The sequence below is a fragment of the Camellia sinensis genome, chromosome 1, assembly GCF_055761805.1.
Source record: "Camellia sinensis isolate YWXY chromosome 1, ASM5576180v1, whole genome shotgun sequence".
NCBI classification, from domain to species: Eukaryota; Viridiplantae; Streptophyta; class Magnoliopsida; order Ericales; family Theaceae; genus Camellia; species Camellia sinensis.
The window spans coordinates 204,885,595-204,946,293 of record NC_138961.1 but is presented as its reverse complement, the minus strand read 5'-3'; the positions used below and the strand labels follow the sequence as shown (position 1 = coordinate 204,946,293).

General features: G+C 39.3%; 2 protein-coding genes and 1 long non-coding RNA gene across 4 annotated transcripts; 1 reads left to right on the top strand and 2 right to left on the bottom strand.

Moving 5' to 3' along the window:
• The first annotated feature begins 29,095 nt into the window (after window positions 1-29,095).
• LOC145801850 (uncharacterized) lies at window positions 29,096-31,735 on the top strand. 2 transcript variants are annotated; one of them, XR_014343515.1, is made up of 2 exons: window positions 29,096-29,703; window positions 30,287-31,735. It is a non-coding gene; the product is annotated as an uncharacterized LOC145801850 (long non-coding RNA). The 2 variants fall into 2 exon arrangements; XR_014343516.1 differs by having other exon boundaries at window positions 29,096-29,723.
• Window positions 31,736-40,059: 8,324 nt separating this feature from the next.
• Window positions 40,060-40,554, bottom strand: LOC145822331 (uncharacterized). Its single transcript, XM_082919068.1, has one exon. It carries the CDS (start codon window positions 40,552-40,554, stop codon window positions 40,060-40,062), a length of 495 nt encoding a protein of 164 aa, XP_082775194.1.
• A 3,996-nt stretch (window positions 40,555-44,550) lies between these two features.
• On the bottom strand, window positions 44,551-60,433 carry LOC114315159 (serine/threonine-protein kinase 12). Its single transcript, XM_082868556.1, has 11 exons — window positions 59,904-60,433; window positions 58,276-58,368; window positions 52,483-52,566; window positions 51,468-51,559; window positions 51,233-51,353; window positions 49,343-49,422; window positions 49,078-49,140; window positions 48,486-48,577; window positions 48,330-48,400; window positions 46,129-46,238; window positions 44,551-44,975 (listed from the first exon to the last, which is right to left on the bottom strand). Exons 1-11 carry the CDS (start codon window positions 60,162-60,164, stop codon window positions 44,864-44,866), a joined length of 1,179 nt encoding a protein of 392 aa, XP_082724682.1. The 5' UTR covers window positions 60,165-60,433; the 3' UTR covers window positions 44,551-44,863.
• Window positions 60,434-60,699: the final 266 nt, after the last annotated feature.

Sequence of the window (60,699 nt, the reverse complement as noted above, 5' to 3'; positions counted from 1 at the left end):
ATGTACAAAGAACTATGCTCGTGATATGGAATTAAAGCCTATTATTCCACCCCAACTTATCTCCAAAGTAACGGGCAAGCCGAAGCTTCGAACAAAACCATCCTTAATGGTATCAAAAAGTGGTTAGAGGCATCAAAAGGGAGATGGGCCGAAGAGCTCCCAGCAGTACTCTGATCGTACCAAACAACACCCCGACGTGCCACAGGCGAGACACCTTTCTCCCTGGCCTTCGAGGTGGAAGTTGTCATTCCATTAGAAACCAATTTCCCAACAGGAAAATCTTATTTAGTTGAAAGTGGAGCGAACAACGAACAACTCCGAAGTGAACTTGATCTTATCGAAAAAAGACACAAAAAGGCAATACTGCGACTGGCAGCATACCAGCAAGATATAGCCCAGGCCTATGATAAGCAAGTAAAGCATCGACGGTATATAATAGGAGAATTAGTTCTAAAAAAAGTCCTTCCAAACGAGCGAGAAGCTGCTGATGGCAAACTTGGGCCAAATTGGGAAGGACCATACCAGATCACTAATTTGGCTAGGGAATGGGCATACGAAATGGCCGATCAACGTGGGAATGTTCTCCTAAGGCCTTGGAATGTGATGCATCTAAGGAAGTATTATCATTAAAACCTTGTAACTACGATGTAATAACACTCAATTATGAAGCATAATGAATAAACACAATGTCGTATCATAAAAACTTCGTCTTATAAAAGCCGAACTCATTATATTACATCCTCAATTTCATAAAAATATTGAATAGACAAAATTACGAAATCATGGAACTTATTCCAACAATACTTGATAAATACATATTATTTTTGCAACCTATCCTTTATCCTATCCAACTGAGGTTTTTCCAACTGTTGGGCTCTTATACGAAGAAAGAGTTGTTCGGCTTTCATTTCAATCTCTGTTTGTTTCAGAGCCATCTCCACTTCATTCATTTGAATATCGTCCCAATAAACCGAGTCCTTATCCTTAAAGTCTACATAATCCTCAAGAAGATTTTCTGCTTCATATTAAGTATGGATATAAGTAATAGAGATCTCATCTAAGGCTTGTGTCACGATCCAAATCCGCCCCCATAGGTTTAGCGTCGCAACAGACTAGTAATCTTTGGATTACCAAAGGCCTCTAGATAGAATAACATATGAATAGGGGTTGCAGAAGCAAATATACAAGTACAACATCCATTGAGTTATGCAGACATTTATAGGACAAAATAATTTTTTTAACTCAAACATATATGTGACGTCACATAGATACAGTGATTTACGTCACCCCATATACAAATAACCAAAAACTTGTTCAAAACAAAAAGAAAACAAAGTTTTAAATGTTCGTGGAATGAGGCCACAAGGATTGACTTGATCTGAAACCTCCTCGGGAGGCGCAAAAGGTGGCAGACAAAATAGAATCTCAGGCCATCAACTCTGGGCCTGGCCACGTGCCTAATCACCTACATATATAATATAAATAGTGAGTTGGAGTCCAGTGAAAAATAACAGAGTAAGAGGTCAAACGAATGTTGTCCATAACAGTTACAGAATACAGAATTCAGTAGTTATCCGAAATGGATTCATAATCATGTTCAGAGATCATAGATCATAACAGATACATATTCAAAATCATATTCATAATTAGAATTTGCAGTTAATCATACGTGGTACATTCCTTAGAACTAGCAGAAATAGTTGACCCATAAACGGACGACTATAAAGGCATACAGTTGACTCACGTGCACGGAGACAGTACAGTTGGCTTATGAGACGTACAGTTGGCCCATAATCGGGACATATATAGAAGGATCCATAACAGTTGGCTCATGAGACATACAGTTGACCCATAATTGGGACGTAACAGAACAGATATCAGATGTCATCTGCAGCAAAGAATACCACGAATACATTTCAGAAACATTGGACAAGCATTCATTCATATAAAAAAAAATATTTTAGAAACAGATCATCTTATATCATTCAGAAAATACTTATAATTGAACATAACTTCACAAAGTTATTACTCACAGATGGCTTCCAAACGGATAGACAGAATAGACAAGCAGATAACAGACACACATTTGAAACACACATTCAGAATATCCTTAGCTTATTACGTTTCTTTCCTAGTGTGTTTCTATGTTTTACCCTCACTATTATGTCATAATCATGGCCTAGGAATGCCTAGAATGCAATAAGGGTACTAAAATGCACTTGAAAACACTTAACAAAACTTGCTGAAAATAGGGTCCTCACTCGAGCGCAACTTCCTTCGCTCGAGCGGACATGCAAAATGTAAGTGATCGCTCGAGCGCAATTTCTGTTGCTCGAGCAGTCTGTAAACTTTTATAAAAGTACTGGTTGCTTGATTTTTCCACTCGATGCTTGCTCGACGCTCGCACAAGTGTGAGACTCATACCCTCGCTCGAGCACAACTTTTGTCGCTCGAGCGGTCTGTAAAACACGCAAACTTCTAGGAGCATGCATTTTATGCTCAAGCCAACTTTTGATCGCTCGAGCGAAAGTGTGAAAATAAAGGTGGTCGCTTGAGCGAAGAATCCATCGTTCGAGTGGGGAGGTCGAATTCTGGAATTTCCAGATTCACCTCTAAGCTTCCAAACTCAATTCAAACACTACAAAACTCATCCTTTTAGGCCAAAAACTTGAGAAATCATATGTAAACTTGGGAAACATTGAAAATTCTAAATCATTTCGCAAAATCAATGCCCAAAAACTTTCCAATTAAACAAAACAAAACCTAATTCTTAGAAAACATAACATGGATGTATTGCTTTAACTTGAAGACTCCTAAAACATGATCTAGTGTCTCAAAATGATATGAAACTTTATGAATTCCCAAAACTAAAGTGATTTAGTAACATGCATGAGGAATTTTTTTGAAAAATAACTTCAAAATACTATGAAGTATGCATTCATGTATGATACACTCCCATAGTTAACCATCTAAGTTTAATTCTTGCACTATTCAACCCAATTCTTTGAATTCATGTACTAAGTGACTTAATCTCAAAGCAAAAGGGTTGAATTCTCACCTTTAATGGCCAATTACACTTTCAATGGTCAATGTTTGAAGTCTCAAGCCAAGCCTTCCAAATTCGCTTACAATCCTCCTAAAATGAGCTCAATCTTCTCTTTTCCCTCTCTCTCTCACGTTTTGTCTCTTGAAGGTTCAAAGATGATGAGGAAAGGTGGCTTAAGTGGTGTGTACAAGCCTTATATAGGCTTGGATTAAGAACTTGTTTAATTAGGCTTAATTGAGCATTTAATTATTTTAATTAAGTCATTTCGAATCGAATTTCAATTGAACCTACCATGATGTTCTAAAAATTCCAAATAACGTGTATACCAAGTCAATTTCTGAATTGGATACCGATAAGCCCTTCAATTCGCAAATTGAAACGAAAACATGAACAAATCTTTCTATGATAAACAGATATAAGCACAATAATGCAACATACACATGCAATTTAATTCATAATTTCTCTTAATTTCTAGTTAGGTTTATTTAACCATGCATTAACGTAAATCAGAGGTCGTGGTTGTTACAACTTAGCAGGTTATCATATTGTTCTTGTGCCAATAAAGCAAAAGTGGAAGCGGTCCAGGAAGGTATAAAGTTCCGCTTGAGCAATTGGACCAAGAATATGGCTTCGCAAAATTAATATCACAAGCCCATTAAAGATTCTTCAAAGGAATATCATCATGAAGAACTTCAAAGCATAAATAGGAAAGAGCAGCAAGAATGGACTGGACCTTATACCTTTGATAATCAGAAAGGAAAATAAGTGCTTGGTAGGTAGAAAAATGTTGTCTTTCAAAAAGCGTGAGCTTCAATTCCTCAATCCAGTTCGAATTTGGATGGAGAACAATTGTAGTGAGGTCTAAACCAAATGAAGGAGGGAAGTGTGGTTCATTACAAATTTACGAAAATCCGATGAGGAGAGCTTTGCCTTTTTTGCCAACGTGACGGACTAAGTCTCATACCCTCAATTGGGTTAGGGACCATCCGCACTATTTTGGTCAGAAAAGTCAAGATATATCATGCCAAAAGGAGATTGTCTTCCAAACAATGAATCCGGTCAAAAGGTACGTAAGGATACACCACTGAGCTGCGATGAGATGGATAAACCAAGATTGGATCATCAAACTCCACAAATCTGTGATAAATTCGCTCCTCCAATTGGGGGGCGAGATGGTTCTAGCTAGGCATCCTAGTCAAAGAAGTTCCATTTAAAATCATTCACTTAGTGTATCAATTACACTGTACAATGCAACACAATGCATGATGTTTAAGGAACGCAATAAACCAGCGTAGCGGAGCTTTAAAAAGCACCTCATGAGGTGAGTGGCGGTGAACCGCTCTTCTCCGACGGGGATCTCCCCTTGTGCTCTTCGAACACTTACCTTCAACTTACAGTACAAAGGTTCTGAAATACTGACAAGGGTTCTTCACGTAGAACACTCTGGATGCTGTCTTTCTTCCTGATCATATTCACAACTTTCCCTATTCTCCAACGGGGTGACAGACTAGGTTGGTTCAGTATCCAGAATTAAGGTGCATACACGCTATCTCAACCTATGGGGCTTCCATACAGATTTCAAGCCAAGGACACGCCTCTGGGTATTTAAACCAGACTTTAGTCTCGGAAATCCCGAACCTTTGCGTTCTAGGCATCAGCCATTCAAACTCTAGTTTCCACCGTCGCAGTTGGTCTCCTCGGAACTCATTGCAAACATAGCCAAGATGCCTCTGGCAGAGACTGGTACTCAAGGAGGGCACTTCTGATCACCATTCTGGGTTGAAGCAGACTTGATCTTGAGCTCAAGGTAGAGGCACACTCATACTTCGGAGCATTGGCAAGACCTGAAAAGGTACATCCGGAATACAATCTCGGAATTTGCAGAAGTTGAAACAATCTCAGATGCTCCAAATTTTTCCTTCTTTTCTTTTGCTTTGCAGTCCGAAACCAATATAGCTTCAGATAGGTCCTGGTTTTACTGTTCCCACATGACCCGGGTTGAACCCTGCGGTTTTTGAAAGAACAAAATCCTATTTTGCACAAATGTGGAGAATGGCAGGGCACTCTAAGCACAAAACGATTTTTTGAAATTGAGAGTGAGAATAAGTTCTCAACTAGGTATTGAGCCTACGACTGAACACAGCACACTACGACTCAACAACGAAAAACAAAAGGTAAACAACCTAAACACATCAAGTAACACTCGAAACGACTCAAAACAAGAATCGAGATAAAACAAAAAGACACGACACTCAGACGTGCACAGGGAGCCTATTTCTCTGGGTATTGTTTCCCATCCTTTCTCATTTGTGATTCTCACATCACTCGGCCCTCAAGCTCTATTTTTCTGAAAAAGCCCTTTTCCTCACTTTTCCTCTCAGCGCACATCTCTCTATTCTTCAATCTCTCATTTTTTTATCCCTCCCCTGGGTGGTTGATGGATAAACTGGAAGTCGCGGGCTCTTGCCCCTAGCTTGCTGCTAGATTTTTTTTTTTTTTTTTTTTTGCGCGCAGCTAATGAGTTCCTCCCACAGAAGGGTTGTGCTGCAACTGAGCATGTAGTGAATCTGCAGCTGACATCGGCTGATGATGCTTTGCCGGGGAGTTTGGACGTGGTTAGATCTGTCCAGATGAAGGAGTGGAATATCTTGATCCATTCCAATTCATGCTTTGTACATGGCCTGATACCTCGCTGCTCGGAGGACATGAGAGCTTTCAGCCCTTTTCTGTTAGCTTCCACCGTGCCCTTCTTGGCGAATAGAGTGCCCTTTCCGGCAAGTATGGTGCCCTTTCTAGCAAATGCAATGACAACAGGGAAAAGACAGGAAGCCTGACTCAACTGTGCCCCTAGTTCATCATTTTGACCATTTTTTGTTTTGGTTTTCCACTAAAACAATTTTGACCAATATGAGAGTTAGATTGACATGCTTGTTCAACTTTTTGATTTGAAATCATGCAAGTTAGGCTATGAGCACTGAAAATTTTCTTTTTTTTTTGGGTCCAAGGAATGGTCCGATTTTGGAAAAATGGAATAATTTTTTGAGAAAATTAGTCAACCTCAGTAAAAATTCTCAAAAACTATTTTTGCAAACAGCCACTGCTCAATGAGCACAGAACCTACTCTTGAGATACACAACCTTAGATCCGAAGAAAAATTACCCCTTGCTTGAAGAGAGCTACATGGCAACGGAAAATTGTCCCTTGTTTGAATGGCACCGCAACGCATTGAATAGCAACGGAAAGTTGCCCCTTGTTTGAATGGCACCGCAGCGCATTGTAATCAGTCCTCAGAGCAATGATCACAACCGAACTCTCGGATACAGAGAAGGCAAAAACCATCAAAATCATTACATGGACACAATTGAATTTGGAGTGTTTTATGGCTGAACTTCAGAATGAAGTTGCCTACGTATCCCAAACATGGGAATCAAGCCTTGCGTAGTTCGGGTTAGGTACACTCGTGTATTAACCTCTCCTTTTGCGCTCTAATTGTTGCCAAGGCCACCCTTCCGGGTTTTCAACCTTGCGAGCTATGTTTTTCTTCTTTTCAATTCTTTTTATCTTTTTTCTTTTTCATCTTTTCTTCTTTTCTCTTCTCTTTTCTTTTGCATTTTTTGTCTTTTTTTTGTATTTTTCTCTTGCTCTAACTTTTGCCTGGGTCGCCCTTCCGGGTTTTCGGCCCAGCGAGCCTCTCAAAGAGTAAAAGTGTAACAAGTCCATGCCAAATGGTTTTAGGGTTTTGAAGCCATCCGTATCCAGGAGAGTGGCCGCTGTTCGCTGATGATGTAGACGTCCATCTGGGGGGTGAATTTGCCCATGGTGTTGTGGATAGGAACTCGGTTATCCTTCAGCGATATTTTCTTCTTTCCTCCCTTCTGGGATTTGGCATTCTTGTCGATCTTTGTTAACTTGAGAAACATCCTAATTTTTTACTCTTCGAGCACATCTGACATTTTTTTGCCCCTAGGTCGAGGGCTGCTTCCAATCTTGCCACACAGGCCTCACATTGCGGTTGACTGTTGAACATTCTGAATCCAAGTTCAAGGTTTGAAAGTAAAGGGGTCGAGTCTCAAGGCTGAGAGCGATCCTAAGCTGCACAATCTCAAGAGCGATTCCACACAGGTCTTCGCAGGACTGCGCAAAATATTTTTTGAAATCTTTTAAGAAAGCGACTAATCGCTCGCGCGGAAGACAATGTGAAACCAATCTAGATCAAGCTAGGATTCTTCTCAGTACTCACATTAACAAACATGATTTCATTCATTAAGGGCTTAGCATGCCTCTCTTTCTCTCAATTGATCAAATTTTTGCAAATCCCGAGGAATTCCTTCCTCTTTGTTTTCATCGCAATGTTCAAAAAGTTTTGAAAAAAACTTAGGTCAATGCAATGATTTCAAGGCACAAAAAAGCAGGTGAAAAGCACCGCCATCTCATTTGGAACTTCCGACACAACTGGCACAAGGCAAAAGCAAACACGAGAGTGTGAAAATCACTGCTGTTTCATTTAGATCTGTTGGCACAACTGGCTCCTCGGCAGAAACAGACTCAAAAGAAAACGAAAAGACAAACACAAAACAAGCAAGTGATATCCGAGGTAACACCCTCGAAATCACCCGACTTCTGTACAACAGGACTGACTCGATACAACAAGACAGACCCTTAATCAAAAAGACTGACTCAAAACAAAGAGACAAACTCAAAACAAAACCACAGAACTGACTCAACACCCATGTCAGAGGCTACAAAAACCAGCATTCACAAATGCTCAAAACAGTGCGTACCACACACCACATCTGAAATATACTGAGTGCCGCCCGCAGGTGGTCCAACCCCTGATCACATACTCGTGGTATCCTCGAAGTCCAAAAGCTCAGTGGTGACAAACTTTGCTGAGGTAGGTGGGAGGATGACCTCATTGTCGATCAAGTCCTGTACTTCATGGCGAAGACGGAAGCAGTTGCCAGTGGCGTGACCGGTTTGCTGATGGTACGCGCAGTACTGAGTAGCGTCATGGCCTGCTGGAAGATGACTAGGGAGAGGCCTAGGCTCGAGGGGTTTAAGATGTCCCTTTTCAGCCAGGATTTGAAGTGCCTTAGACAGAGGCATGTAGAGAGCGTGAAAGACTCTGCGCCCTCGGGGCAGATACTTCGAAGTCTGTGGATTCTTGCTAGACGCACTAGCGAAAGGGTCGGCAGGCACTGCCTTGGCTTTCTGATCTCTTCCAGGTGTAGGGTTATGAGTAGAAGGAACTGTTCCGGCGTGACAGGGTTTATCCCGGTTTTCCATCTGGCTTGAACTACCTCGGTTGGAGTGGGGAAAGCATCATCTACAGTCTTGGCCACAACTACGAATACCTGCTACTTATTTATCCCCCTGGCTTTCAAAGCCTCGACTGCCCACAGCAGTTGTTCAATGGGATCGGTGTCTGCCTTCATTTTGTTCTTACCTCTGGCCTCAGTCTGATCAAGGGTTTGGGTTGCTGTTGACATGTCATTGCAATAGCTTGGGACAACCTCAGGTTGGCTAAGCTCGATCACAATTCGCCCCAGTAACGGGGGCTCCTGCGGTACAAAATTTCTGGCATATGATGCAGTTGGTAGCGAAGCTGAGATTCCATAAGCGAGATCCGCCACGAACCTCTAAAGGTCACCAATCATTCCCATTAATTCAAACGTGGTAGGTTCACGGGCCTGAAACAACTGGGGCTCCCAGATCGGGCGTGCAGCAAGCAATCTAGGTGGATGTGGTACATCGACATTGGTCTCGCTTTGCAGGATGATTCCTTGGTCTAATGCGGCTGCCATAACCACGATTTCCTCTGAATTTTGCGTCATCATAGATCCGCTGACCTGAACGGAGGTGGTACAACTGGTGACTGACGAATCAGATACCTGTCTTGCCTCAACAAAGGGGAACACTAGCTATTCTGAACTAACTCTCTGAACCCCCGCCTCTGAAAGAGAAAGCACACAGCATTTCAGCCCAAGCAAAACAGACGTAAGCATAGCTGAATCACTGTACTCTACTACTGATCACTGTTCTACAAAGTCGCTGCCCCAAAATTGAATCTGATACCCGCAGATATAACTGATTCCCAGATACTGATAGTGGTGCCCTCAGGCCTGGTTCTCAGATTTGCAAACTGATACGTGCATTCCCTGTAGAGGCCAACTCTAAAGCACATAACAAACAAGTGAGAGCCAAAACACCCCTATGTTGGGGTAGGGTTTCCCTGTCCTATTTTGTTAGGAGCTAGGGTTTCACTACGCACGTAACGGTTTCAAACAACCTATGATCGGGTAAGCAACCTGTCCTAGCTTGGAATGGTCACTATGGATTCCGAATATGCACTAGATCGAATGGTCAAAAGGGGTGCCCCGGTAAAATCGGGGTTTGTGTTCCTATCGTGGCAGAGCCCGCAACCGGTCAGCCTTATGGCACACTTCTCGAAGCGAGCCTCCGGCAAACCGTTCAGGAATAGCATACGGCAAACACAACGTCCTAGGCGCACCAATGCACATGCAATGCAAAGAAACACATAAGTGTCATCAAAACAAGATATCATGAGTTCGAGTCAAGTTCTCTAAGTCCCCAGCAGAGTCGCCAGAAATTGTAGTCGTCCCCGAACGTCCCGGGAGGGAAATCCCCCGTTTTGTTCATTTGGGCTCACTACAGTTCAGGACTCAATGTCACGGTCCTGTATCTAATCTCGCAGAGTGCAATGCAAGACCGATGAATCATCAAAGAGTCCAAATCTGGCAAATCATTTTGAAAAATTGATTTTTAGAAAGAAGTGCCAAACATGGACTGCTTTGCCAGATACAAAGTCGCCACCTAAATATTTTATTTTGGGGGAAATTTAGGAAACCCTGACTCGTGCCTAAGGCCATGTGTCCGTCATCACCAAAGTTGCCTCGACTCGGGAACTTGGATACGATTGGGGAAGGTCACTTCGTGAGCACCCCCGCTCGCTTGATCAAAGATCGGCCTCTACTAACCATGATATCGAGTTTTGAAAACATTATGCGTTCTTATTCCGGTTATTAGCCTAGATTTACTATGTGATGCGCACAACATACAAGTATAGACTGGATCGCCTGAATTGGAACAAAACATTGCATACCCATTTGTTTGGAAATGTTTGAAGTTTGCTACTCGCAAGTAGGCTAAAATGCGGATTTCAATGAATTATCCCAATTCAAGTAATCCAACCTTCACCCACAGGCATTCAGGCAGGTGTATCACATAAGCACATAGCCACATGGTAAGCATGTTGTCATGTTAACAACCACACTCATGCAAGATGCTAAAGCATAAATACTTACATCGTACTCCGTGCCAAAACAGGGAACTCATTAGCAATCATGCATGATCCAAGTCCATGTTAGGTGCCTAATGTATCGCATACAGAATGCAGTCTAGAATAGGCTCGGCTAATCCTAGGACGGCATGTGAAATGCAATAGATAGCACGTATTCAAGTTAGATTTAAAATACTATGCAGTTAGTATGATGCGCCGAGCCCGGTGCATGCAATACAGATGAATGAGTGCACGCATGCATAGCATAAGGTATGCTAATTGAAATATGCCCTAAATCTAACCATTGTAAGCGGCTAAATAAAAGGAAGAAAGAAATGGGGTTGGAAGACATGCACCACACACACCCACACTTATTACAAATTTGCCTTCACTTAGAGGGACCGAATAAATAATACAAGCCACCTAATTAACTAACTCACAAGCTACTTAATTATTACAGAACCAAATTGAATAACTAGCTACAACTAATTATTACACAACTTAATTAATTAACGAATCAATTAACTAATTAATGAATGACAACAAGCAGGTAGGGAAAGCAGTAAACGGTGCTATTCCAGCTCTGTTTGAAGAAGGGAGGCATGCATGCTCGCTTCGATTCTTTGCTTTGGAAGGCCTTCCGGTTGCTCTTTAGAGGCTCTGTTTGCAGGGTGTCTTCCAGTGTTTGTTGCTGGACCTTACCAAAACACTGCTGGGGAAGTCACCAGTGGCCTGTCGGCTATGTAAGGATCACTGCCGGCCAAAGGTGGTCCATTGCCGGCCAAGGGTGGCACACTGTCGGCCATCAGTGACAGGCTGCCGGCCACTGGTGTGCTGTGACACCAAACTGCAACGAAGCACAAAATAGAGAAAAGGGAGGGTTTCCCAAGGATATGTACGCACTGTGGCACTCCAAATCACCTCAAGACATCAAGGGAGAGGCCTAGTCGGATCCACGACCATCAATCACGCATCCCGATGCATGATGGCCAAAGATCTAACTTGTGCCAATCAATATGAAAATGAATGCACAAATAAAGCAAGTAAAGCCTAGAACTTTATCATGAATCATCAAGAGCTTCGGCGACCGAGAATTGAGACACGTTCCATCACTTGAAGTATGAAACGCCCCTCGTTCCTCGTGCTCAGATTAACACTTAATCCAAGCAATGCAACACATAAGCATGACAAACATGCAACATGACCTAAATGTGCAAACATGCAACTAAACCAAGCATGCAACAAGCATATAAGAATGATGTGAGGTGATGACCTTGGACAACATGACAAAATGCAACATGAACATGTGAGCATGCAAGGTATGCAAAGCTTAAACAAGTATGCGACAACATACGAAATGAAACAAGCATGTGGCAACATGGTAAAATGGGCTTACACCAAAGATAGACGGCTCTCAACTAGGTCCAAATCAATAGCCAAAGCGATGAATTAGGCCATATAACACACTCAAGCATGCGAAATGCGAAAGGTTCATCAAAGGGGCCTAAAAGGGCAACTCTCAAAAGTGCCTAAGAAGTGACAAATGTGCAAGCGTAATAACACTATATGCACTGAAATGAGATGATAAATGATGCCAAATCATTTAAATAGCTCAAGGATAGCATGCGCGAATCACCGAAACACGAAGCTTGCAAGGCCAATTACACTACAGCTATACGAAGCATGAAAGATATGGCAAGGGCAACCCAAAATAGTCCTAGTACATATTGATATGAGACTAAAACATGCATGGAAGTAAGCCAAAGCAAGCTAGCATACAATGCTAAAACATAGGACATGAAAGGCTACAAAAGAGGCAATGCACTACACCTATGAGAACCAATCATGGCATGACTTGGACAACCAAAAACAGAGTAACATCATGGTATATTAGGACCCAAAATGTACTAAAATGATGAGCCAAAGGCTTAGGCTTAATGGCATGCACAAAAATCCATTCTTGAAGCATAAAGCACAAGCTATACAAAGCATTCAAGGCATGTCAAATGCAAGTGAACAACAATATTTCATGGACTGAAATAGTATGTGGAATGAGGGCAAGGCATGCAAACATCACATGTATGGCATGATAGAGGCCTCAAAACCCAAAACTAGCCTAAGCATTTACACTATAGCTATACAAAGCATGAGTGATATGGTCATGGCAGCCCAAAACAGTCCTAGAATACTTCAAAATAAGCATAAAATCAAGTTTGAGCAAAGCCAAAATATGCTAGTATGATGAGTCAAAACATCATGCACAAAGGGCTAGTAAACATGATTTGTTCTACACCTATACGGAGCATGCAAAGGATGATTAAACCAACTATGGATAGGGTCATGACATGCCAAATGATGACCAAATACATGCTGGAATGTAAACCAAATAAGCTAAAATGACATGGCATGGCATGGAGCATATGAAGCTAGTTTAGGAGATTTACATTACAAGTATATCATGCAAGCATGGAGTAACAAAACCAACCCAAAACAGGTTCATGGCATGGTAAAACATCACCAAAAACGCACTGAAATGGACTCAACACAAGCTAAGCACACATGCTACTTTGATGAGCTATGGATGGAGTTACACTACACATACTATATGCATGCAAAATATGACCAAACCAGCCATGGAAAGGGCCAAGGCAGGTCCTAAAAGTCACAAAAATAGGCCTGAACTAAGCCTCAAAAATACATAGAAGGATGGTCCTTTGGAAGGCCAAAAATGCAAGTAAACAAGGACACAAAGAGAGAGGACTACCCCCTCTGATTAAGGACCTCAAAACCACACCTCCACTACCAAAATCCCACTGGATTTCAGTGGTAGGAATACCAAACCAAGGCTAGCTCGGAGGCCTCAAGATATGGCTTAAAATAAAGCCAAACAAAGCATGCAAGGGGGCTACACACCCCAAACAGCAAAATGACCTTAACCAAACTTAAAAAACACTTAAAAAAAAAAACTTTTTCCAGTTATAAGAAATGCCTAAATCAATATGCAAAGAGGGCTAAAGCAAGGTGCAAAAAAGTGCAAAAATAGGAGAAATGCTCACCCTTGAAGACCCTTTTTGAATCCAGCAATTTCAGGGGGTGGAAGCTTGCTTTCAGACCTCAAGAAGACCTCCCAAGAAGCTTGGTTCAATGGTGGTGGTGTATATCTAGGTGTTGTAGTGTAAAAGTGCAAGGAAATCCAATTTCTAAGCACAAAACTCCAACAATATAGAGAGAGAGAGAGAGAGATTTTTCTCTTCAAAAATGGTTGAACCTCTGGCAAAGAGGGAGGTCTCTTGCTTATATAGAGGAATGTAAAGCCAAAGCTTCTTCAAGAATCTTTACAAGGGCTTCATCCCTCCATACACGTGTATGGAGGGGAGCAAACAAAAAACTAGCTGGCTCAAAAGATCTGGAGGAAAACCAGCTGAGACAAGGGGGGTGCCGGCCATCATCAATGGCCAGCAGTGGCTCACTGATGGCCGGCAAGGCTTCACCAGTGGCCAGCGGGAGCAAAGCAATGGCCGGCAGTTCCATGCCATGGCCGGAAGTGCACCAAGAAGGTCACTCTGAAAGGACCTAGCCAAGGTCCAAAAATGGGGTAGAAAGGATACAAGGTCCGGGAAGCTAGAACCGGTGACGTTCCGTCGCGACAGTCGAGTACTCAGCGAGCAGTTGAACTAGTTGTTGGGTGTACCTGCAAGCACAACCAAGTCCCGAGGACGGTCAAAAATGGGGTGTCTACACCTAGCCAATGGCAACATAAGCAGGGACTGTTTTATCCCACGATGACGTCCCAGAAGAAGAAGCACTTCCAAGATCCATACAGGCGAGTTATTTTTCGAGGTCCACACAAGTAGATTGTGACTACGCAAGGTTTAAACTTTGGAATAACTTCCATAACTTGTCCCACAAATTGTACAAATGGAGGAAAGCAAAGACGGCTAATTAATGCAAGGGAATTTCAAGATTGGCTATCCATTCCCTCCGTTCCTTCATATACGTAAAGGAAACGGAGGGTCAAAAAGGCAAGACATTCAACTCTTTGTCTACTCAAGTAGAATAACCAATAGTTCAACAAACGCAAAAGCGAGAACGATATCTTATATGCCCCTCATGCGTCAACAGTACTTTACAAGATATATGAATATACAGGTTACAAATTAAAAAAAAAAAAAACACACATACACACACACACACACAACAGGAAGTAGAAGAACAACAAAAAGGCAAAACAGGATATAAACAACATGGCCTTCAATTTCTAAATTGGATGCCGATAAGGCCTTCAATTCGCAAACCGAAACGAAAACATGAATAGATCTTTCTACGATAAACAGATATAAGCATAATAATGCAAGATACACATGCAATTTAATTCAGAATTTCTCTTAATTTCTGATTAGGTTTATTTAACCATGAATTAACATAAATCAAATGTTGGGGTTGTTACAGCTTGGCAGGTTATCATATTGTTCTAGTGCCAATAAAGCAAAAGTGGAAGCTGGTTCAGGAAGGTATAAAGTTCCACCTGAGCAATTCGACCAAGAATATGGCTTCGCGAAACAATATCGCAAGCCAATGAAGATTCTTCAAAGGAATATCATCATAAAGAACTTCAAAGCATAAATGGGAAAAAGCTGCAAGAACGGACTAGACCTTATACCTTTGATAATCCGAAGGGAAAATAGGTGCTTGGTAGGTAGGAAAGTGTTGTCTTTCAAAAAGCGTGAGCTTCAATTCCTCAATCCAGTTCGGATTGGAGAGAAAACATGTGCAGCGGGGTCCAAACCAAATGAAGGAGGGAAGCGTGGTTCATTTACAAATTTACGAAAATCCAATGAGGAGAGCTTTGCCTTTTTTGCCAAACGTAACAAACTAGGTCCCACACCCTCAATTGGGTTAGGGACCATCTGCACTATTTTGGTCAGAAGAGTCGAGATATGCCACGCTGAAAGGAGATTGTCTTCCAAACAACGAATCCGGTCAAAAGGTACATAAGGATACACCACTGAGCTGCGACGAGATGTATAAACCAAGATTGGATCATCAAACACCACAAATCTGTGGTAAATTCGCTCCTCCGATTGGGGACGAGATGGTTCTAACCAGGCATCCCAGCTAGTGGCAACAGAAGCAGGGACTGCTTTATCCCACGATGACATCCCAAAAGAAGAAGCACTTCCAAGATCTATACAGGCGAGTTATTATTCGAGGTCCATACAAGTAGATTATGGCTACGCAAGGTGTAAACTTTGAAATGACTTCCATAACTTGTCCCACAAATTGTATAAATGGAGGAAAGCAAAGACGGCTAATTAACGGGAGAGAATTTCAAGACTGGCTATCCATTCCCCCCGTCCCTTTATATGCATAAAGGAAACGAAGGGTCAAAAAGGCAAAACATTCAACCCTTCGTCTGCTCAGGTAGAATAACCAACAGCTCAACAAACGCAAAAGTGAGAACGATATCTTATATGCCCCTCATGCGTCAACAGTACTTTACAAGATATATAAATATATAGGTTGCAAAAATTTAAAAAAAAAACACACACACACACACACACACACAAACACAAGAGGAAGTAGAAGAACAACAAAAAGGGCAAAACAGGATATAAACAACATGGCCTTCAATTTCTGAATTGGAAGCCAATAAGGCCTTCAATTCGCAAACCGAAACAGAAACATGAACAAATCTTTCTACGATAAACAAATATAAACACAATAATGCAACATACACATGCAATTTAATTCAGAATTTCTCTTAATTTCTTATTAGGTTTATTTAACCATGAATTAACATAAATCAGAGGTCGGGGTTATTACAGTCTTCCCCCTTTAAAGAGTTTGGTCCTCCAAACTCGAATTACCTTCATTCTGGAAGAATACTATATTCAAAGGAAACAACTCAGGGTATCTTCTCATCATGTCTTCTTCTGTCTTCCAAGTTGCATAGGTTCCTCCGGGATTCTACTAATCAATTTTAAACTTTTGATTCAGCGATTAACAATTTGCATTAGCCTCTCCTCGTATGTATAATAATCTTTTAGAAGCACATGAGTCGGTTCAATCACCTATAGTGGATCTCTCAAATAATCCCAAAGCATAGAGACATGAAAAACATCGTGCATGTATTCTATGACTAGTGGTAAAGTTACCTGATACCTCTGGAAAACGCATTTCTCGTGCCATGGCAAGGGCAACCCCAGCATCCGAAAATACTGAGTCAAGCGTATTTAAAGATCGATTCCCGATCATAGGTTGGAAAATATATTCAGTCGGGCCCTCCGCAACGTTTTTCACATACTCTTCGCCTGCCAGAACACGTTGGTGACTTGATGATGGTCTTGCCCCTCCGGGTGGCTGATTGGTCGATTTGCATAAACCGTGATCGCTAGCATCCTGATTGGCTTTCCACGCAGCCTCGGATTTCCTAGTCATCCGTCGCCGAGTAGACATATTGGGGGCCGAAAACTCTGACAAACCCGTCGATAACAGAATCGCTTTCGGTAAATGGCTGACTTGATCTGTTTCTCCTAATAACAAAGCAGGCAACAATCCCACCTCTTGAGATTTGGCAGAGGTCTCAAGAGCAAGGTCAGACAAGGGGGCACGGCTACTCGTAGCAAAAATTGATCAATCAACACCTCAGTCGATCGTGAGACAGCAGCAGAACACCTCCAAACTACTTGCAGCGCTTGTAAATTTATATCCCAAGACTCATTTTGCTGATCAGTGTTAATCAAGCGATGATTTGTAGAAAACAATAAAAACAAACGCCAAAAACAAAAAAACAATTATGAAGGCAAGGGTATGAAGATCGATTGAAACGAACATACAAATGACAACTATACAGTTATGAAAATTATCGCGGCTCACCAGCACCGAACCTTTAGGTTACAGTCGCGGTACCCTCAACAAAAAGAGGGGAGGCAAATTCCCAACTCTCAGAAACCATGACCACATCTTCCAATTCTACATCAAAGGTCTCTAGAAGCACCCAAACAAGTGATTGGTCTCGATCACGGCGCTCTGACGCAAAATAGAATGCCCCCGAGGGAGCTTGATATAAACTATAGCAATACTGTAATTCCTTCAAACCTAAATCCAAACCCAACATGTTGTTCAGCGTAAGCATTGCATTTATAATCTTAAAAGTGTTTGTCGTCAACAAAAAAGACGGGACTCCGTAATAGGAAATGATCTCGTGAAGTCGAGGGTGAAGAGGAAATCGAACTCCACCATCGACTATCGAAGACACCAACCATAGAACCCTCTCATCATTGAGAAATAGGTAATTATCATCCGAACGAGGCGGTTCTATATTCACACTAACGAGAATATCACAAGTAGATCAAAAATGAGATATACCCTCAAAGCTACTAAGTAGATATGCATACTTCCTCATCTTGATAAGAAACCCTAATGAAACTAAAACAGTATAAAAGGGAGGAATACATGAGCACTTACAATTTGAACGATGATTCGAGTAATAGGAAGGGGGGACAAGTGTCACCATTAGAAAAATGTTCGATTGATATAGCTGTGGAGACGCAAAATCCCAATTATCAATGCTAATGATTTAAGAAAATGAGAGTAAATGGCACTCCCCTCCAACGCAAATATCATCTCCTTTAGATAAACGTGCCCTTGCATTTAATGTGGAATAATGATGGACATGTTGGACTTTCGACACATGTCCGTGTGACGTCAGCACATTGGGAACCTAAGCACAAAAAAGCCCTAAAAACCCTAACCCTAGTTGTCTTCAGCTATTTTTCTTACCGATCTCTTTCATTGCGCAAGGATAGGGTCTATGAGGATCATTTCTTAAAACCTATCTGAGGGGTAGTATATCGACTCTAATATCTGCCGATCTCTTGTGTTGTGCACGGAAAGGGTCCGTGAGGATCCTATCTTAAAACTTATTCGAGGGATAGTACGTCAGCTCTAATATATGTCGATCTCTTGCATTATGCAAGGAAAGGGCCCATGAGGATCTTACCTTAAAACCTATCCAAGGGATAGTACGTCGGCTCTTGCGTTGTGCACAAAAAGGGTCCGTGAGGATCCTATCTTAAAACCTATCCAAGGGATAGTACGTCGGCTCTAATATCTGTCGATCTCTTGCGTTGCGCAAGAAAATGGTCCACGAGGATCCTACCCTAAAACCTATTTGAGGGATAATGCGTCGGCTCTAATATCTGCCGATCTCTTGTGTTTCGCATAAAAAGGGTCCATGAGGATCCTATCTTAAAACCTATCCGAGGGATAGTACATCGGCTTTAATATTTGCCGATCTCTTGCATTGCGCAAGGAAAGGGTCCATGAGGATTCTACCTTAAAACCTATCCTAGAGATAGTACGTCAGCACGAATATCTGTTGATCTCTTGCTTTGCGCACAGAAATGATCCATAAGGATCCTATCTTAAAACCTATCCGAGGGATAATACGTTGGCTCTAATATATGCCGATCTCTTGCATTGTGCAAGAAAAGGGTCCGGGAGGATCATATCTTAAAACCTATCCGAGGGATAGTACGTCGGCTTTAATATATGCCAATCTCTTGCATTGCGCAAGGAAAGGTTCCACAAGGATCTTATCTTAGAACCTATCCGGAGGACAATACATCGGCTATAAGCTATGCCGATCTCTTGCGTTACTCAAGGAAATGGTCCATGAGGGTCCTATCTAAATCTATCCCAGGGATAGTACATTAGCTATCGGTTATGTCAAGCTCGTGGGGCTTACCCAAAGAATAATACGTCGGCATATATGTTAAAAATATTTTAGCACAACTTTGAAATTAAAATATCCTAGATAACATGACCATTTCATATAGATATTTTTAAGTCAAAACAGTCAAATTCTATTACAAAAAAATAAAAAAATAAAAAAAAATAAAAAATAGAATGTTTCTTCTCATCCCATCCTAGGTACTACCAGCCGTTACTCCCTTAGCAACGGTCTGATCGGTAGCTTCGAGGCGTGGGTAAGGTATATTTTTCCTTAGCTCGGAGTCAGTTGGAACATTCACGGCCTCTAGTGTCGATGTCTGTAGACACCCCATTTTTGACCGACATGTCATCGCTTGTGCACTCGATGATTACGATTTTATTTGTTCGCTTTGAGTGCCTCGAAGTCCTCGGTGGAACACCCTGTCTTTGAGCCTTTAAAGCTTGTCCATTTTGTGCTTTGTTTTGGACCAAAGCCTTGTTCTTTCAAGTCTAGAACTTGTGGTGGCCACTACCATAGGTTATCGGCCATGGCTCATGGTTATTGGCCATTGGTGTCGCCAGTCGGCCATCAGTGGTGGTTGACGGCTACCAGTGGTGGCCGACGACTACCAGTGTCTTTTTCTAGATATTTGTTGATAGTTGTGTCAGCTGTTGACACATTGAGCTGCATCTCCCTACACGTGTATAGTAGGATGTTTCTAAGCTCAAGGCTTATTTTTCTATATATATGGGGGTTCCTTCCCCATTTTTGAGGGTTAGAAAATTTGGAACCAAATTCTCTCTCTCTTTCTATAGACTTCTCTCTCTCTCTTGTAATTTTATACACATTTGCTCACAAGTCCTACACTTTTGCCTATACACCCTTGATAGAAGTTGCTAGTCCTTGGGGTGAAGTAGCTTGGGACTCGTTTTGAGCTCTAGGATGAGGTTTTTGGCTTGGATTGTTGGCCAAATTGTGTCTTGGCTTCAAGGGGTATAACACTCTCCTTTTATACTTGTTTTGCACACTTGTTTTGCCATCTTTTTCAATTGTTTTGAGGCTAATTTTGAACTGTAAAAAGCTCTGTTTTTATGGCTTAAAAGTGTTGGTTTGAAGCCATTTTTAGTTACGGGGTGGTTCACCCTTCTTGCTTTTTAGTTTGTAAAGTTTTTGTACCTTTGTCCATCACTTTCAAACCAACTTTTTTGGGCCTTTTAACCACTGAATTTTAGAGGTTTTTCAGTTCAAAAAACTCATTTTGAAGTCCAAAATTGGAGGGGTTAGCCTCCCCTCCTTGTGTCTTGTTTGCATGCCTAGTTAGCCCCATGTATTAGCTTAATGTTTTAGCTTTTTATGGGTCAAGTCCAGCATGTTTTACACTCTATTTTGCCACTATTTTGGCTGTTTGGTGCCTTTTGAGTCTTGTATTGCATAATTGTAGTATAAGTCCTTTCACTACCTTGGTGTTTTGAGGTTTTAACCATCATTGGTTTGAGTTGATTGCATGTTTTAGTACTTTTTTCTCACCTAATTTCAGCACTTATAATCTCTGCAATCTCTCTCATTTCTTCACTTTTTCATTTGCTTTGAGGGTTGTTTCAACCCAAAGGTTGTTTAAGCTTGAGATGGAGGCTCATGCTTAATGGTTTAATCCTTCTTTGAGGGTTCTTTACCAACGGCATGAAGCTTCTCTCATGCCTTAAACTATCCCTTGGTTGACACTTCTTTCATCTTAGAAGACACTCACCAATGGACTAATTGATTAAAGAATGATTTGGTAATTAAAATGTGTAAACAAAATTGGCAAGTAAAAGTGGCAAGATAAGCACTTCTTTGTGTTGCATTGCATGTGTTCAAATCGGACGTTAGTTTGAACACAAGGAAAAAAGAACATTTCATACTCAAAAGTGATTAAATGTGTCATTTTCTTAGGTCTCCATTGCCCTTGACCATGCATGATAGGGTGATGGTCATTTGAGTCTCGTTTTGCATTCATTAAACTTGTACAAACTTGGTTCTTTGGCCATCATGCAATGAAATTGCTTGGTTGATGGTTTGAGAGCCAAGAGTATCACTCTTTTGAACTTGTTTGATGATAAGGAGGGTAACAGTACAAACAAACCTTCAAAAAGTACACTGTTTTGCTCTGTTTGCTCTCTATTGCAGCAAGGAAATCTAAGCCAGTGGTGGCCGACAACCACCACCAGTAGCCGACCGGCCACCATTGTTGGCCAATCGACTATCAGCAGTGGCTGACTGGCCGGCCACCAATGTAAATTCAACAGTGTGCTCCTGAGACAAAACATAGTTGATCTGGAGAAGGAGACAGCGCAAGTGCTTCTGTGCAACAGAGGCTTGCAGCAGCAAAACAGTGGCCTTTCGGGTGAAAAATTGAGTATGCATGTATCCCTCATTTCCCGTGCCCTTTTAATTAATTTGTTTAGTTAATTAGTTGTAGCTAATGCTTGCAAGTGATGTAATTATTCAAGTAGATCAGTTAATTAGTTCATGTTGTAATTAATTAGCTTAGTTGATTTGTAATTAATTAGTTAAGTATTTAGCTAATTAGTTTACTTTGTAATATTTAATTAACTTAGATAGCTGATTATTTAATTGTTTTACTTAATTAGCTTAGAATAGTCAGTTAATCCATTTAAAGTGTTGTAATAATTATCTCAATTAGCCTAGTTAGCTAGTTAGCTTTTATTCATTCAGACCCTCCTTCGCGAGGGCATAATGTTGTAATAAGTGTGCGTGTGTGTATGTGTTCCAACCCCACGTCTTTCTCCATTTTATATAATCACTTTTGATGGTTAGATTAGGGCATGTTTTAATTAGCATACCTTATACTTGCATCCATTCATTATTATTGCCTGCACCGAGGCTCGGCGCATCATTCAAATTGCATTGTCATTTCAATATCTTCTTTGAATACGTGTTTAACTGCATGTTGTTCAAATCGATCTATATGCCATATTAGTAGTCGAGTCTATTAATTGCATTCTTCTCATGCATTGCATTAGACATCTTGTATAGTTAGGATCATGCATCTTTCTAACTAGCTTCTGTCTTGGCTTGGAGTACTATGTGAGTTTTTACGCTTTAGCATACTTGCATAAGTGTGAATGTTGTCATGACTAGCATGCTTGCCATGAGGCTATGTGCTTATTTAATTAACTCCTTGAATGCTTGTGAATGAAGTCTTGTTGTTTGAATTGGAACGATTCAACAAATGTAAGTTTTAAGCCCACTTTGTTGAGTGGCAAATCATGTTTTAAGCCTACTATGTTTGGTGGCAAATCCGCAAACTTTAAGCCCACTTGAGGTAGCAAATTCAAACCATTTTCGCAAACAAACATGAGTTGAATTGTTCCAAATTAAGCAAACTAGTCTATACTTGCTTGTGCGCATCACATAGTAAAGCTAGCCTAATAATCAGAATAAGAGCACATAATGTTTATAAAATATCATATCATGATTAGTAGAGGCCGATCTTTGATCGGGCGAGCGGGGGTGCTCAATTCATAACATTTCCCTTTCGTACCTAAGTTCCCGAGCCGAGGCAACTTTGGTGATGACGGACACGTGGTCTTTGGCACAAGTCATGGGTTTTGCTAAATTTTTCCAAATAAAATATTTAGGTGGCGACTCTGTATCTGGTAAAGCAGTCCAATTTTGGCACTTTTTGATTCAAAATCATTTTTTCAAAAAGATTTGTTGAATTTGGACTCTTTGATGGTTATCAATTTCACGTTGCACTTGTGAGATTAGATTCAGAACTGCGGGAGTCCGAACTATAGGGCTTTCTTTCAAACCTTCCGAAAAGGGGCGCGAAAAAGGCCAGCCACAATGTCCAACCATCCTCAAATAATATATTCTCGAGCTTGGCAAAGTGCACCACATATACGGCGGTAGCCTCATTACAACTCTCGTTTTTCTCTACCTTTACTACATTAGCCAGATTATCCTTCGACGTAGTAAGTGCTTCGGAGAGCTGCTCCTTCTCCATCTTCAATGCATTAATCTCTTGTTCCATGGACGTCAACTTTGAGTCCATGGCTTGAAGCTTTGAATTAAGCTCTGCAACTTTGCCCTCTGCAGTCGTTGCTCGCAGTTCAAGCTCTTTGGTCGTCTCAACCAATTGGTCATTTGATGACTTCAACTTGTCTGCCGCCCTAACCAGTCTGTTATGACGCACCACGGCCTCATAAGTGGAAAACACACCCTATAATTCAAACGAAGCAGAATGAATCAACCAACCAAATGTCGGTGCATAAGTCGGGAAATAAAGAGGCAATACAACCACTTACTATCAAGGAAGAATGCAGCACTTGAGAAAAAATAGCAATGTCTGACTGTTTAACTAGGTGTGCGGCATCAATCGGTAAAATCGAGCTACGAACAACTGCGGAAGCAACTTCAGCGCTGCCCATGGCCGAATCTGCATTTGTCAACTACTGATCCTTTAGGACAGGCACTAAAGTGATCGAAGAAACAACAGCCACTGGATCCGAAACAAAGGCTGGAAATGATGTCGTGACAGCCGCAGAAGGATCAGTACGACTTTTCTTTCGAACCTTGGTCGATTGAATGGACGGTCATTCGCTCGATTTTTGGGCAGAAGGAATAGGCCCATTTAGAAACCACAACAGGATTAGGAGGAGAATCATCTACTATGACAACTAACGAATGTTGGGGTCAATTAGTAGTTCTAGGGTCTGAAGAAGTCTGCGAAGCCGACATTGCTGCCGCAGCTCTTTCACGCTTTTAGGCCGCTGTGATCTCCAAGAAATTCTTCGGCGGCATGATATCGGATATGGTGGCCTCTAAACTAGATGACTCTTCTTAGGATTCTTCTTCCAGAACAATGTCCTCAACGTCCTCTCGTAGATGAGAAATGATGTAAAAGTCAAAATCACTGTCAGCACCAAGATCTATGCCATCAGTGGCTATTACGGTTCTGTAATGAAGAACGTATATGGGCAAGACATGAGTCACCCGACCTTGCCCTTGTTGCTCTGGTGGTCCTCTATACGACCAAGCTTGGCGGAAAAGAGAAAGGTTTACTTGATCTTTCCATTCGCTGGGGTGAGTAAAGACTTCAGGAGCTATGGCAAATAAACGCAATCGTTAGTAAAATTAGATGACAAGACAGATACAAAGACAAAGCAAACAAAGGTAACTTATAACCTGGACGTCCAATGACCTTAGGGACAGGTCGGATCCGATCAACTTTAGGAGGAAATTCCTAATTCCCCTCTATTATAACAAACATATCATTTACACCTTTAGCAGAATCGGGAAACATTTGAACAAGTTGGCGCTTCACTGACTTGGGTTTGAAGTAAAACTTCATTTTTTCTTTGGTAGTGGGAACAAAATTATAGCAGTACCTACTCTCAAACAGACCTAAATTGATTCCAAGGTCATCATTCAGGGCCACTACACCCATCACTATCCTAAAGAAATTAGGGGACAGTTGGAAAGGGGGTACCCCATAAAAATGAAACACCTCTCGAAGAACGGGATGCAAAGGAAATCTAACTCCTCCCTTTACTATATCTATCAAGGGTAGAGGAATTCGTTCTTCGGAACCCTCTGATAAACTATCGTCGGAGGTAAGAAGGTGAACAACAACATTCTCAGGGATATTATACAAAGTCCTGAACTCAACAATGCTCTCTTCAGATTCGAAGAATGACCTCAATCGATTCATTTTAGTCAAACAAAAGCTAACAAAATTGAGAAATCGCAAGAGAAAAAAGGATAAACTTACAAAGAACTTTCGCTGAAAGAAGAGGACACGAATATAATAGCTAAGGACGTGATGCGATGGGCAATGAAAAAAAAGGGGCCAAACCTCCGATTAAATACGTCAGAGGCAAAACGGCGCATTGAATAAGGAAATGACGGGCGTCATTATTTAAATAAGAATACTCAACGGACGCGTGTCATAGATGGCGATGTTTTCCTAGGGACCTGCGACAGTCGGCTAGGGCACCTTTAGCAATTCGTTAAAACGAATCACCGAAGGGGGACCAATTGTGGAGGATAAAAATTCAAGCCCAAGGCCCAAGCAAGTTAAGACGTGGCCCAAAGCATTCTTACATAGCCAAGGAAAAGTCCAAGCCCAAGTCCTTAGAAAGTACAGTTATAAAAGAAACAAGGTCATGTAATAGGAGATTTAAACAAGATCGTTTCTAGAAAAGAGATCCTTAAACATGAAGGAAAACCCTTGGATCAGATAGAAATCAATGATGAGGATCAAAACCAACAGAAGAAATGATACAAAATCAACCAACTCTGACAACCCGAGCATCTGATAAGATAAATCCAACGATCAAAACGAGTGCCTAAACTTGAACTAAATCTAGGCTATCTATAATATAGTACCTCCGACAATGGCAGATCAAGATCACTTGTCCACTTGCCTGACCAGTGCTTTCATGCATAAAACACCATTGGATCGGTACAACCATCTAACGGTCATGATACCAGGTATCCACACTATAAAAGGAAGAAAGAAGATCGTTTAATGGCAAGCAAAAAAGAAAGAAGAAAATATATTTTCCTTTAGAAAACCGATATGTTCACACAAGATTCTATTTTGGTCGTCGGAGGGTCCTCCTGACCAACCATGGTCGAGAGAGATCACTGACGTTTTAGTGTTTGTCTTTTTTATAGAGTGAAGGAAGGAGAAGCTTATCTCGCTTTCCCTGTGGAGAATAACTTTCACCTGTCCACATTATCAATTGAACTAACACAAGAAACAATTACAACGACTACATGTATAATTTGTCCTAAAAATTTTAGGGGATTAAAATGCTAAAAAAAAATTGAATTGACACTCACCCCAAACTACAATAGTCTATTTTGAACAAACAAACTAGTTGCAAATCTCCACATTTTTAATAAATTTCGCACAACATAATTTTTCTTCTTTAAAATTAGGATAAATTATACTTTACCCCCCTAAAGTTTCACCCGTTTCTCACTTTGGTCCTTTAAGTTTGATTTTTCTCACTTTGGCCCTTTATGTTTACAATCCTTCCCGTTTTGGCTCTTCATGCTTGCAATCATTTCCACTTTACTCCTAGATTAACTTCCATCCAAAAAAGTAACAGAATTTGTCACATCACTAACATATCAGCTCCATATGTGATGTAAAAAATTCACTAAAGATGCAAAAAATAAAAAAACAAAAAAATTTGAATTTTTTTAAAGTCTTTAGTGAACTTTTTTTTCAAATTTATTCATAAGTATTATTACATTATAGATGCATCTAGATTAGATGCAGCTAAAAAAATAAAAACAAATTTAACTAAAAAAAAGAAAAAAGTTCACTAAAGACGAAAAAAAACGATAGTAAATTTTTCATTTCAGAACTGACAATACAGGTGTTTCAGTCAGTATATTTTCAATTTTTTTCATTTTTAGTAAACTTTTTTCTTTTTTTAGTTAAATTTGTTTTTATTTTTTTAGATGTATCTAATCTAGATGCATCTATAATGTAATAATGTTTATGAATAAATTTGAAAAAAAAGGTTCACTAAAGACTAAAAAAAAATCAATTTTTTTGTTTTCTATTTTTTTATTTTTTGCATCTTTAGTGAATTTTTTTAAGAGTAAGCATGGTCTGGATTTGTCCGGATTGGGATAAAATCAGAACTGATCAGTTATCTACGGTTCCTAAAAAATATCAATCCAATCCGTTTAAATCGTGGGACCAATCCGTTTAAATAACAAAAAAAAATATAGAATAGTTTTATTTCATAAAAACATAAACATAACATCATATTAGTTCCATAATAGCGATATATTATTCTAGAATTTAAACAATCATAAGAAAATTTGTTCCATTATAAGTATTTAAACCATTACAAATTAAAATTAAAACTAAAAACTAACAAACAAAAGCAATAAAAGAAGATACTTTGCAGGTTTAGGATTTATATGAAATAAGAGAAGATACTATGCGGAAAGGTATATAATTTAAATATAGGCTATTTGTATACGGTCCGGATCGGTTCAAATCCGGAACCGATCCATAAACTACGAATTTTTAATTTTTCAATCTGGAACCGAACTACAAATTAAAAAAAATCAATCCAAATCAACCAAATTGGACTAGACTGGATCGTGTTATAGACTTCATGGATTCCTTGCTCAGCCCTAGAATTTTTTACATCACACATGGAGTTGATGTGTTAGTGATGTGGCAGATTCTGTTAGTTTTTTTTTATGGAAATTAGTTTAGGAATAAAGTGGAAAGGATTGGAAACATGAAGAGTCAAAGTGGAAAAAATTAAACTTAAAAAGCCAAAATGGGAAGGATTATAAACATGAAGAACCAAAGTGAGAAAAATTAAACTTAAAGGGCCAAGGTAAAAGATTGGTGAAACTTTAGGGGAGCAAAGTATAATTTACCTTAAAATTAATATATTTGTATTAACCTTACCAATTAATTGCAAATTAAGAAGACACAAGAAACAAGCACCAAGACAATAAATAGGTGCCCTTTTGAGACTCCCGTCTTCACATATGTATCTTTTTTGTGGTATTTCCCTTCATATCCCAACAAAGATTACAATAATACAATCCAATCACTGTATTACACAAGAAGCACAAGCTCCTTCCTTCATAGCTTTCGTATAAACATTAGGGTGAAATATACTATTAGTCTCTAAAATATGCATTGGGTTTCGTTTTGATTTTCAAAATCTCAATTCAATTAAATTTATGTTTAAATATTACTAATGTTGTTTTTATCCAAATTTCATAACCAAAATAGCGTTATTTGTGTCTAAATTTGAATGGAAACGACACTAAACCATTTAAACATTGTAGGACCTCTAGGTTCGTGGATCCGAACCCTTTCGAGTCCGAGTGCCTCGGATCTCTAGGCTTGCTCAATACCTTTTCGAATCCGGGCTCGAGTAAGTCCCTAAGTTCGTGGATCCGAACCCTTTCGAGTCCGAGTGCCTCGGATCTCTAGGCTTGCTCAATACCCTTTCGAGTCCGGGCCCGAGTAAGTCTCTAAGTTCGTGGATCCGAACCCTTTCGAGGCTTAGAGCGATCCAGCCCGTTTGATGGCAATAAATCTGGACCCACCGATTCTTGGACTTGCAATAAATTCGGGCCCACCAATCTTGGGCTATTGGGTCTAAATAATTTAGTGGGCTCAAATTAGCCCCTCTTACATTTGCCCCTTGCGTGTATGAGAAATTGTAATTTTCTCGGACATGCATAATTTCACCTTGTCAACCATGCTTCGCATTATGTCTTCAGAAATATTTGGTCTTGACAAAGTCTAAGGATAAAGTTGAGGATTCACCGTAATTTACAGATAAAATCAACAAGTAATATTAAAATAATAAAAATAAATAAATAAATATCTTTTTTTTTTTTTTTTTTTTTTTGCGCCATGTTTGGCCAACATATACACCTTCATGCTTTTGATCTCACAAAGAAAAACAAATCAAAATCTGAATATTTAAAGATCCACTCACCAAAAGAATTAAATTTCTCTTTCCAGGAAATGGTCAAACCCATATATTTATTTTTTTCTTTTGGTCTTATCTTGTACCTTTGCTTGGGCCACACAGCTTTTCTTTATCATTTTGATTCAAATGCCTTTTGAAGCCAAATAAACCCATTAAAGAAAATTCTTGCTGAAAGTCCAACCTCAATTCCTTAATTCCTTTAATCAACTTACATAAATTCAATTTGGCAGATTCCCAGAATATTCGGAGATCTATTGTGTATATCTGAAGGACCACCAATCACAAGACCACCAATCAAGAGGCAAAGAGCTTGTGCTTATCCCCTTTTTTTATTCTGAAATGTAACCAACCAGCAAAACTTTTACTTTTTTATTCTGAGAGGTCTAACATCCAAACCCATTTTCGTTTCTCACACTAAATTATTGAAGACCACTGTTTCTCCCTTTTTTGCAATTGGAAACCCATAAAATGCGTGGCACTTTCTATATATATAAATATATATATATATTTTGTGGAATATGTGAGGGACCACCGTAACCAAACTTTTTGCTCCAAAACGAACTTTATCTTCTCCAACAACCTGAGGGTCATCATATATATTTATATATACAGCCCTAGCGCTAGCATATTTGTAGCCATAATAATCAAACTTTTATGCTCCAAACAAAGGATAAAAGAAAACCTTGGCCCTATTCTCTTTCTGTCAAACTCTTTTTTCAGCCCATTATCTCTAACAAAGAAGACGAAGTCTGAATCTGTCTCTGAGTGCATTGCCAACCTGTCCCATCCTCGGCTGCTGCAGATGTCGCGATCCAAGCTGCTACCGACCTCTCTTTGCTGCAACTTTGCCTCCGGCATCGGCTGCCCAGCACCACCCACACACGTCGCCCGCTCAACGCGTCGTGTGTGGTCTTGCTTAGCGCAGTCCCAGCGATACTTTTCAGAGCTTGGACCACACAGATTTCGGTTTTTCTCGCAAACCCACTGGTTCTAATGGTGATTAATCAATGCCGACCACGTCGCCGACTCAACGCGGCGTCGGTCTGCCTAATTCCTTTCTCACCCACTGTTCGTGCAAGCTACACGTGCCGTTGCCGACCCGTTCTGACTGCCTTGGTCCATTTTGGTGCATGCTTCGGTCTATTTCTTCCTTCCACAGTGCTTACTCTGCCCATTTCTTTTATTTCTTCTACACTGCTTCAGATCTGTAAACTGTTTTTTGCCAAAACCCTCTTCTCATTCTTCTTATATTTTTAGATCTATTTAACTGGCTCTGATTATATACATTGGCACTTTTATTGATGGACTGGATATAGATAAATCTTCAAAACTGGGCTGTTGAATTTCACTGTTGATTTTGCAAGATAAAGAAAAAACCATGACATTGCACACCTCCTGATATTTATAACTTGAGCCCGTGGCTTGATAATTTTGATACAAGTAGAACTATTGAAAAATATTGAGCATTCACCGGTTGTCTCATGTGAATTTATTCATCGTCATCCTCATGAATATTGGAATAGTTACTGTTGAACTCTTGTTGCTGAATAATTGATTATTTGTAGAAAATAAGCCCTTGTGTGTTGCTTGTTGCTTTGACAGTCGAACTTGTGAGCTTGTCGTTACACATACTATTATTGATGTTGTCCCATTCTGATAATGCCTGAATCATGATCTGAAATTGATATGGTTTGTCTCATTTGTTGGCTTTGCTATTTCAGGCAAATGAATTCTTGATTGAAATCCACGACCTCGGGGCCCTTGGAACCCGCACTAATGAGAGCAAGGGCTGTTCCTCGGAAGTCCGAACAGAAGCAAGACTGTCCCTCGGGAGTCCGAAAGTAGCACACACCCTACTTTGGCAAGAAAGATTCCTCTGGAAGATAATCGAGTCTACCAAGCTTACACCAACAGAAGTAAAGACTGTCTCTCAGAAGTCCGAGCAGAAGTAAGGCTGTCCTTTAAAATTCCGAGCAGAAACGAGGCTGTCCCTCGGAAGTCCGAGTGGATGTGCACTTCTACTTCGGCAGCTAATGGAAGCAAAGGCTATCCCTCGGGAGTTCGAGTAAGAGTCCACTCTACTTTGAAAAGAAAGATCCTCGGAGCTCGTATTGATGAAATCAAGGGCTGTTCTTCGGACCCGCACTAATGAGAGCAAGAGTTGTCCCTCGGAAGGCTCTCCCTCAGAAGTCCTGTTCCAGCTCTGATCACTGTTGACTTCAACGGTTCCAACGCACACCACACACGTTCGCCCTCTCAACGCAACGTGTGTGGTTGCTGACTCTTCTGTGGTACCAGCGTTGCTTCCGGCTTCAATTTGTCCGACACCGACCACGCACGTTCGCCCACTCAACGCAACGTGTGTGGTCCTGCCAAGCCTAGCCCAGTCTTGTTGATTACAGTCTGTAAAGCCTCTCTGATTTCAGCTTATATTTCCAACATCGGCCTCGGATATCACCCCTCTTAACTGTGGCTTTCTCTTCCTCTTGTATATACATATATTTTGTGGTAGTTTTGTATATACATATATCAGAATTTATGATTCCAATGACACACATTATTCTTTTAACAGGTTAGAGATTGAAGCCGTGTGTACGTTGATTACTATTGCAGGGCCAAATTCAATCTGCTATTGAAGCCGTGTGTACATTGTTGGTTTCAACCCGCTGCTACTTCATCGCCAATCACTGTTGGCTTCTCTCTGCTGGTACTCCGCCATTGGCTTCAACTACTCCAACGCAGACCACGTACGTTGCCCCACTCAACGTGACGTGTGTGGTTGCCGACTTCCTCTGCGACATCCCCGTTGTCTTCATCTTCAACCATCCAGTGCTGACCACGCCGTTACCCATTCAACGTAACGTGCGTGGTTGCTCACTCTGTTGACTTCGGATTGTCCAACGCCACTCACACGCGTCGCCCTCTCAACCCATCGTGTGTGGTTCGGACTAGCACGGTTCAGCTTCAGTTTCCACTATCATTCATCTCTTTCTTGATCATTGCTGCCTTAATTCTGCTTCCTCAAATCTGTGGGTAAGTATATATATATAAAAATATATTTACAACTTGGTACAAACTTTTTTTTTTTTAATTGCTTTCTTGCCCCTTTCGATAAAAATATTTTATCTAGGACAATGCAATGAAATGATAAAATTTTTGCTGTTTGGCTATTTTGGCATTGTTTTCTCATTCTACTTGATAAAATATTTATTTCGAATGATATAATGGAAAGAACAATCATACGCACATGTTTATAAAAGCTGAAATATTCTCATTAGTTCTTCAACTTTCTTGACAAAAGTATAATAGATTCACTGCAAGTGATGGATAAAACGTACACCATAGAGAAAACCAGCTTCTTCATAACGTAAGGGAAATACAACTTTTAGACAAAGTAAGAAAATGAATTTCAACATAGATGAGTCCAACTATAGGTAGTAATGCTTGATAAACTTTGCATTGAGCGGACCAGTTCGGAAGCTATCTTCAACCCTTACAAGCTTGTAGTACCCGCTTGAGCTCGCCTGGACCACCTTGTAGGGCCCTTCCCATTTTGGAGAAAACTTGGGCAAAGGTTGTCCTCGCATGATTGGGTCTACAATCTTCCATACTAGATCACCTTCTTTGAACTTCCTTGGTACCACAGTCTGGTTATAGGCTCGGGCGATGGACTCATGATACCTTTCCATGACTTTTGCAGCTCTGTCATGCTTTTCCTCTAATGCTTCCAATCTGGTGGTTCGAGGCTCGAATACCATCCCCGAGGCGAGAGCCATTCGAGCAGATGGCGTTTCTAACTCTATAGGTAACACTGCCTCGGACCCATACACAAGGGAGTAAGGAGTTGCTTGAGTTGGCTTTCTCTTTGAAGTGCGATACGCCCATAGGGCTACTATCAACTGTTCGGGCCAAGTCCCCCCAAACTCATCCATCATCTTGCTCAGAATCCTTATCAGTATCTTGTTTGTGGCTTCCGCTTGCCCATTCCCTTTTGGATAGTAGGGTGTGGATTTGTGATGCTTCACTTGGTAAGTCTCTAGGAGGCTCTTCACATATTTGTTTATGAAGGGAGTGCCGTTATCCGAGAGGATGGTGTTTGGTACTCCAAACCGGCAAATGATATTCTCCTTGATGAAGTTCGCGACTGCAGGCCCCGTAGCGTTCTTCAGAGGAATTGCTTCGACCCACTTTGTACTCAATTCAGTGGCTGTGAGAATCCACTTGTACCCCTTAGAAGATGTGGAGATGGGCCCTATCAGATCAAAAGCCCAAGTATGGAACGGCCATGGCGTTCGGATACTATGTAGGTCTACGGCCGGAGCATGGATCAAATTTCCGTGTTTCTAACAAGTCTGGCACCTCTTCACGTGATGGGATGCATCTGACTCCATGGTCGGCCAGTAATACCCAAGGTGTATAAGCTGCTCGAACAGCCGAGCCCCTCCTTGATGTTCAATCTCGTGAGCTCTTCCGAGGACTAGATCTGACTCCTCCTTGGAGAGACACCTCAGGGGAGTGCCCTCAATACTTCTTCTGTAAAGCTTGTCCTGATCAAGAAAGTACCGCCTCGCTCTCCTCTTGAGGTGTGCAATGTCCCTCGGGCTCTCAGGCAGTGTTCCCTCTTTGAGATAGTCAATGTAGACTTGCCTCCAGTCAGGGGTATCAATTTCAAAGCAACTCTCATCCTCCCGGATGTATGACTGACACTTGGGGCATTCCTTCTGTAATTGATTCAAGTCCTTCTCCATCTCGGGCCAATAATAACGTTGTCTTTGGATTCTTCTGTATAGACTGATATCCCCATCCCCGCAAGACTTTTCATGGATCTGTTGTAGTCGGAAGCTCGCTTCTTGTTGGCCAACACACCGGGCTAGGAATCCGGTACCCCCTCGGAAGTAAAGTTCACCTTGAATAATTGTGAATTGGGCAAGCTTGGCCATAGTCAGTTTTCCAACTTTGCTTCTGAGTTGTTCGAGGACTTCACCTCTCCAGTCCTCCGGAAGGTCTTTGTCTTCGGGTATTATTGAAGGTTCTGTTCTCTTCTTGATAACAATTGTTGCCTCTTCCTCTGGAATGTCAACTCTTGCCCCTAATGTTGCGAGGGCATCTGAAAACTTGTTGTCGGAGCGAGGCACATGCTCTATTTCGACCTTCTGAAATTTGTCAAGAAGCCTTTGGACTGTTGTTCGATATGTGGCCAAGGCAGGCTCCTTTAAGACGAACTGTCCTGAAACTTGCTTCACTATCAGCTTTGAGTCCCCCCGGATCTGAATCTTCTTGATACTGTGCTTATCAGCTGCTATCAAGCCTAAAATAAGAGCCTCATACTCGGCTTCGTTATTCGAACAATGGAAATCCAGTTTATAAGATAAATATAACTTTTCCCCACTTTTGCTTATAAGGACTACCCCGGTTCCTCCTTTTCCTCCGGCTGCTGCTCCGTCAAAGCTCAATGTCCAAAAGCTTTCCTCGGAAGCCATAGCTGCATGCACCTCTCCTCTTAATTCTTCATTCACTGGTTCGTAGTCACCACTTGGAAATTGAGCAAGGAGATCAGCTAAGGCTTGGCTTTTGATTGTCTTGGGAGCTACACATGTGATTTCGAATTCACCCAGTGCTAACAACCATCTTGCCACCTTCCCGGTTAGAGTAGGCTTGCTGAGGAGGTATCGGATTGGATCACTTCTAGTAACAATCTGAATCTGATGTGCTAAGAAGTAATGTCTGAGCTTTTGGGCAGTGAATACCAAAGCTAAACAATGTCTCTCTACCGGAGTATATCGAACTTCTGCTCCTCGAATCTTCCGGCTGATATAATACACCGGGCGTTCTACTCCATCTACATCTTGGACCAATAATGCCCCTATGGACTTGGGGGTTGAAGTTAAGTACAACATTAGAGGCACCCCGGGCTGCGGGGCTATCATGGTCTGAGGCGAGGTCAAGGCCGCCTTGATTCTCTCGAAGGCCTTCTGGTGCTCCTGGTTCCACTCGAACTTGGCATCTCCTTTTAACAATGAACCGAAAGGGGCAGAGATCTCTGCAAGTGCTGGGATAAACCTCCGAATATAAGACACCTTCCCGAGGAACTTCTTTAACTCCTTCTGAGAATGCGGGGGAGGCATTGCTCTGATAGATTTGACCTTGTCTTCATCTGCCTCGATAACATGCCTATGTACAAGAAACCCGAGGAACTTCCCGGCCGTCACCCCGAAAGCACATTTGAGAGGATTCATCCTCATTTTGAATTTCTGGCATCTCTTGAATACCTTCTCAAGGTCTCGGAGATGGTCTTCTTCTTTCTTGGATTTCACCACTAGATCATCAACATAATCTTCCACCTCATGATGGATCATGTCATGAAAGATTGCAGTCATAGCCCTTTGGTAAGTTGCACCGGCATTCTTGAGTCCGAAAGGCATGACTGTATAGAAGAAGTTTCCGAGAGGTGTTCTAAAAGCAGTCTTTTCTGCGTCCTCTTCAGCCATCTTAATCTGATTGTATCCACTGAATCCATCCATGAATGAGAACATCTGGTGTCCCGAGGTAGTATCCACGAGGGTGTCGATGTGAGGAAGAGGGAATTCATCCTTCGGGCAAGATTTGTTCAAATCTCGAAAGTCTACACATACTATGATTTGGCCATTCTTCTTCTTTACTGGCACGATGTTTGCTAACCACGTGGGGTACTGTATTGGCCGGATGAAACCAACCTGTTGAAGTTTTTCAATCTCCTCCTTAATCTTCTCTTCGAGATCTGGATGATATTTTCGAGCAGCTTGCTTAATTGGCTTGGAGTTTGGGAACACATCAAGACAGTGGGAGACTAGGTCAGGATCTAGTCCGGGCATTTCCTTATATGACCAAGCAAACACATCTGAGTATCGGCCTATCAACTTTAACAACTGTTCCCGCTTCTCTGGGCTAAGGCTTGAACTTACGAATACCGGCCTCAGTGCATCTTGTCCATCACTCAGATCTATTTCAATAAGTTGTTCGGGCTGAGGCTTCGGCCCATCTTGCATACATTCTGGAGCCACTTCAGGCTTTATTACTATATCATTGTCAGGAGGCTCTTCATTTGACTCGGAGTCGGTGACTGAAGAAACCGACTCCCCGCACCTTCATAAATAGTACACCATCTTGCCTCCTTCTCGAACTTTCATCACCTTCCGAGGAATAGGCGGACTTTCTGGTCTAGACATTGCCCGCTTACTTGACTCTGCCATCGGCTCCTTGTCATCTTTGATATCCTCCCAACGAGGAATTTTGACCCCTCGAGGCTTAGAGGTGGTGGGAACTTCTTCGACAGCCAGTTCGGTGAAGTAGATGGCATCAGAATAATGAGCTTCATGGATCTCGAAAGGCCTTTCTGTAGCCTGAATTGTCACCGTCTTCTTTCCCCATTTAGCCTTAACACACTGATGATAACTTGATGGTACAGCCCCATATCTATGCATCCAGGTCCTCCCTAGAATGATGTGATAATTTGCCTCAGAATCGATAATATGGAACTTGGTGGCCGAGCGAATCTCTCCGACGGCTAAATCAACTGTTACGCATCCGATAGTAACTCTCCTTTCTCCACCGAAGCCAGTGATGACTATCGGCTGCTTCACAATGCGTTCTTCAGAGATTCTGGCCTTTTCTAGAGTAGCGCGAGTCATAATGTTGATAGAGGCTCCACTATCTAGAAAGGCCCTTTTGAACTCAACCCCGTTAATAAAAGCAGTCACATAAAGCGGGCGATTGTGAGAAAAAGGATACTTCCGATCAACCTCGGAGAAAGTAATGGCACTAGATTGCTCTTTTGCCTTCCTCGGGATAGATCCCTCAGTCGACATGCATTCCTCATGGTGTGCCTCGGCTATATTAATGATGGACTTGGTGATTTCTGTTCTTGCCTCCCTGGAAAGTCCAAGCTGGTCAAAGAACTGCTTGAACTTTACACAGTCTTGCAAGGTTTTGGCATAGTGATCCGGATCTTTTTCCACTCTTGGAGGCTCGTAGTTAACCATCTCCTCGGTCTCTTCAAAATAAGATGCCACATAAACATGGTGTTCTCCTCTTCTGTAGTACTCTGCTCCTCCTTCTGGATCAAAGGGATCTTCGCTATGAGTCATAAATGTTCTGCCCTCTGGATCGAGAGCACTTCCATAGTAAACTTGCTCACCCTCTGGCTCGAGGATGTCGTCCAGATAACAATCATCGTCATCAAGATTGGCGATAGCCTCGATCATCGGGCCTTCATAAGCTATCATAGCAACATTCTTGCCCTTGTCTCGGTGTTGAGGATATGGTTGTTCTCGGATGTCTTGAGTCCCTTGCTTTTTGAACCTCAACTCGTCTGCCTCGACTTTATCTCTGAAGATTTTCCTGAGAGTCCAACACTTCTCTGTCGGATGTTTCAATGTACGATGGTAGACACAGAATTCAGGGCTCTCACGGTCCTTTTTTGATGGCATTTCTTCAACATAAGGCAATTTTAGCTCTCCGTCAGCCACCCATTCCTTAACTAGAGCTTTCACTTCCTCGATTCCATATGGATAAGAAACATTCCCCTTTTCACCATTATATTGCTTTCTCCTCTGGCCTCTATGACCTCCTCCTTGTGAATTTCGGGTATCTGGGGCAGAGGCAGCAGCAACAATAGGTCCACGAGACGATTTGAAACTAGTCTTGTAACTGGCCTTAAATCCGGACTCCTGAGCCTGAGGAATGCTAATGTTCCGAGCTGCTTCCATTAATGCCGAGAAGGTGGGTAGCTTGTGATTAACTAGAAACATTTTGTACCTGCTCAATGCCCCTTCTAGACAGATTTGAACCAGATAACTCTCCTCAACTGCTTCATAACAATCTACGGCCTTGTCCTGAAACCTTTTGACGTAGTCAAGGATGTCTTCACTTTCTTGTTGCTTCTCTTTACACAATGTAAGTGTGGTCACCTTCTCCGCCACTTGAAAGAACTTGGAGTGGAATTTGTTAACCATTTCCTCCCAACTTCGGACAGAGTTTGGGGCCAAATTAACATACCAACTATATGCTCGGTCGGTGAGGGACTTAGAGAATTCTCTCAGTCGGAGGACGTGGTTTGAACCATGAATACCCAGAGTCTCGATGAATCGCACAACATGTTCTCGGGCATTTCCTTGTTTGCCGTCGAACTTGATGAACTTCGGCACTGTATACCCCTCAGGGTATGGATAGCTCAGCATCTCAATAGGGTAAGGCGGCTTGATGTCTGGATCAGGCAAAGAGGGTAAGGTCCTCTTGCCCCGTTCGAGATCGAACATGGCCTGCACATCGGCGAGAGTGAGAAACTGTTGAGGGAGAGAGTTTGATGGTGGTATTCCCAGGACTTGGCTTGTGGACCCGAAGACTGAACTAGGGGCGACTTGGCCATTCTGGTGCTGCGAATTCATCATTGGTGAGGACATTTGACGATATTGGCCATTAGCGCCTATAGACAAGCCAGTTGGTGATGGGACATTGAATTGAGGCCCGTAAAGTCCACCGTACGGCGCCGCTATACCGGGTTGTGCTTGCAGATTTGTTGTTGGCACCAAATGAGGCCCGCTTGGTGCTTGGGTAACATTTACTGGTGGCGTAACAAGATTAGGTACGGGCAGAGCTCCCTTTTGCGCCATCATGCTCCTTATGTTTTCCTGGACACCAACAGTCGCCGGAGCACCATTCATTACACCAGAGACTCCCCTAGTCACCATTGGATCTTGGCTTGGCACGCCATGGAGCCCGGGCATGGGCAAACTGCCGCCGCCTACTGTGGTTTGAGCATGTGTTACTGTGGCCGTGTTGCCATGAGCCATAGGCTGATTGGGGCCTACTTCTCCTTGGATTTGATTTTGTACTCCGGCGGGAATAACTCCACCACCAGTTTGATTTCCGTTTGGCGCCGGTGCAAAGTTAGAACTCATCACCAACATGGTGTGAGTGAGATTCTGAAGAGTGGTAAGAATCTCTTGCCGAGTATTCTGAAGTCCTTGAATGGCTTCAAGCAAAAGTGGTTGATCTGGAGCCATGGTTCTGTCATCACCACCATTAGAGGATCCTTGTTGGTGAACTTCATCTTCTCCCGCCATCCTTGTTGGAGTTGTATGGATTCCAGATCTCGTTGAGACCATTAACCAATCTGCCTCCCCAGTGGAGTCGCCAAAATGTAGGAGAGGGTTCGAGAAAGGAGTTGGAAAATTCGAAGATCTTCAAGATCCTTGAAGAACAACTTCGAATTCTCTAGAATATGATGAGAGGCTTAGATTCTTCAATAATCTCAACTTAGGAACACAAAAACAAAGGAGATGATGGAGATAAGAGATTGGGTGAAGAAGAAGGCAAAATGGCTAGAGAGAGAATAATGGCAAGGCTCTCCCAGGGATCTCCCACTTTCACTCTCAAGGTTGATAATGGAGAGGGGAAATTAGTTCTTTCCCAAGAGTTCAAAAATCTCCAAAATCCATCCCTTGTAAAGCTATGGGTGGGTGCTATTTATAGGCACCTCATGATGTAGGATGGAGCCCATGTGCAAGGCACATGGAGGATATTCTCTCTAACCACCTTGTCCGAGGAGGTGACCTCTCCGAGGAGGTGACTTCTCCGAGGATGAGAAAACCCCGAAGAGGAGATCAATCCCTCGGCGAACCCTTCTTCTTAGCCACACCTAACCAATGATCCCCAATCATCCCAAAGGGTCAGGGGTAGTCCCAGAGGACGTCCTGCCGCAAAATATTGCCGAGTCTCATGGACCCCCCGGGGTCGTGCCACCTCGACCCGAGTATAGGCTAGTTTAACCGAAGAGTGAATTTATCTCCACTCACCGTCCTCAGGATCGGGTCCTTTGTTCGGACTCCATTACGCCCATGGTTCTGGTACGTAGATCCCGGAAAGCTCCGAGCCCGCAAGTGTTCTGGGACTCATTAACGGAGCGACTTCTAGATTGCGTTTGAATCCGTTCGAAGCCAAGTGCGTCGGACCTCTAGGTTCGTGGATCCGAACCCTTTCGAGTCCGAGTGCCTCGGATCTCTAGGCTTGCTCAATACCTTTTCGAATCCGGGCTCGAGTAAGTCCCTAAGTTCGTGGATCCGAACCCTTTCGAGTCCGAGTGCCTCGAATCTCTAGGCTGGCTCAATACTCTTTCGAGTCCGGGCCCGAGTAAGTCTCTAAGTTCGTGGATCCGAACCCTTTCAAGGCTTAGAGCGATCCAGCCCGTTTGATGGCAATAAATCTGGGCCCACCGATTCTTGGACTTGCAATAAATTCGGGCCCACCAATCTTGGGCTATTGGGCCTAAATAATTTAGTGGGCTCAAATTAGCCCCTCTTACAAACATAAATTGAATAAATCAAAATACGAGAATCAAAATGGAACTGTGCGGATATTTTGAGAATCAAACAGTGTACATTTATATTTAACCCAAAACACTTGGTATAGTCCTCTAGATATACTATATATATATGTCTATTCTTTCCCATTTTGCCTATCACCTGAAACATACTGGTTCTTCTACAATGGTCTCTAACAATGGCTTCTTCGACCTGCACATGGACAACCTGTGCTTGAACTCCGGCATTGAAAACTCTTCAATATCATCAACATTCAGCTTGGGCACAGCTTCTTCTTGTTCCATCTTTTGTGGTTCCGGCAAGACCCTAATGTTTTTGGCGGCGGAGTTTGCCGTGAGGAACAAGGCCCCCATGTCAGCAGCAGTGACCATGGAATTGAGTCTCTTCATGGGAAACATCACGTAAACGTTGGCAATCTCGAGGTCTTCATCGGCGTTGAGAGCGGAGAATCTCCGACCTATTTGGAGAGACGTGGAGTTCACCACGAAGAAGTTGGGGGTCTCTAGCATGAGTTCCGCGGCTTTTACAGGTTGGTGGAATTGTTTGATTTCGCCTGATGGGAAGATTACTTTTGGGGCTCTGGAGTGTTTGCCTCCTGGGCCTGATAGGGTGCAAGAGATGTAGTTTCCCATATTAAGAGAGAAGAAGAAGAAGAAGAAGAAGAAGAAGAAGAAGAAAAAGACTGTCTTCAAAGTCAGTGGAAGAGAATTGAGAAGATGGTGTTTTAATAGAGAGAGAGAGAGAAGAGTTGGGATGAAACCTTGGAGGAGAGGAGGAGAAGGTATAAAGAGGAATTGGTAACAAGGATTGGAGAGAGAGGACTGTGCCTTCAAAGTTAGTGGGATGGAGATGTGGATGGGGGAGAGAGAGTTGTGCAAGTAAATATTGGGGGATTGGAAAAAGTCTGGTTTGGAATTCTAGAGAGAGAGAGAGAGAGAGAGGGAGAAAAAGTAAGAGTAGAAGATTCGAAGACAGTTGTGTTTGTACTGGGAGCGAAATGAGTGGAATGGGTGGGTTGACAACGTGCATTGTCTCCGAGTCCGCGTTCTGGTAAAGTCGGAAACTGATGATGAAAATTCATAAGCATTGCAACGAAATGGCGTGGAAATTATATCTAGTTGCTGTGTGGTTCTTATAATTTACATTTAGGAAAAATTATAAATAAATAAATCAGAGTTTGAGTTTGTAATTAAATAAATATTTTATTTTGTCAATTTAAATTCTAATTTTTTGATTTTTTTTAATCTAAACTATTCTCCTATTTTTGTGATGTAAAATTATTGAAAAATATATATTTTAGTCATTAAACTCAATAAAAATTGGTAGTTTAGATATTTTTCATACACTTGCATTGAATTTAATGACTAAAATATATATTTTTAAACAATTTTATTTAACGAAAATAATCAAATAATTTAGATTGAAAACAAATCAAAATATTGCAATTTAAATTGATAGAATTTAAAATTTAAGATTTATTTTGTTACATTATTCAAATCTTAAGTTTTTTTTGTAATTTCTTATTTAATTTATTATATGATTTTATGAATTATTATTATTTCCTATGTTAAATCCGTGTGGACCCATCCCCTCATACTCCGTTTTCATTGTTTATTCAACTTAGGAATCGGATTATACAAATAATTTTTATTTTTTATTTTTTAATTGCAAGCTTTGGTTGATAGGTTAGGATTATACAAATAATTTAATTTTAATTTTTTAATTGCAAGCTTGGTTGATAGAGATTTATCGACCAAAACCTAATCAAGATATTATCAGTACGCTCTGTGCTTGTGCTGGAATTAGGAAATGCTTCTTTATGCAAACATTATTATGTGACAACTTTATTCAGTTTTTAGAGCTTTAGATAATTATTGTGTGATTTTTTTTCCCCTAGATGGATATTTCATTTTATTTTTTTTTAAACTTGGACACTACTAATATTTTTTTTATGAAAAATATTAATTAAAACAAATAACTTGCAATAATATAATAACACAACAAATCAATATATGGCGCTGTTTAGGAAGAGGTGGTTTAGGCTAATATAGCCTCCAAAACAAAAATAGCCTAAAAGCCTCCAAATCAAAAGGTTTTCAAAAAAAAAATAAAAAAAATTAGGCCGCCAGTGGTGGTCACTGTGACAGTGGTAGGCTGTCACAGTGACAGTGGTAGGCTGTCACAGTGACAGGTAGTAGAATTACAATTTTGCCCCTATTGATTTACTTTGAAAAATGTGAGAATAGGGATAAAATTGTCATTTTAATTGCAAACATTATTTCAACACATTTTTCAATACACCAAGTTTTGACAGTTTTGAGCCATTTGAGCCACACTTTTCGTGGCCCTCAAACATTTTTCAATAAAAATCTATCCCATCTTCCTAAACACAAAAACTAAAATAGCCTACTAAAATAGTTAAAAAGCTAAAAAACTTCTAAAATAATCACTTCCCAAACGAGGCCTATATATCAAAATAACTTAACAATGTAACAAACATTACTATGGCACTACATATAATGTCAAAATTTATACAAGTAAAGACACAAAGTCGAGAGATATGAGACATATACACTTAAGTTAATCTAACAATCTAGTGTCATCAAATTGTCCATATTTTATGTGTATATTTAATATATTTATAGTCCGCCTGTGATAGCAATATGTTAGACTTTTAGATTTTGCACTCGAATTTTTATTTTTAAATTGAATTATTTTAATGTAAATTTGACAATTTTGGCATAAATCCTACCCAATAAATACTCTTTCAAACCATAAATCCTACCCAATAAATACTCTTTCAAACCATGTATATTAAAATTGTTGGAAAGAGGCGGTGGTGGGGATGGGGGGCGGTGGTGGGTGTCAGTCAGCTGAGTTTGTCGCGCTGACAATGGGGGCAGCTCATCATCTATTATATTGCCAGCCGCGTCATCACTCTGACTCATATCTTTTTGTTCCACAGTTCCGATCGATCAATCGATAGAGTATATGTATATGTATATCAAATCAACTATGTTTCATCTTTCTGTGCAATACTAAATTCTCAAACCTTGATGTTTGGTATTTTAGTTTGTTTTTTAATGTTTTTTAGTTATTTTAACCGAATTAAAAAAGTTATCTTTGGAATGATAGTTGATTTGATAGTTGTAAGAGAAAATGTAAAATGATTATAGTTTGAATATGATATTTTGTTTATTTTTATTGGCTATTTTAACCTCCAACCCATTTTCCAAATTTGATAATTGCATTTTTAATTTATATATTTTTTATTTTTAATAATTTTTTTAAATTAAAATTTTTTATTAGCCTCAAACCCTTAAAAATTAAAAGAAAAAAAAGAAAGAAGAGTATTCATTTTTTTATATTTTTGAAAATTTACTAAAGATAGGAAAAACTCAAATGACAATTTTTAAAAAAAAAATTAAAATTTTTTCTAAACTAGACTAGATGAGTTTGAAAAGTTAAACTTTTGGGTTAATTATACTTTTTACTTTCTTAGTTTGATCTAAATTACTTTAGTCCTTATATAGTTTTAATTTGAATAATTTGGTCATTACCCTTTAAATTTAGTTTTAATTTAGTCCTTCCATGTAAATTTTTGTTAATTTTATTTACGTGTACATCTTAAAAAACTAACAAGTGTTCCAAAATTGTTAATATTAATCTCAAATTTAGACCGAAGAACCAAATTAAAATCTTAAAAAATCGAAAATCGTCCCAAAATTGTTATTTTAACCTCCAATTTAGATGAAATTACCAAATTAAAACTAGACTTAGAGTATAGGGATTAAATTATTCAAATTGAAACTATAGGAATTAAAGTGAAATTTTAATCAAATTACAAGGATGAAAAGTGTAATTAATATAAAATATGTTGACATAAATTACAAGAATTTTACCATAAAGAAAATTTAACTTTTTTAAAAGTTACCAAACACAGGGAATAAACAGAGTTAAACTTTTAACCTCCTAATTAAGTGTTAAAATTCTAACCAGCAAACTAATCCCATTGATTCTCCTTATATTATTTTGATTTATTATTATTTTTCATTCAGTTTATTAAAAAATAAATGGAGGAAATAAAAATTTTAAAAAATTAAGTAAATTTAATTATTTATTTGGTTGTGTTAGTAATATATGAGATAAAAATGAAATTATTTGTCAAAAAGTCTTTCTTTTTTTTTCCCCCTTTAACAAACATAACATCAAGGTTTATTTTTTCATTTTACATTGTTTTGCTTTAATAAACCTCAAAGGGTATGTGATACAAAGCTGCAAGACCTTGGGGTTGGCAGTCATGTTGAGGTTGGAAAATAAGCATTGCATGTAACCCACAAGAAACATCCTCTGACAGTTTCTTTCAGTTAGAAACATCCAAAAGAGATGTTCATCATCAAGTTTGAAAACTTCGTATATTTTTGAGTAAAACTTTTGTAAAGAAAAATGTTGAGTAGTTGTTGAGATTGAATTGGTGTACTATCTAAGAGGACAGAAGAGTAGACTCCCTTAAAAAACACCAAAAAGGTCGTTTCACATTTTCAGAAAATGTTTTGCACAAAAATGAAGACAATTGGTGTTTTCAAATTTTTATTATTTTTAGTTTTTATTCCTGAAAACACCAAAAATGAAAATGAAAAAGATAAAACAATACCAACCAACGTTAAGAGATCAAGATCATAAATTACAGTCCATTTTTTTCTCCAAGAGAGAGAGAAATTCATAGTAGCCAGATTACTAATACAAGGTGAAAGACATTATGTCAGATTTTCACAAAAGGTTGAGAAGATCTAGCAAAAGTATTTTCCTTTATACAAGAAGCATTATAAACAATATCACCACCCGAAGTTTATTGAGAGGACTGTTGAGCACACCATTGAAAGATTCAATCATCTTTGCATATTCGGTTGTTTTCTTATTTATCTACAGCGGAGAAAATGCTCAACAAACGGGGCAACGGCCTTTTCCTAAACAAACTTCCTCTAGGATTTCTATGACATTATCGAATGAACGCCTTTCAGAAGGGTCTTTGCTACAGCAATCCTCTATCAACCTGCAAAAAATCACCAAACAGCTACACATTGAGAAAATGTGACGAAAGAAGGCATGTCTGACCTCTTTAAATGGAGAATGCCTGCTGTTTGAGATTGAACATGCAATAGTATAACAAGAAGCATGATTTATTTCACATCTAGTGGATAAAAGCTCATATGATTGTTTAATTTCTAACATTGATATGGTTGTTTAATTTCTTTTCTTTTCTTTTCTTTTTTCGGGTCAATAGAACAAAAAAACAGAAGTATCATCTAAGAAGTAGGACTCAAATTTCCTTGTGTCAAATATTTGGGGCCAACAATACGAATAATGGGCTCATTACAGGCTGTACTAGTCACACACAATCAACCATGGTTATGGTGTGTTTGGTTGGGGGATTGGAGGGATTTGGAAAAGGAAAGGGAAAAGGTGTGTGAAACTAGATGAAATATAGGCATGTTTTATTCACATTTCACCTACATTTTCCATTTCCCTTTCCAAATCTCTCCCCAAATTCCCCAACCAAACACAGCATTAATGTGAGTCCTTGAACCTTATTATTACTACAGTGTAATTGACCAAACAATAGACCAATTTTTACTTCATCACAGCATTGAGTACTAATAATGAAGAGGTTGTGAAGGAATTGGATAAAGACAAATTGAATATTTTGGGATTTAATGATTTATTTTGGCATTATTTTAAATTTATTGAGTTTTATTGCTTACTTGGGCTTTTTATTATTGTAGCTTTTTTTTTTGGTAACTTTAATTAGGTTTTCCTAGATGCCTATAAATAGCCTTATATGTAATAGGTTTTGGATACTATGATTCGAGTATTGAACTGGGACTACTCCCCATGAGCTTCTCTTTCCTTCTCTTCTGTTTCTAATTCTTCTCTCTTCTTTTCTTCTTCTTTTCTCGTGCTTGTGCTGCATCAACTAATTCATATAATTAAAAAGATATGGCAAATCAATCTCTGTCGCAGTTTACCATCTCTCTCCAATGAATGAATGCATACAGTTAAAATATATGAACATGTTAAAATGCCAAGAAGTTTTTGTGCTTTTAGATGCTTCTTAAGTCTTCACTTATTATGAACATGCAAATTCAACTAATCTAGTATCTTTCAAAGAAAAATATAACATAAACAAGATGAAAGAGTTCACTTACTGTTGGATTCTTCCAGGACACCGGCTCACACTGAACTTTGGTTCAAAATCAATGGACATCAGATGAATGAAGTCAAAGTTCTCATTGGTAAAGTGCCTTCCCTCTAGCATCTGTACAACATTTGTTTTACAAATGTAAATAGAAATTACATATAATCAAACATAATTATATCTAAGATAAATAAAATTAAATATGCTCCTTCTTTTCAATAAGAAGCGAGAGAAACAGTAAACAATCTTACAAAATATTGCCCCTCCAGTATGAATAATGGCAAGAGTAACATCATTTCTATTAAATATATTGTCCTATGTACTTAATTGGAAAGTGTTGGGTGTTTTTTGTATTCATGGGTTAGAGAGATGCTTGAACCCAGGTTCCCAATGCCATACCCAATGAAATTTCATGTGAAGAACATTTTCTAAAGGGAATTAGCACCATTGGGGGCTTCAACATAAGTCCATAATTAAAATTTACTACATTTGTAATGCATTTGGTCATCCGTCTGAATGGTTTGTTATTTTGTTGAACTTCCAAATGTGATGCATGACAACATATTATGTATCGGACATCGACCATGAAGTTGATATGCATGAAACTCTAAGCTATATTTATGACTTTTCAAGCACCCTCACTTGTTTTCTACTTTTTCATATTCCTAAAATACACCTCGTTTTCTACTACTATTTTAAAAGTGCGAGCACCCTCACTTGTTTTTTACTTTTTTATATTTTCAAAATACCCCTCACTTGTTTTCAACTTTTTCATATTTTCAAAATACCCTTCTCAACACGTTGTCCCTGAAAAGGCAACATATAGCAACAACTACAGGCACCATGTAGCCAAAGGCATTAAGACTTCTTAATTTTTGTGAATGGTTGCTTTACGGTTATAAAACTTCATATAATAATAATATTCGAAACTCCTAAAAAATTCTCTAATTTAATCCATAATGATGTGGCATAATTGATGCTAATATATGTTAATTTTTAATTTGTCACACACTTAATTAGAGTAGTAGATATAGTATCTAATTGTCTTGCCACATTGTTGTAACTGAATTGTAGATATAAAATTGTGGATCTCCAGCATTTTTCATATAATAGTACATAATTTTATGGTTGAGTTCTTTAAAAATTCAAATCTAAATTCAACTATAAACTTGATAGATTTTGATAGGCTGGTAAGGCTCACCACAAGTTCTTATTTAATGATCTAAATTGTTCATTTTGTTGTATGACCCTCCGTGTAAATTTTATCATGATTGTCTAAAAAAAAGAGTTTATTTTTAAAAATATATTTGCCGTCTATTTTTTTAGAAACACGTGATAAAATAAAAATGTTATGCTTATCAGATCAGTCTAATTTTTTCTATGAATAATATACACTGAGGGTTCTACAAAATGAACAGTTTGAATCATCGAAACAAAATTTTTGGTGAGCCCCACGAGACCATCAAGTTCTCTCAAATTTAAACTCAATCCTAATTTTAAAAGTTAAAAATTAGTATTTTTTATATAAACCGAATAGTCAGGCTCTTACAAATCATTACAAAATTAAATTGAACAGACACATCTATTCATTGAGAGACACTTTATCTTCTATACAAGGTGTAAGTTTTTTGCTATTTTTCACATATACAATTTTTACTTACGTTTATTGTACAAGAGAGAATCCAACTACTTTTTGATAACACACATTTGTATTTGTCACGAGGACTTCTACAAACTCAAAATTTTTACTAGAAAATACATGCGTGGTTGAGATTTATTTTAGAAGTAGGACCCATCATTTAAGAATTAAATCTAGATCATTCATCAGGATTCTCGATAAATTCTGGGTTTAAGTTTCTTCTTTCTTACAATTTCTACTTGGTTATTCATCGCTCAAATCACATTTGTACATCATTCATTTACTTTATATCAGTGGTTTTATAGCTTTCTAATACCGAACCTCTTACTTTTCTCATCTACTACAAAATACTGTTTTGTGTTTGGTTGATAAATCTACATAGTTTATAAATTCACTATGAAACACTATTTTTCTAATGTCTATTTCCTTTATATTATCATAAAGTTTTCCATTTCAAAAATATAATTACAAATACCACATGCAACGCCCGTGTATACCACCACTAGTAAAATGAAAAGGATGAGTATAAAAAACAAACAATGTCATATTAAATAACTTAACGTACTATATACCTGATGAAATATGAATCCAAATGAACGGATATCCTTGTTTGTGTCATTTGGTGAACTGTTATTTCTTTGGCCTGTGAAACAAAACAGAGATCACTAGATGAAGTTGTAATCTTAGAAGGACAAACTTCACAATAGACTGAAGCAATGGCAACATACGACTCTCTTGATTTGGGTGTATCCGCTCATACAGCATTTGGACCCAGTATTCACCAATCTTTAAGTGGCCACCTTCATCATGCAACAAGTTTCTGCATCCCAACGAACAAAAGTCTGGACAACCTCAATTCTTTTGGAAAAATAAATGCCTTAAAGGAATGACAGGAGTGTAACCACTTATGAGGAGAAACAACTATTTGCTTATAAAACTAGTTGAATGTACTTTTCAACTTAAATTAGTTTGATTTAAAATCAAATGATAGGGGGAAAAGGTGCCCAATCTAGAAAGGAAAAAAAAATGGAACTTTTCTATCGACATTGCAGTCTTATAAACAATATGCTTCAAGTGTAAAGTGTTTCCTCTCACGGATACATATTTGGAGTCAAGCAAGATCATTTCCATTTGGACAAAACCATTGTACATCTTCCACATTTGAATTCAATGGATCTAGTTTCCAGATAGATATCTAGCTAGTAGGGAAAGTAGTGAAACAAAAGACAAATTATTAATATTCTATAGAACGGTATAAAATGGGTAAAACAAACAATCTTCAGATAATCTCAATCAGATATATAATGAAATGGAGGTTACCTGGGATCCAGGTGATTGTGAACTATGGGAAAGGGCTTATGCTGATGAAGGTAATTCATTCCCCTGTAAATTGATTAAAGAATCTGAGGCTAATTAACATTTAAAATGGAAAGATATGCCAAAACAAGCATAAGGAATATGAATCAGCAAAGTGATGTTGGAATGAGAATTAGAATCCCATGATTCATGGATCATTGGATTGTAATTCTCATTCCATCAATTTGCTTCTTAACAATTTGAGTTCAAAGGAAGAAAAGCACAATACCTAGCAATGTCAAGTGCATAGCGCAGAGCAGTTGGCAGGTCAAGGCGAGTTTTTTTGGTCAAAATATCATCCAAGTTCCCCTTGAATAGCAGATAGAGAAAAATAGCAAAAATACATTAATGATCAAAATCAGCTTCATTGTGCAACCTGAAACTTACATAAAGAAAAAGGAAAGGAAAAAAACATGGATTGCGTTTGGTAGAGTTTTAGAATTATGATTTGAGAATAGAGTTGTATCTTAAGTTTATAAGTTTTGGAATTATGATTTGAAAAGTGAAAATTTGTGTAGTTATGAGTTTTGAAAAGATTTTTGAATTGGGTTTTGAATTAAGGTTTAAATTTTTAATGTAACATATGAATTGAGAAAATTTGTTTGGTTATGAGTTTTGAAAAGAGTTTTCAAAACTTAATTCAAAAAGTTATACTCCCTCCGTCCCAAAATATTAGTCCCTTATTCCATTTTTCATTGTCCCAAAATATTAGTCCCTCTTCAAAAATCAAGTACAAAAATAATATAAATTTCCTATTTTACCCTTCTTTTAAATTAATAAACAACATAAAAAGTACAATTATGCATTGATATTCCCAAAAAATGTACTATCAAAAGGATAATTTTGGAAAATCAACTTTTTTCAAATGCAATAATTGTACTACCAAAAAAAGTTAGATTCCCCAAAAGGGACCATTATTTTGGGACGGAGGGAGTAACTCATAACCAAATGCACAACTCAAAACTCTATTTCAAATTCTATTCAAAACTCATAACCAAACTCTTTTTAACATTCAATTCAAAAAAATAAGTAGTCATTTTGGTGTAAAAAAAATAAATTCTATATTTAAAAAATATCAAAAACAAATATAATATTTTTTTTTCCAAACAACAGGTGGCGATTGACAATTGCAAAAAAAAAATGATAATAATAATAATTACACTGTTCCAATCAACCGGCCGGACGTCCGAGAGGATGACCGGGTAAACACAAAATTCAAAAACTCCCCTGCTTTTTAGAATGTTGCCAAAAAAAAAAATGATAATAATAATAATTACACTATTCCAGTCAACCGGCCGGACGTCCGAGAGGATGACCGGGTAAACACAAAATTCAAAAACTCCCCTGCTTTTCAGAATGGAGAAGACGAAAGAGAGAGCTATGCCAAATGTGAAAGAGAAATATGTTTTAAAATGTGTGGTGGAATTACATTTTCAAAACTCTATCCAAACAGAGGGTGCAAATGGAGGGGTGAAATTATGATTTGAGAGCTTCACCAAACACAGCCATGGATTTCCCGAACTGTGAGGAGAGAAATCATTAGATTTTTTTGGTTTGTAAATAGAGAAACAAACGATACTCTTGGAATTTATTCAAATTATTCAGCAATATCAAACAAAATACGATCGATAAAAAATTTAAAAAATAAATAATCAAGCATGCAAACCTTCAAACCTCTAAAGATTTCTAAAGTTCATCCAACAACTATAAACATAGAGTCAAACGAAGTGCATTCTAATATTCGTTCTCGACATTAATTCTGTTTCACTTTCTAGTTTGTCAAAAATCAAGACTTCAATAAGAACAATAGATATGAAATCCGTTATGTTTACCCATGTTGTAGAAAATTTTTAAATGCAAAATATTTCAAGAAGTAAAAGGAGAATTCATAAAAAAAAATTATAAAAATTAAAAACAAAGTGAAGATAGGGAGAAAAAGAAGAAGAAGAGAAAATAGACAAAAAAAAATATCTCTATGTTTAATTCTGTAAATCAACCACAGAAATGACAAGGCTTCTGGTTCAAAAATAAACAATTTATATATTTCACAAATATTTGACATATATCAATGACAATTCAAATATATATAGGACAATACAGTACAGTAATAAGTACTTACTTTTGACAAATACTCTGTAATGAGGATCATCTCTTCACCTTGCACAATTGAACCAAGAAACTGCAAAATATTTGGATGTCGAAGTTCCCTTAAAAGAGTATTATCTGTAGCAGACAGCACCCTGTAATTAAGTGCAAAAGCAAATGGTCATCAGTGCCTCAAATAGCAACACAAAAGCCATTGACTCATATGGATTCATTAATTGGAAGACAAGGAAAAGTATAAGAAGACAAACATTTTTACAGGATGGTATATGTGTCGTTTGATTATTGTTTTGACAACCCATGTTCCACGCCACTTGACCTTTTCAGACGCGCCAAATGCACCCTGAGAAGTAACACAAACACAAACATTGTCCCAGTATAAAATCACATTTAGAAAGTAATAGGGAATAAATTTGGCAGGAAACATATGAAGATAACAATTCACAATATATGAATTTTCAGTTGACAATACTGTTCAAGGAACAACATAGACTCAATACATTTAGATGCCTTAGATTTATATATTCATAATGTGTTAAGTGTCATACATATTCATATGTTTGAGTCATAGAATGCCAAATCCCCTTAGTGCATAAAATTTTTCAGATAAGCTGATATTGAAGCAGATAAATGGAGAAATACTCAATCTACTCATCAAGGACTCATGAAAAACATATGTAAAAAGAAAAATAACAAAAAACAAACAAAACTTCTTGATTCAGTTAGATTTCATGAACTAAATATTACGTTTCTAACTGATATGCACTGCAAGATGCACAGATCGGGTGTCATGATGTTGCATGTCCCGTTGCGTTTTATCTAACAGTCTGCACAAGTACATGTTCATGGCGTTTTATAACAGTTCCATAGTGTTGAATGTGCCTATTGGCTCTTTGCAAGAACTTTTTCAGTACTTTGAGAATTAACAACGTCTGCATTTTTATGCATCCACTGTTGGGAAACCAAGAGAAGAACAGCTTCTGCATTTTAATATTAATTTGGGGAAGAATACACTACTCACTGAGGCTCCAATTGTGAAAAAATGGCATCATTCCTTTTGTGTGGCAGCAAAAAACAAATCTTAAATCACTTACATTTGCTGCAGTTTGTGTATTGACACATGGAATTTTCTCCAATTGAAGCCATATCAAAGAACATAGAGTATTTTAGTCTGCTAAAGCCATATTAAACAATAATCATAATGAGCTGTTTAATTATTTAACATAACTAGGCAACTACCAACCTACCCTCTCTTATATGTATTACCTGTTTGATTATTGAGGATTGCTGCAAATTCAACTCAGATATATCAATGTTCACTTCATTTGAATCTTCTTCATTACGAACTGTCTGAAAAACAAATGAAGCACAAGTAACTAAACAGTGAAATTTGTATGGCATAATTTGTTTCAAATGAAAATTCAGCCAGCTTGAAGGTGAAGTATACCCTTCCTAACATTATAGAGAAGGATGTTGATCGAAATGCAACTTTTAGAGCATTTCAGAGTTCAGTCATTTATTTGTGTGACCTGTTTAAATTTTCTTCATTATGAAACGCAACTTTTAGAACATTTCCTACATTGGATGAATTTGAAAGACATGCCACACTATTTAAACAAGCATTGCCTACTGATCTTGGAGAAACATCTCTAGATAAAAGAAGAGTACTTTGCAGATTGCAAGGGTTAATAATTTGAAAGGGAAATATGAACTCAGGAGAATAATACCCATTGGGGACTTGAACATTGATCAAGAGGAAAGAGTAATAACAAAAGAATGCAAAGAATTATTTGGCTTACATATGAATGAGGTAAGGCCTTGTATTTATAATGAAACAATATTACAAAATAGGAAATGAACAAAATAGGGAACAAGCAATATAGGAAATGAAGATAAAAAAGGTATTAAATTTGTGATTGACACAATCACAGATTTTATACACGCTACCATAATTACAATATCACTCTTTCCTAATTCCAACACTACCATAATTATAATATCACAATTCCTAATTCCAACACTCCCCCTCAAGCTAGTGTGAAGATATTCAATAAACGTAACTTGCCGATAGACAACTGGAGTAATGTTGGGCCTACAGACTTGGTGAACATATATGTTAACTGCTGAGAGAAGAGACAAATGATGGTCTCACAATACCAATCCGAACCTTCTCTCGAATGAAATGTATATCAACGTCTATATGCTTAGTATGCTCATGCAGGACAGAATCAGAAGACAACATAATAGCAGAATTGTTGTCACAAAGTAAAGAAGCGGGAGCAGTCTCCTCAAATCCTAACTCTGCCAAAATAGAACACAACCATAGAATTTCAAAAGTGTCTTGTGTCATAGCCCTATACTTAGCTTCTTCAGAAGACCTAGAAACAGCTGCTTCTTACTTTTCCATGATATAAGATGATCGCCATAGAAAGTACAGAAGCCAAAAGTAGAACGCCTATCCGTTCTAGATCCTGCATAATCAGCATCAATAAAACAAGAGAGTCCAGATTAAGAATCAGCTGTGAAGAACAATCCCAAGCCAGGAGAGGTCTTCAAATATCTCAAGATGTGATGAACCACATCAAGATATTCTGTACGAGATGCATACATGAATTGGCCAACTACACTAACCGCAAATGTCAAGTCAGGTCTAGTATTGGTCAGCTAGATGAGACGCCCAACAAGACATTGATACATACTTGGATCCTCTAGTAATTCGCTGGACTCTGATGTGAGCTTGACATTGGGATCCATAGGAGTAGAAGCAGGTTTACACCCCAACATAACAGTATCCTTAAGTAAGTCAAGAGTGTACTTCTTTTGAGATAAGGAAATCCCCTGCTATGAGCGAGCCGCCTCAATCCCTAGAAAATACTTGAGATTTCCCAAATCCTTAATATCAAAGGTGTGTCCCAAATCCCATTTTACTTGATCAATGCCTATAAAGTCATCACCAATGAGAATAATATCATCCACATACACCAAGAAGACTATACACTGACTTGCAGAATTACGACGGATGAAGCAAGTATGGTCTGAATGGCACTGAACAAAGCCATAGAGATGATGACTGAGCTGAAACGACCAAACCAAGCTCGCTGAGACTGCTTTAAGTCATACAAACACTTGCGCAGTCGACATACTTGTCCCGAATACTCCCCCGCAACTCAAAAACTAGGAAGAGGGGCCATATAAATTGTCTCAAGAAAATCCCCATGCTGAAAGGCATTCTTGACATCAAGCTGATAAAGGGGCCAAGAATGGGATGTTGCAAGAGAGATGAGTAGACGAACAGATGTAATCTTGGCAACCAGTGCAAAGGTAGCACCAAAATCCTTGCCAGGAACTTGAGTGAAGCCCTTGGCCACTAAGCGGGTCTTATAACGATCAACGGAGCCATTAGGTAGGTACTTAATAGCAAAGACCCATTTGCAACCCATGGTACTCTCACCAGAAGGTAAAGAAACCAAATCCCAAGTATGATTCTGTTCTAAAGCCGTCATTTCAGTCTGCATTGCCGCCACCCATTATGGATTCTGAAGGGCCTCTGACACAGACCAAGGAATAGACTCGAACTCAAGCTTGCCAAGAAAAGAATGATATGAATTAAAAACCCTGTCATATGAGAGATACTGAGAAATGGGATGATTAGTACTACACAGATAACCCTAACGATTGGGGGGATGGCGATCCCGAGAAAGATTACGGCGAGGAAGGGAAGGAGAGGTATGGAAAGGGGAAGAATTACCTGACCCAAGATCCGGAGAGATGGCAGGAGGGGGTTGAGCATGAGGGTGGCGAGAGTATACCTGCAAGGAAATGGGAGACGGAGGCGAAGGTGGAGAATGAAAGGGGGAGCAATCTCATCCGCAACCGCATCCAAAATGGGGACCGGGCGAACACTTTGAGTAGCTGAAGGGGAAACCTGCAACGGGGGGTTAGGACTTAAAAAAAAGAAGATCCTCACAAAAAGCAATATCCAGAATATAGTGAAAATGACGAGACACAGGATCAAAACATCTATACCCCTTAGACTTGGAAAAATACCCCAAAAAGACACAACAAATAGACTTGTCATCTAATTTAGTGCGAGTGGGACGCCGGTCCTTAACAAAACATGTACACCCAAAAACACTAGGCAAAAGAGGAAAAATGGTAGCATTAGACATAAGAATATGGAATGGAGTAAGGCCATGTAACACACGACTAGGAGTCCGATCAATGAGATAGACAGCAGTAAGAATAGCCATGTGCCAATAAGACTTGGGCACACTCATACCACAAAGAAAACAACGCACGACAGACATAATATGATGGTTTTTACGTTCAATCACACCATTTTATTCAGGGGTCCGAGGACATGTAAGTTGTTGAAGAATACCCGTTCGATTAAGGTGAGAACGAAACTCATTGGAGATGTATTCCCCACCATAATCAGAGCGGATGTTCCTAACAATGGTACGAAATTGTGTTTTAATCATTTGCAAAAACTGAACAAAGATGGGAAACACATCAGACTTGCGGCGAAGTAAATAGACCCAAGTGCACCTAGTGTGATCATCAATAAAAGTCACATAATAACGATGGCCCAAAAAAGCAGGAACAGGAGAAGGACTCCAAACATCAGAATGAATAAGGTCAAAAGCACTAGGGGCACGTGTCATATGTGGTATGTAACTAGTACGAATATGTTTAGACAACTCACAAGTAACACAATGAAATTTAGAATCCTTGCAAGCTTTATTTAATAACGGAAAAAGTTGACATAAATATTGAAAGTTAACATGACCCATACGGGCGTGCCATAACTTTAAAGTTTGAACAGAAAAAACACAAGATATAGAAGCAGGCAAAATAGACGCCTGAAAACTGGCTACTGGCAAAGAAGGTTGGTCTGGTGGATCCCTAAAGTAGTATAGCCTATCGCGCTCATATCCCCTGCCAAAAATCCTCTTTGAACTCAGGTCCTGGAAAAGGCACGAAGAATGTAAAAAGATGATGGTGCAATTAAAGGTTTTGGCAAGACGACTAACAGATAAGAGATTATAAGCAAACTTGGGAACATGCAACACAGAAGATAAAGTGATATCAGGGGATAAAGACACAACACCCTTATGTTGGACAGAAGAGCAAGAACCATTAGCAAGACATATAGATTGGGCAACAATGGTGGGTGTAGGAGAGGAAAGAAAAGAAAACTCACCAATCATATGATCATTAGTCCCAGAATCTAGAATCCATGAAGGATTAGCAGACCGAACATGGAAAGCAGTAGAAGTACTTGTAGCAAGGGTGGCAGCAGAGGATGATGGACCACGAGAACCAGCGATGAGAGACCCAAGTTGGGCCTGAAGCTAACCAATTTGAGTCTGTAACTACTGTAGATTAGGGACATTAGGAGGCTCAGAAGCAGGAGTAACTTTCACCAAAGCAACAGTGCGAGCAGAGCCAGAACTACGTGTAACGGGACCACAAGGTCGGGAAGGGCGTTGCCTTAACTTAGGATGAAGTTTAAAGCAACGAGCTTTGACATGTCCAGGCACACCACAATGATGACAAGTAACAGAACCGGTGGAACTTCGAGAACCAAAACTCGTAGCAAGAGCCATCTGATCTACTAAAACTGGAGGTACTGAAGGAACACTAGGCTGAACCAATCGCCGGCGATTCTCATCACTGTCAATAGTGGCAAAAGCCTCATAAAGAGATGGCATGGGTGATGTGTTGAGAATCTGAATGTAAAGAGATTCAAATTCAGAGTTTAAACCCATGAGAAACTGATAAGTGTTCTGTCGGGCAAGCCTCTGGGACACGAGAGAGGCGGCTTCTGGTGGAAGGTCAGTCAAAGGCTCATATTGAGCAAGTTCCTCCCAACGAGCCTGAAGATAGCCAAAGAATTCAGCTACAGAAAGACCAAGAAAGGATTGAGAGGCTCGGGCTATATCTCGGTAAAGCTCAAAGACACATGCATCATTGTGAGCATGAGCGTACATCTGGGACAATGCCTGCCACAAACTCAGAACTATATTGCAATAAAGGAACATATGATAAATTCAATCTTCCATGGAATTGAACATCCATCCCAATATAGTGCAGTTATCGATATCGCATTGAGCACATGTAGGTTCTGTCGCAGCTGGCGGGGTAATAGTAGATAAAAGCCAATGGGTCTTTCCCTTTCCTCCAAGGTAGAGTTTAAAGGAACGGGTCCAAGCAGCAAAATTTTTCCCATTCAACACCACACTCGTAATAAGATGAACAAGAGTGTGATGGGAATGAGAAAAATCAGTACTTGGAATAGGCACAAGTTTGATGGAGACCGCAATAGATACCTCAGTAGGAATGGGAGAAGATAAGTTATCCATGGGGAGATAATGATGGCTGAAATAGACAACAACACAGTCCGAGTAAACAACCAGAAAAGCCCAAAAAAACTCAACAGCTAAAGTGCTTAAAGTATCAGCACTACACCTTGTAAAAGGGAGAAAAAGGGTTCAAATCACCCTAAAGAGGGTATCGAACCGATCTAGGCAAGGGGAAGACCTAGTCGAAGTGCTCTAGGCCAGGATGAGACCTGGTTGGTAGCAGCAAGGCCCTCAGCAAGTGTAATATAGTCCTGCCGAGGGGTATAAGAGGGTGGGTAAGTGGTTTCGGGTGGTCTAAGAGTGTGGGGTTAGGCTGTCGGGTGGTCTAGGGTTTTTGTGTTTTGGCTCTAATACCAAAACGAATGAAAAGAATTATTTGGCTTACTTATGAATGAGGTAGAGCTTTGTATTTATAATGAAACAATATTACAAAATAGGAAACGAACAAAATAGGAAACAAACAAAATAGGAAATGAAGATAAAAAAAAGATATTAAATCTGTGATTGACACAATCATAGATTTTATACACACTACCATAATTACAATATCACTCTTTCCTAATTCCAACACTACCATAATTATAATATCACTATTTCCTAATTCTAACAACAACTTCAACATTAACAACTTTGCTCAATCTATTGCTTGAATCTTATAAAAGACAACAGCAGTATGTTTAAATAATTCAATTACCATCCGCTTATTATCCATCAAATCCTTCCCTCCATTGACTTCCAAGATTCTGCATATATCTCGATGTCCATAGAGCCTTGCATCTGTTAGTGGCTTGATATTAACAATCAAAAGAAAGCATCAATGACCATCAACATCAGAGTAGATACGCCAGTAAACAATTATAAGTGTGTGGATAAAAAATACATCTTTACCTTTATAAAATTTGATGTTTGACACAAAGGTGTTACTAGATTTAAATAACAGAAAGAAAGCAGTCACCTATAATACTTGTAAGGTCAAAAGATGCATGGTGTATGCTTATTTTGAACCATACAGAAACATGGTTAAGCTGGTTCAAATTGTATTGGTCCCGAACAGGAATGATTCAAAAATATATTTATTTTTAATTTTCATCACCAACTTGTCATAAATAAAAAATAAAAAAACAAGTCCCAACTCAAGTCCATGAGAAGTTCTTTAGTGGGTCCGACCTGCGGCTGTGTGCCCACCTCATAGCAAGGGGACACATAATTATTTTGTCTAAAAAATAGGAGAAAAAGTGGAAGAAAGTAGTTACATGGCCCTATACGACTGGAAAGCTACACCACGTAGATATAGGTTGGACCTACTAGATAAGTTTTTCTACTCCACATATTCCATTAGTTTTCTGGTTATTCCAGAATATCCCGAATATTACAAATAATTCTTGCATTTATGTTTCCAAATATACCAACTAGCCAACTAGCTACTTAATAAGAATTCATGTTTTGAATCACTTTTATTACTAAAAAAATTGTCTTAAATTGTAATTGTTAATGAGATATGTCAAAACAAAATCTAGCTCACATTGTTAGGAATCGCATAACACCAAGGAATCAATGAGACACGAAAAAGAACTATAAATCACATGTACACACATAAAATTTTACTGGCTCACTCCAAAACTAGGGTTGTGGTTGGTGTGGTTTCACTATGAATAGAGAAAGTTGCAAAAACAATATACAAGTCAAAAGTGCAGGAATACCAAAATAGGATTACTCCAAAATTCAGGTCGAGTGGTCTGCTAAAACCTTTTATTGTTATTGGAAAAGTTGATTAAAATCTTTTAAAAAAGTAGTTTTTTGGAGTCAATTGTTACGCTTTTTTTAATCCAAAACAAACAACTTTAAATTGTTGACTTGCTAGCTAAAAAGCAGATAAAAAAGCACAAACCAAACCACAATTTTAGGGCTCGTTTGGGAATTGACCTTTTTAGTGGATTTTGAATTATTTACAAAAATAAAAAAGAAAAAAAAAGGTGCCAAAAATGCAAAAAAGAATGATTTCACTTCGGGAAGAGCGGATGGAAAGAGGAGGCATTGCTCTATCTGCTTCTTCCCTTTCCCAGGAATGAACAATTGGATTAAAAAATATATTTTATATATATATATATTCTTATTTGACAACTTGTGGCGGCTTTTTCACTAAAACCCATCGTTCCCAAACAAGCCTTAATATCCACTCCACACAAAACACAAATTTGCAAATCCTTTCCTCTTAACAATTCAAGCACCCTATAACCATGTCATCAACCAAGAATTCAAAGGCATTGATAAAACAAACTCACAAAACCATGAACTTAGAATTTGAACTAGATAGATACTCACAGTTCGCTGCCAGCGATCTTTGAGGTTAACATCGGCCTTGTATTGCAAAAGAAGCTCGACAATGGATGCGTGTCCCTCGCTTGCGGCGAGATGAAGAGCAGTTCGCTGATCGTAGTCCTGCACATTGGGACATATACCTTCTCTCAACATCTGATTCAGTCCAACTCTGTCCCCTCTCGATGCAAAGCTCAAAAAATTCCCGATCAATTGCATGTCTAACTTGCCCGAAGAGTCTTGGCGGCGCATTTGGATCGACATCATGATTCTCCCTCTCTCAGCAAATAAGCTTAAATGAGCATCAAATCAAAGATTCAGAGAAGATTGATTGATTTAGCGAGCGAGGGAATCAGAGCATGAAACCCTAATTATGTATTACATTATATGTATGTATATATGTCTCTGTAGTACTTGTGCAAGGGGACGATTTTTGGTGGGAAATGGGGCGGTTAAGTCCATGCGGGAGCTGTTTTGATTTTAACGACTAGATTTTTGTTTGTTTTGTTGCACATTGCTATTGCCAGGATGATAGTGGCTTTCGCCGTGTCCTGCTACAAGTTTTTATTGCCCCGATTAGTAGAGGTAGCGGTGATCGTGGAGCGAGTTGGGTTGGGGACATTTTATTCGTTACTTATTTAAAATTTGATAGATTGAAAAAATTAATTTGTATTTGTCTATCAGTTTGATAGATGTGGATTAAATTAGTCATGTGGGTTAGCAGATGGATGCAATCGGCTCATGTGGGTTAGCAGATGGATGCAATCGGTTTGATGATTTGAACTTTATAAATTTTGAATGT

Coding starts and splice junctions, on each gene's coding strand:
- LOC145822331 (XM_082919068.1), bottom strand. CDS start 40,554: ATGGGAAACTACATCTCTTGCACCCTATCAGGCCCAGGAGGCAAACAC.
- LOC114315159 (XM_082868556.1), bottom strand. CDS start 60,164: ATGATGTCGATCCAAATGCGCCGCCAAGACTCTTCGGGCAAGTTAGAC. Junction 51,560..52,482: donor AATCCTCAATAATCAAACAG/GTAATACATATA, acceptor GTTACTTCTCAG/GGTGCATTTGGCGCGTCTGA. Junction 44,976..46,128: donor TGTCCTGGAAGAATCCAACA/GTAAGTGAACTC, acceptor GATTTTTTGCAG/GTTGATAGAGGATTGCTGTA.